We start from the raw sequence: 72,089 nt of genomic DNA, 5'->3' as shown, positions 1-72,089 counted from the left end.
ATTACTCTTGTGCTTTATTGATGATAATTTGTATTGTTTCATTGTTTGCATAGCTGGGTTTATATTGGCGATGGTCATGAATGTTTTGTTATGATGGCAGGAAAGTTAGAGTGTGATCGTAGTGATTTGGGGGAAATTTCGAAGAGAAGAATTGGGACGCAACAACAGAATTTGGGGGGAGAATCGAATGAAATTAAGTATTGAAAAGGGGGATTGATATCCTATATGAAGAATTGGGAATCAAAGTGAAGACAAAAGAGGGGTGAAGAGTAAGGAGATACAAATGAGGGTATATGCGAGTGGTGTGTATAGTGGGTTTATTATGACTTAACCTAATTTAAGTTATTGGTGGGCTTATATGTTGGGCTTGAGTTAGAACAATATTAGGAGAGAAGTTTGGATGGTGAGTCAGCATTAGACAGTTATTTTGTTAGATTTGTTGTATTGACAGCTGGTACTTGTATATATATAATTTGTACCAATCCTTTAAGGATTATCTTATGAATGAAAGCACGTTTTTTGTACCTAAGTCTCTCTATTTTTGAAATCCCTAAAATTCTTCTACATTCTTATTCTAAATCATAACATGTTTATTCTCCATCTCTTGTTCCTTTTATCATTGTATTATTTGGGCAAAAAATTGTATGCATTGTCAGGTACACCGATCCTTAGTTTATTATGGCTAAGCTTTTCTTACGCGATTTCAATGATGACTTACTTACTTTGTTTGTGAATCCAGTATTATACTTGTATACATTGTATTGTTGCAATTTTATAGTCTTGATTTCTCACGTGTCTTTGTATTTGAAAAATTGGCATGGTAATTCCTGTATAAGTTTTTGGTTTTGATGTATGAAGTGAAGAGATATTTGCCTTAATCTGATTTTTCAATAGAATCATTTGGGGTAGGTGGGGGTGGGTAGGAGAACTCTGTTTTCTTTTAATCATCTGAAACATAGTTCTTGGGGGAAGTTGGAAGCAGAACTTACTTTCAAAGTCACTAAGTTGAGTTGTATTTTTTCCGGGGAAAAAAATGCACGAAGACATCGTTTTATGTGATATTTGTAGCCTTGTAGGTTTTGGTTTATATTAGTATTGATATTGTTTGATTATAATTTCTATTATATTTTTGTTTTAAAAAATTTATTTATGTTTTGTCTATTATACAGTATAAATATAGGAACATAAAATTATTATCTCACCCATGACATTAAAACTTATTGGACGGGCCCTGGCTGGACACCAAAGTAAAACATGATCAATATCTTCACACGCAACCCCGCAAATAGAACAACTCGGATCATTAGCAAAGTACCGGCGAACGTGTTCCTCATTTTTCATAATCTTGCGACAGCAAACGAGCCACAGAAACGTCTTAACCCGAGGGAGACCTTGGAACTTATTAACAATATTCCAGATCTTATCCACAACAGAAATATCAATGCCCTGTCGGATTGTATACGCTGATTTCACAGTGAAAGAAAGATCATTGTTACAACACCACCCCCACTCTGTCACGATTAAGTGTGCTGCTCGGACCTTTCAAGGCCGCAATACGTAACGTGATTTCGAGGGGAAGAATGTGCTCAAAAAGATCCCACCGCCAATCGCCCCTCGAATTGCACATGTCAGCAACTGATTCAAACCCCAAAGTCTGGGCATGAGTGGGATTAATATAGTTTATAATCGGTCTGATTTCACGAATCCGCGAATCACGCCAGAAATCAATTTCTTTCCCCGAACCAATGGTCCAAACAGTATTATCTTTATTCATTCCAAATATTGCTGAGACCTTTCCAGAGACGCGAACAGTTATTATTTTTTAACTCCAATGGAACATCATCCTCACACTTGTACTTTGCTCGGATGAATCGCACCCAAAGCTCATTCATACGAAAAAGTAAATTGAAAGCAAGTTTCATAAGAAATGCTTCATTGGCCAATGTTAAAAGATGAAATCCAAGGCCCCCACATGGCACAGGTCGGCACACATCTTCCCATTTAACCAAGTGAACCCCCTTATTATCCGAAGCAATCCCCCAGATAAACCTCCGAATTAATTGCTCAAGCTCCAAGCACACTTACTTAGGGAGAACATACGTCTGCATCGTATAAGTGGGGATGACAAAAAGCACCGATTTGGCTAACATTATTTGACCAGCAAGAGACAAACGTCTAGCTTTCCATCCACTAAGCTTCCTCTGAATCATTTGGATTAGATAATTATAAGAGTCTGCAGTAACCTTGCGGTGTAAGAAAGGTACACCGAGGTACTTACCCAAGTCCTCCACCTCAGTAAATCCAAAACCAGCATTGATAGTTTGCCGGGTATTACTACTTGCATTCCTAGAATAGAATATAGTAGTTTTAGCACTACTTTGTGGCCGGAAACCTCGCAAAATTCACCTAACACCGCCCAAATGACCTCCATTTGAGCAGAGGACACTTCCATAAATAATATCATATCATCCGCGAAAAATAAATATGAGACAACTGGGCCCTTAGAAGAAGCTTGAAACGGAATCCAATCACCTCAAGCAATAGTAACAGCAATTTTCTGAGCAAGTCATTCCATGCAAAGCACAAACAGATATGGCGATAAAGGATCCCTTGACGAATTCCTCGTGAAGGATGAAAAGAATCCATAAGTTCTCCATTCCAAATAACCTGCGATGATACAGTAGACACACACTGCATAATTAGAGTACGCAGAGTATCCGACACTCCAATATCATACAAAATATAATCAAAAAGCGTCATTCGAGTCTATCATAGGGTCCGATTAATGGAGCTTGGAATGTGACCCGATCCAAAAACCTGCTGAATAAAGTCACACACAGAATTCTCCACTATATCCCAATTATTCTGGTAGAAACCCCGCGTTTAGGCCGTCCACCCCGGGTTTCTTGGAAGCACCCATATCGAAGACGGCCTGACTAATTTCCTCGTTATTAATTGGCGCGCTAAGAGAAGCTATGGCACTGGCAGACATATGAGGAAAACACCCCTTACTCGAGTAATCTAATTGGTTTCTTCCCGCGGTAGACAAGAGTTCTTTGTAAAAATTAGAGGCCATTATGGAAAGTTCTTCCTCATCCGAACACCAAGTTCTGTCAGGTCGACGAAGGGCTGAGATACGATTCTTCCGTCTCCTAGTCATAACTGATGCATAAAAGAATCGAGTATTATGATCAACTTGTAACACCCAATCCATCTGTTGACGCCAAAGGATCTCTTCATGCTCTAACACAACTTCCAATTCCTCTCTCAACTGAGTAGCCAAAGAAACAAGCTTGTCCAAGTGAGAATTACCGAGACATCTCTCAATACCCCGCAATCTTGCCCGAAGAGCTTGCTTCCGCTTTCCAATATGACCGAAAGTAACTCTGTTCCAAGTTGTAATCTCATTTTGAAACCTGACAACCATATCTTCTAAAGAGACATTTTATTCCAAACCGAAGCTAGAAACTGATGAAATTGGGGATGGTTCTACCACGCATTTGTTGAAAGTCAAACTTGATTATGGCGGCACCAACCAAAGAATTTTACTACGGCAAGCAAAGAAACACTTGGAAATTAAACATGGTCAATATGTTGAAAGAATTATGAAGAAGCTTAATGAAGTGGAGCAATATATGACACAAGTGTATGGCGGCAAAGATACCTGGAATTGTTTAAAGTTAACGTGACAGCCATGAAAATAATATCACATGAAAGATGGTGAGGCGGCATGAGCAGATAAGATGAAATGATGGCAGTAGTTTGGAAAATATGTGGCAACACCAAATGTTGAGTTAGCAGCAAGCAATTCTTATCAAATAAGAATGGAAAGACTTTGAAAAGTCAAAATTGCATGGAATTACAGCACGACAAGGAATCGTCTGGCAGTAGTTCAAGGCAGTTTATTACATCTATATATATGGGTGTTCTAGCTTAATGTGTAATGTAATACGAGTGAAAAAATATTTAGAGATTTAAGAGAGCTTAGAAAAGTTATAAGGTGTTTGTAAACTAGCCGTAGCTAGAGTTTTCATATTGGGGTAATGTCGTTGTAACGTAATTTTTGCTTCGTATCAATAATTGTTTGAGTTATATAAATTACCAAGAGCACACCTACGCTTCCAGTAAGTGGTATCAAGAGCTTGGTTCAAGTTTAACGTGGTGGAGAAGATGGCCAACATGATTCAACCTCAAATCCCAAAATTGACAATGACGAATTATGACAATTGGAACATTCAAATGAATGCGTTACTAGACTCCCAAGATTGTTGGGATAACGTCGAGGATGGTTACACCGAGCCTGAAAATACAACAGCAGAAGAAGCCCTGACCAATGAAAAAAAGAAGGTATTGAAGGAATATTTATATCACAAAAGAAGTATGTAGAAGAAATTTTAAGAAAATTTAGAATAGAAGATTGCAAGCTGGTAGCCACTCCAGTAGAACCAGGCATGAAAATAAGTATAAATTCAACAAGAAAGCAAGTGAATCCGACGTTGTTTAAAGGCATCGTTAGAAGTCTAAGGTATCTGACTATCAAACGACCAGACATAACATACGTTGTGGAATTGGTAAGCAGATTCATGGAGAATCCGAAATTAGATCATTGGATTGCAACAAAAAGAATCCTGAGATATGTCAAAGGTAAAACAGATCATGGTTTGTTCTACACGCATTTAGAAAATTTAAAGCTGGTTGGTTATTCTGATAGTGATTATGGGGGAGACTTAGACGATTGAAAAAGCACATATGAATATCTATTTCATATCGGCTCAGCAACATTTTCATGGTCATCAAAGAAGCAACAAACGATAGCTCTTTCAACATTTGAAGCAGAATACATAGTTGTTGCAGCGTGCACTTGCCAAGCAATGTGGTTAAGAATATTTTGAATGAACTAAATTTGGCACAAGAACAACCTACTACAATTTATGTTTTACAACAAGTCTACAATTTCCCTTGCCAAGAATCAGCCTCCCATAGCCGAAGTAAGCATATCGATACAAATTATCACTTTATACGAGAGCAGGTGAAGAACAAAAATGTGGAGCTAATTTATTGCAAAACTGAAGATCAACTAGCATACATTTTCACAAAGCCATTGAGAGCAGATATATTCAACCGACTCAAAGAAAAGCTCAGAATGAAAAATCAAGTTTGAGGGGGAGTGTTGAAAGTCAAACTTGATTATGGCGTCACCAACCAAAGAATTTTACTACGGCAAGCGAAGAAACACTTGGAAATTAAACATGGTCAATATGTTGAAAGAATTATGAAGAAGGCAAAGATACCTAGAATTGTTTGAAGTTAACGTGATAGCCATGAAAATACTATCATGTGAAAGATGGTGAGGCGGCATGAGCAGATAAGATGAAATGATGGCAGTAGTTTGGAAAATATGTGGCAACACCAAATGTTGAGTTAGAAGCAAGCAATTCTTATTAAATAAGAATTAATAGACTTTGAAAAGTCAAAATTGTATGGAATTACAACATGACAAGGAATTGTCTCGCAATAGTTCAAGGCGGTTTACTACACTATATATATGGGTGTTCTAGCTTAATGTGTAATCTAATACGAGTGAAAAAATTAGAGATTTAAGAGAGTTTAGCAAAGCTTGTAAACCAGCCACAACTAGTGTTGTCATATTGGGATAATGTAGTTGTAACGTATTTTGTTTCGTATCAATAATAGTTTGAATTATATAAATTACCAAGAACTCACCTACGCTTCCAACAACATTGATGAAGCGGAAAGCACGGTCACCCGAAACATCGTGAATTTCATGCAAGGAGTCTAACAAAGGTCTATGGTCTGATCTGAGTCTCTCCAAATGATTAACATAGGCTTCCTTAAAATTCGAGAGCCACTTTGAATTCACCAAACATCTTTCCAGCCGTTTACATAGGTTACCGTGAGACCATGTGAAAGAGGGCCCCTAATAGGGTTTTAAAAAACGGTCAGCGATCGCGATTTCGATCGCGATATAGCGGTTTCGCCGCCGTCCGAGTTACCCGTGACGGTCGCAATAGCACCCGCGACGGTCGCAATCACAGTAAATCCAAAATAACCGAAAATGCGACTGCGACCGCGATTTGAAACCCTATCCCCTAAACCCCAAGTCAGTCAAGCCTTGATTAAATAGGAAATTGTTAAATAAACGGCTTCCCTGAGCACGATGCACACGGCCACCACAGAATTCATCTGCAGAAAGGATATCGTTAAAATCACCACCCAAAATCCAAGGGATAGAATTACCTGGGTCAAGATTCTCCAACTGCTGCCAAATATGTTTACGCTTCGAACTCGAAGGGCTAGCATACACAGCAGTGAATTGAATTTTCAGACCACCTTTACAGCTCTGAATTCTTCTATTAATAAATTAATTATAAATATGCAGAATCTCCACATTAAGCAAAATGTTCCACAAAATCCACACTCTGCCACTAAACCCCTAGGACTCAATTCGAAATGAATTTGAAAAACCCAAGCGTGAAATAACAGTGTCTGCTTTCCTTCCACTCATACGTGTTTCAAATAAAGCCATCATACAAGGTCTGAATTCACGAACAAACGACGTAAAATGACGACGAAAAGTAGTTCTTACAGCGCCTTGACAATTCCATAATAAGAAACTATCCATGAAAAAAATTGGAAACAAGAAAGAACCTCACTGCCCGACATTACCATCCGTTCCATTAGGTTCACCACGGTAGCACATTACCTTGCGAGGATAGGACCATCGAGGATGAAATATTGACCTCAACGTTCAGACTCTTATGAGCTGAAGTACCCTCGAAACCAGGGTCATCGAGCTGTTGAGATATGTGTTGAACCAATTCCATTGGAGACATTCTGGACGCAATACGCGAATCGGATTTTTTCCCGATCTTCACCCTTTTTTAATAGGCTCAAGAATTTTCCTATCAAGGGCTAGACGGTTACGAGCTGCCTTCAATCTCGAGCTTCCAGTCATATGTTCACCCCCTCAATGATAAGATAGCAATTTAGCTATCTAAGAAACAAGAAATGAAATCTTTGTAATTCTTTATTAATGAAAAGCTGATCTCTCATGAGTTAGAGAGTAGCTTATTTATACAAGCAAGAAGAAACTGCAACTGCTGTGCAACAAGCCATTAACAACTTAACTGCTCATAACAAGAAGTTAACAAACTGTTCTAGAACTATTCTAGAATTTACAGCACATGCTCGTATACATAACACTAACATTCACCCTGCTTCATTAACTTCTTCAGCACTTGCTTTAGCATTATGGCTGCTTCATTAACATTTACCCTGCTTCAATGACCTCTTAGTTGTGTTACCAAGAGTTTTTGTCTGTGCTTGAGAAAAGAAGGGGAAGAGAGTGGCTTTGTCAAAACATATGCCACCTGCTCATAAGCATGGATCTCATTAACCTATAAACGACCATCAACAACCATTTCTCGAACAAAAAATAAGTCAAGCTCAACATGCTTGAACTTAGAATGCTGAACAGGGTTGGCACAGACCGCAACAGTGCTAGAATTATCACACCACAGAGTATATTTACCATGTGGAACCACGTACAACTCCTGAAGCAATGACTCAATCCAAACAATTTCAGCAGCTGCAGAAGCAACACTCCTATACTCGGCCTCAGCTGTGGAACGAGAAACTACTTGCTGCTTACGTGAGCTCTATGAAATGAGATTTCCACCAAAGAAAATGCAGTAGCCAGTCGTGGAACGCCTATCATCAGGATCGGACCCCCAGTCTGCATCAGCAAAACCAATTAGTGACATGCGAGGAGATGATGTGAACCGAAGACCATAATCAGCTGTCCCTTGAAGATAACGTAAAATCCTCTTAACAGCCTGAAAATGGCTATTTCGAGGTTGACTGCATGAACTGAAAAACTTTGTTCACTGCAAAGGCAATATCTGGCCGAGTGACTACTATGTACTGAAGAGCTCCTACAATGCTTCTGTATTGGGCTGCATCTTCAATGGGGTCACCAGCATCAATCGATAACTTGTAGTTGGAGACCATGGGAGTAGGGAGGCTCTTGACATCACCAAAACCATGCTTATGCAAAAGCTCACGAATGTATTTTTGTTGAGTCAAAACAAGACCATTGTCATCAGAACACACCTCAATGCCAAGGAAAAAATTAAGAGAGCCAAGATCTTTTAAAGAAAATAGAGAATGCTACTTTTCAATAACACATTGCACCTCACCAGCCTCACTTCCTGTCACAATAATATCATCAACATATACTAGCATGTAGACAACACTGCTAGCAGTTTTCCGAACAAACAAAGATGAATCGGATTTAGACAAGATGAACTTTTCAGAGACCAAGTACTCTCGAAGGCTCTCAAACCAGGCCCGAGGAGCTTGCTTCAAGCCATAGATTGCTTTATGCAGCTTGTAAACTAAACCATCACCAGCTTGCACAAACCCAGGAGGCTGAGACATGTAAACCTCTTCCATCAATACCCCATTTAAAAAGGCATTATTAATATCTACTTGACGCAGCAACCAACCTCTTGTCAATGCAAGAGTAAGAATCACTCGTACCGTTACAGGTTTCACAACTGGACTAAAAACCTCATGAAAATCAATGCCTGGTTGTTGAAGAAACCCCTTCGCAACAAGATGAGCCTTGTATCGAGACACTGAGCCATCAGCATTACGCTTCACCTTAAAAATCCACTTGCAGTGAACATGTACACGATCTCTAGGAAGAGGAACCAGAGACCACGTGTTGTTTGCAATCAAAGCATCAAACTCTTCCTGTGCAGCTTTCTTCCAATGAGGAATCTTCATAGCTTCTTTAATGGACCGAGGCTCTTCATCAAAATACTCAACATGCAGAACACGAGGTTTTCGAATTCCATCTTTGGCCCTGGTAACCATAGGATGCGCATTTTGAACCAAAACAGCCCCATGTGCATTGTTACCCATTGAAATAGCCCCATGCGCATTGTCATGGTCAGCCATTGCTCCAATAGACGTGGTCTCAAGCACATCATCACAGTCGGGCATAGCTTCAATAGGTGTGGTACTCGAATTACTAGGAGCATCACCATTATCTGCTCCAATAACCCGAGAATTACGTGTAGGCAAAGTAACTTGTCCATCATTCTCGTGAACAAGAGAATCACGTGGGCAGGTTGTATGAAAAGGAGCACGCGTTGAAACCAATGAACCATGCGTTGAATAAGCAGGCGTGATATTTGTTATAGGCTCCACAAAAGAACTCATAGGACCATGCGCACACGTTGGATTTGCACTTAATGGAGCAGCACATATAGGCACTATAGAGCGAATGGGACCACCACGTGAACTATTTCCTTTTAATAAAGCTTGTTCGGTCCCATGATCACAAGCTGGCGTTGAACGAATGGAATTCACCACTTGGTCCTCCATGATGGGAACCACGACATGTGCATTAGAGTTGGACGAAGTGGCCATCATGTCACGCACATTATAATTGGGTGTAGTGGTCCCAATTCTTTCATGCGCTTGGCTATTCACATGCATTGGTGAAGTGTGCGTCAATGGAGAGGCACGATTTGGCATATTTTCAAAAGTAATGGCCCCATGCGCATCTGTTGGCATATCTTCAAACGAGACGACCCTACGTGCATTACCAAATTCATGCACATCTTGGTCCTCGATCATGGTAAGAGATGTGGCCCCAACGTCTTGATTATTCGTATTATGCCTTTGATTATGCGTTGATAAAGGAGCACGTTGGTTGTTCTCACTTGGTGAAAGAGACATTGCACTCAATGGACCATGCATTGTCTGTACAGGGGAGACAAGAGGAATAACACCCGTGGAGACACCATTATCTGGAGCAATATTTGAAATATTACATACTGCATAAGGAAAGGCACTTTCATCAAATACAACGTGCCTCGAAATTATTACTCTGCCAGATTCATCAAGACATTTATACCCCTTATGAGAAGTGCTATATCCTAGAAACACACACTTCTTTGACCTGAAATCCAGCTTATGACGATTAAACAAACGCAAATAAGGATAACAAGCACAACCAAACACCCTGAGAAAGGAATAATCTGGAAGGACACGATGCAGAGCTTCAAAGGGAGACTTGCCATGCAAAACAGGTGTGGGCAATCTATTGATAAGATAAACAGCAGAAGCAAAAGCATAGCTCCAAAATTTCTAAGGTAAGGAAGCCTGAGCTAACATTGTCAATCCTGTTTCCACAATGTGCCTATGCTTCCTCTCAGCCTTACCATTCTGCTCCGAGGTGCCAAGGCACGAGAGACGATGCTGCACTCCATTGGCAGAGAACCACTTTCGAAGTGATTGATATTCCCCACCACCATCAGTCTGGAGAGCTTTAATTTTGTATCCAAACTGCACTTCAACCAATTTCGCAAAGTCAAGAAAGCACTGAGCCACCTCAGATTTACATTTTAACAGGTACATCCAGGTATAACGGCTACAAACATCAACAAAAGAAACATAATAAAGAAATCCGTCAGTGAAGCATACAGGAGCTGGTCCCCAGACATCAGAGACAACAAGTTGAAAAGGCTCATTATATTCTGTCAATGATTTACAGAAGGGCAACTTATGCGATTTCCCTTGCATACAAGCAGAACACACATTTACTGCTTCAGTTTTATTGAAAACAATACTACACAACTTCAAAATACGTTGAACAACATCAAGGGATGGATGACCAAGACGCTGATGCCACAACTTCAAAGACACAGGTGATTTCGAGACATTATTCACCAAACAAGAAGACCTCTGATCTTCACAAGGCAGTAACTGGTACAACCCGTCATCCGTGAGCCTCCCGCGAAGTAGAGTTGCTTGAGTCCGAGCATCCTTCACAAGACATTCAGAGGGATGAAACTCCATGAACACACTATTATCACGAGTGAACTGAGAAACAGATAGCAACTTTTTCTTTATGTTAGGCACATGTAACATATTCTGTAAAATCAAAGGTTTCTTACTAGAACTCAAAAAACCTTGACCTACATGCATGATTGAAATTCCCTCACCATTACCCATGAGCAAGGAACTACCTCCAGTATAGGTGGTACCTGATTGAAAACCAGACAAATCATTCGTTACATGGTGAGTAGCTCCGGTGTCAGGGTACCACAAAGAATCCGCAGACACTGAGGAGCTAGAGCCCGAGGGAGTTGGGACAGTAGCAATATAGGCTGCTGAACCAGGCGTCAAAGAGGAATGCGATGTACCATGAGAGAAGCGAGAAGCATCTGAAGGAAAACCAGGAGAAGTACCAGGAAAGGGATAGTGCACAGGACCATACGGCGAAGGAAAATAAAATGGTGTGGGAACAAAGGATGAAGATGGAGGCATGGAGGTTACGGCGTGAGCATAAGGTTGTCCACCAGATTGCTGGTGTTTAGCAGAATTCCTAGCACAAGTGGGCTTTGAGCCATTCTCTTGCATCGAATCAGACCCAGAAACACCAGTGTAGTCTCTATCAAAACGATGATAACACTTCTGGACCACATGTCCAAACCGGCCACACAACTGGCATTGAGGACGATTATTGTTACGCCCTCGACCTCGACCACGATATCCATTCGGCTGTCCACAAGACGAATGATCCTGTGATGACCCAGTATTAACATCGTGAGTTGCACAAGAGTCAGTTTCAGCAGCACCTTCCCGAGATTGAAGAACAAGATTTGCATAAAAGTTTTCACTCAAGAACATCTTCTGTCGAGCCTCACAATCTAACAACATCTCAGTAAGAACATCAAGAGAAAAATTTTCTCGTGATGCAATTGCAATAATAGACTCAAATTCCATTGTAAGTCCAGCTAACACAACATTAACATGTTCTTGCTCAGTAACCACACTACCTAAAGCATTCAACAAATCACACATGGATTTGACTTTGGCAAGATACTCCCTAATCGTCAAACCAGTCTTTCGCTGGGAATGAAGATTATGTCGAAGAGAAGAAATCTTGGCACTGGAACGAGCACCAAACATACGAGATATAGTATTCCAGATTGACATCACAGTTGTAAGTCCAGTCAAGTGAGGCAGAACCTCTGTACTCACAGTAGTTAAAAGCCAGGAAGCAAGCAATTTATCTTGCTGGCAATGAGCTGCAAACACTGGATTCTCTTCAAGTTGTCAAGACGCATTAGTGATGAACTCATCTGGTGCAACAAATCCAGCCGAGATGAACCTCAGCAACCCATAGCCATCAATTATCAAAGCCACTTGATGCTTCCCAAGAAGGTATGTGGATTCAGTGAGTTTAACAGTGTCATGCTTTGGTATGTGTTGAATGCCAAACATACCTCGAGAAGTTCCAGGACTCAGGGAGGAAGCATTCGGAGACACATCCTCGGGATCAACCGTCAAATCAACCATGATGCCAGGAATACACAATGTGAGAACTTAATCTCGTGCAGCTACTGGAATGAAGAAGAAAAAGCGGAAGAAAACACCCAGGTATTGGCGAAAGATACCATGATAAGATAGCAGTTTAGCTATCTAAGAAACAAGAAATGAAATCTTTGTAATTCTTTATTAATGAAAAGCTGATCTCTCATGAGTTAGAGAGTAGCTTATTTATACAAGCAAGAAGAAACTGCAACTGCTATGCAACAAGCCATTAACAACTTAACTGCTCATAACAAGAAGTTAACAAACTGTTCTAGAACTATTCTAGAATTTACAGCACACGCTCGTATACATAACACTAACACTCAATAATCGCACAAGCACTATAATTGCCGGATTTCACATTAGTGTTGTGGGTTTTCATATGGGTTTCCTCTCCTTCCATTAAACGCACCATCCTGGCCATTTTTGTTAGGCTGTTTATTCTTCTTCTGTGGGTTGGATGCCATCTACGCCTCATTCCGATAGACAACATTTTCTTTACCTTTCCCTTTACCTTGCGTACTTGCGCTTACCATTTCCTTGCCATTCCGTTCAACATGTACCAAATTAACAATGGTAACTTCTTTTTGCTTCTCCACTTTTCCACTTTGTTGTTCATCAACATTATCATCCATATCCCTTAAGGACTGATACCTGGAGCCCAAAGCAGCGCTAGAGTTGTTATTGCCCGATTTTCCAGAAACGACAACACTCTTTCGCCTGTTCTCCATCACCATCCACGGACCGTATAGGTTCTTCTCTGAAGTTTCAGTCATAGACTCATTCTGCACGTTAGTAGCCGCAGCCTTAGTATTCGGCCCTTACTAAACATACACGAGTCCTTTGTGTGACCATGAAACCCCGCAAGAAAAACAAATCTGATTCAGCCCTTCATATTCGAATTTTTGTAGAAATCCATCAATGCGGTAGCAAGGACTTATTTAAATCAACAATAACTAAAGCCGAGCAAATTTCCCACGACCACCGGCATCAGTATTATAGTCAATCCTGACAATCCGACCGATGAATGCAGCAATATAACGGAAAATAGCCTTCGTGGCTCGTGCAGTAACGATACGGTAACCCAGGTAATCAGATCCAAACAATCACTTGAAAGGGGTATTTTTCAGCGGTGAAAAAGGTTCTGCTCCACGGTTGCACTGTTAAATAACTTACGTAGATAGTCCACGGACCTTCTGTCAAAACTTTCGTATAATCGCTTCCATTAGAAAAACGAACAAGGGAATAGTTATTATCCAAATCAATAAGTTGAATTCCTCCCATCGGTTTCCAAAGATCCTGGATGCGTGTGAGTAGGGTTTTATAGCAAATTGAACGCCCTAACAATAGAATAATGAGAGTGTTACGCATGTTCTTATCGATTAGGCCAATCCAATTTTTTTTATTCGGTTTAAACAGATTAGTGTTCATTGTGCCCTAAGAACATTATGAAAATAGGAAAAATGTGAAGGTAAATTTTATATATATATATATATACATTGTTTCAAATTAACTAGCCAAGAGAATAGAAAACACTAAATATAGTCATTTCTTTAACAAATTAACTAGTCAAACACTTAATATCAGACATAGTTATTTCTTCTCAGTAAGTAACAGTCAAACACTTAATATTAGACATACATAAACACTTAATCTTTAACAAAACACCTAAAGTGCTATTGCAAGTACAATTTCCAAAAAGATACATATGACATACACCATTGAGCAAATACACATTGTCTTATAAAATTCCTTTTATTTCTTCATTGTTTTAGATTTTTCCTTCAAGCTCTTAATGTTTCCCTTTAATTCATTGTCATTGTCTTCACTTTGCACACTTCCAATCTCTTCACTTTGCTTTGAACACTTTCACTTTCACTCTCTTCCAACAACACACTATTCATTTGAGCAGTAGAAGTAAGGGAACAACTTATAATCTGTCTTCTAAGTCTTGCATTCTTTTTCGTTAAATTTCGCTCACTATAACGTAATTGCTGTAGTAAGTAATTTGCTCGCTCTGGCATGCTACCGTCATACCATTCAAAATACCTACAACCTTGCTACAATAAGGGGAAAAACAAATTTGTTATCAATCGATATATGCAACAACATTTGATCGTATATGCATTCTTTATCTCAAGCTAACTAAAAGTCATTACAAACATATTCTCACCGGAAAAATTGAGCAACCGTAATACTTTCTTCCGGGGTTTAAATCTCTCCATGAAATTTCCCTAACTGCCAATTTATTGCAATAACACTTTTTTGGTTCACCGTCGTACATGAAATCTCATCACGAAGAATTAACGATGGTTGGAGATTCGAACATGTCCATTACACAATTTCTACTACAACCTAAAACATACAAACAACATTAATTATTAAATTAATTCAATTTAATTCACAAAACAATGTTCATTTCGAACTAAACCAAATAAAAACTTGAATGAAATATAACTTAATCCAAAACCCATTCGAAACCCGCACAAACCCAAAATATTTAACAAAACTAAATCAAAAACCCATTTGAAATTGAGGAAATAATATATGATTCGATTCAAACAAATCAACTCACCTTCAAAATATACGCTTCTATAATCGGTTTGAGGCTGCTGCTTGAAGGAAAATGAAGAATATTAGAGGAGAAATGATTTGAAATATTGGGGGTTTCTAAACCTTAAGGTTTAGGAGGGAAATCAGTTTGAAGCCTCTGATATATTTGAAACACGTGTATCATTTTGTTTTATTAACCTGAACATTTATTATGGGTTTACTAATATTTTGTTACACAAAATAATCGAGTAACATGTCTAGCCTTGTGGCAAGAGCCATCTCATTTCATGCCCTTACCCCAGGTTCAATTCTCATTCCCCGCACTTAGTAGCCTTTTATCCATTCTTGCCAACACACACCAATAGGAGAGTGACACATGTCGCTCTCTTATTAGTACACATTTCTAATTTAAATTTAAATTTTAAAAAAGGTTGACGTGTCAATTCCATGTCATCATTTATTAGTGACGTGGACATGTTACGTCATCATCGCTATCCACATGTGCTTGCTTAGTCAGTCGAAGCCATTGACCGTCAGTTGACTGACGGTTTCCATCCAACGAGGAGACTTTTGAATCAGAATTAAACGTTGTGGGGTCAAATGTTCCAAAAAAACAATAGGGGAAAATTTTCATATACCGTCAAACGTTAGGGGTATTTATTTGCATTATGCCTTAAAGAATCAATGTGATTCTTTCTATATTATGATATTAGTGGGGAATATCATTATTAAGATTTCTCCCATAAAAGTGCATGTGAACATTATTCATAATATTATTGTTATGATATTATTACCATATAACTTTTAGACTATTAATATGGCATATTAAATATGGCATGAATAAAAAGAATATCTTTGATATTGATTGATTGTGTTTTGAAAACACTATAATTTTATTATCATAATAATAATGTAACACCCCCAACCCGTACCCAACTCGGATACGAGTCCGAGGTGTCATATTGACTATTCAAAATATTTACTTTGCCAAAATCTAATAAAATTCAGTTTAACATTCCAACAAAACCAAAATAATATTTATTGTATAAAACATGTGGTTTTACAAATTTGATCAGAGCATAACCAATACTAATCTTTTATCTTACATGCTAACTACATTTCATATGACAAAATACATATAATTTAAATGCATTTCTCATCTGAACTGTGGAAAGGAGAATCTGACCTGTCTTGTTCCTCTTAGCTTATCTTATCTCTTCTGCAACCTACGTGTGAAACAATCACACGCTAAGTCGTTGACTTAGTGAGCCATATAAATCATATAATAAAAAATAATACATTTCATATCCATATGAACATATCATCTACTCATTCAATCATGTCACATACGATTCCATGTAAATATTAATAGCATGATAACATGTAATAATGCAAACACTTTTATACCTTTTTGTAAGCCTATGTACATTACTGAGAACTCAAGGTATTCGAGTACATTGACATTGTGCACTATTGTTGTCACCACAGCTCGTATGGGGTCCCACTAGGGGCTATGAAATTTTGTCCCGAATGACCTATGTAATGTATTTGTCCCGAAGGACACTCCTTAAGAACCATATACATATTCCAATGGATCAAATCTGTCGCAAAATACCCTGTAAATGTTTCAAAGAATACATATATGTCCCGAAGGACCACGTCGAACCCTCGACTCTTGGCATGCCAACTATACCACTAGCTCTCATATCATATAACATGGGCATTATCATTTATACATTTCATATCACTTGTTCTTTCTTTTCTGTCACATACCACATGTATGTGTAACCATATATTTGATATCATATCACATGTATCATGTATTGCATATTCATATGTCACATAACTCACATGTAGAAATGCACTTACTCTATAGACATGTGCATGTATTCATTTTATTGCTCTTATAATCACATATAATAACATATACATATTTCTATGTACTAATGCACAAATCATAATCACATAACATTTTAGAAGTTACTTCTTACCATAGTAACTCCGTCACTAGCTCATTGCAAGCCAATGTTTGTTCTATAAGCACAAATTAAATTGCACTCACTTTAGCCTTGCTTTGATTTGATCCTAATTCTTTGATTGTTCCGGAACTTGTTTAGGCTCAATACCTACATAAACATAATTTCTGAGACAATTATCAAAAGCCTAAACCTTATAACTTAGTATTAATAACTTAGGCTAATTTAATAAATAAAAATTCCATTTTTTTAGGGGTGTATCGATGCACCATGGGTGCATCGGTACACAAAATAGCTTCGAAATATCCATGTATCGATGCACCCCTTAATGCATCGATGCACATTCAAAATTTATCTTAGTGCATCGATACATACTCATAGTGCATCGATGCACCTGCCCAGAATAGGTCATTTCATCCGAAAATCCTCAACACTTCATCCAAATTTTCATGTATAAAATCCTTATTATGCTACTAAATTCATCTATAACAACTTTAACAAATTCCTATCATTCTAACACCTTATAATCTTCTGTATTCATCCAAATTCTTAAGGCTAAGAATCATACCAAATTTTCCATGTTATACAAACTTAATTCTAAAACTTCTAACTTCTTATTCTCATAGATGACAAGAAAAATTCATCCTCTAAATTCATTTAAACCTTCTTATTCAAAATTTAACTTAAAAACCCATTTTCTTTAATCTATCATAACTCCTTTATCTTTTGATTTTAAGATAACTTAAGCTCTCCTTAAGCTTAGTTATCATATAATGATCAAAACCCATGCTTAAAATCAAAAACCAACCAAGAAATCAGAAAACTCACCTTTGCCTTGAGTGTCTCACGTTGAAGAAGAAGAAGAATGAAAAATGAAGAGTGAAGAGATTTCTGGAGAAATCTCTCAACCTTATCCCCATATATATATCATTATTTTATTTATTTCTAAGTCAAATGACCATTTTGCCCTTTAATTCATTTAATAATTACTAACAACTTTTAGGAAATATCTCCACATAAATCATTGAACTATTCAACTATTCTACTTTTATCCCCAAATTCTAAAATTTTACAATTTATTCACTAACCCGATATTGATGATGTTACAAATCTCCCCTCCTTTTAAGAAAACTCGTCCTCGAATTTCATTGCACACATTGATAAGAATATATCTCCTAATGTCTTATGTTGTCTCCTTTACTTACTCTTTCTTTCCTTTGTTCATTCTTCTACTGTCGCTTATCATATAAACAGTAACCTTCATTCTCACCACTCCATATCATAAATCAATTATTTCATCATCATTTGACCAAAACACGACTTTAAATATTCTTCAATTGTGATTAAACATATACTTTATGGAATTAAACAATATTTTCACATCACTTTGCACACTTTTCGTATTTCTATATCGAACTTATCATTTACACTTCCATATAACCTTTATCATACTTAACCCTTTAATTTCCTTTTTTTCATTTAATTTCATTATCCCTTTACTCTGTCATAAATCAAAATCTCCTTGTAACATATATCATATATTTTCTTCAGACTCTCATACTCTTTTCATATCGATTATACTTATCACTGATTATCGATCTTCATCGTATCTTCGTAACTTTGATAATCCACTTTACTTATACAAAACCTCTTCATTTACTATCTCTTGTATTTTTATTCCTCAAAGCTCCCTTTAAAACCTATAAATACTCTTCTCATTGCCTTAATCATATATATAAGATCCAAATACATAACCATATTCAAATCCATATCATACTTGATTATCTCACTTTATCTTTTCTTCCAATTTTGTAACTCCATCACCTTTACTCTTACGGCTAGTCAATAACAAATGTTTAATCTAGGGCACAAGCCTTAATTAACCAATCATATACATCCGACCTTTCATCATTTCTTAATCCTTGTCTGTACTTTAATACACATGATATTTTCATATTACTTTATAATTCTCTTTCAATCCTTACTTTCCCTTAAACATAAGTATCGTTATTTCCTTCACTATATCAGATTCATATGATCAACACATTTTTCATCATGTAATCTTGTTAGCCAACGCTAACTCTTTCTTCTAGAGTACAAACCCTTATCATATTCACACTCTTGCTTATACCCAGTACTACCCATTTATTTCAAATCCATAACTCTGATTTCATTCATCTTATAAACGTATCACTGATGCACTTATTCTTGATCTCTTCTACAATTCTAACCACATCATTTGATCTTTTTAACATTCTTATGGTGACATTTGTCCACCATACTCTACCTTGCCCACGTAGTAACGAAACTTCTCAATTTAACTTCTTCACTTTGAAGAAATGAAAACCTTCTAGCATTATCTTCATATCATTTATTCAAAGGTCTGTAGTAACATAACCTTCCTCAAATTCACCCTTGAGCTCGGGTGCTCATAACTCTTTTAACTATTTTGATACATTCATTTTATGAATTAAAGAAGTAGAAAATTGAAAACACATCAGAATATTCTTCAACATGATGAAGACATTCCCTAATCTTATACAGGCACTCCATGAGGTGTTCGCTCTTCCCCCTGCCTGGTCAGGGCAGGTGAATTGCTATTACCTTCAGGTCTATCGCCTTGTACTCCACTTAGGAAGCTCTTATGATCATACATATAATATAACATAACATTTTAACTCTATTTTCAAGACATCATACTCCTTACACTATCAGATCAGAAAGTTTTTCACTTTGTGTTGGCATGTATATTTTTTAAAACACTTTTGACTTCGTTTTTAACCTAGAATCGGCTAAATCGTAGCTCTGATACCATTAAATGTAACACCCTCAACCCGTATCTGACCTAGATACGAGTTCGAGGTGTCACATTAACTGTTCAAAATGTTTACTTTGCCAAAATCTAATAAAATTCAGTTTAACATACCAACAAAACCCAAATAATCTTTATTGTATAAAACATGTGGTTTTACAAATTTGATCAGTGCATAACCAATACTAATCTTTTATCTTACATGCCAACTACATTTCATATGACAAAATACATATAATTTAAATGCATTTCTGATCTGAACTGTGGAAAGGAGAATCTGACCTGTCTTGTTCCTCTTAGCTTATATTCTCTATTCTACAACCTACGTGTGAAACAATCACACGCTAAGTCGTTGACTTAGTGAGGCATATAAATCATATAATAAAAAATAATACATTTTATATCCATATGAACATATCATCTACTCATTCAATCATGTCACATACGATTTCATGTAAATATTAATAACATGATAACATGTAAAAATGCAAACACTTTTATACCTTTTTATAAGCCCATGTACATTACTGAGAACTCAAGGTATTCGAGTACATTGAGGTTGTGCACTATTGCTATCACCACAGATCGTTTGGGGTCCCACTAGGGGCTATGACCCGAATGACCTATGTAATGTATTTGTCCCGAATGACCACTCCTTAAGAACCATATACATATTCCAATGGATCAAATCTGTCTCAAAATACCCTGTAAATATTCCAAATGATACAGATATGTCCCGAAGAACCACGTAGAACCCTCGACTCTTGGCATGCCAACTATACCACTAGCTCTCATATCATATAACATACATTTCATATCACTTGTTCTTTCTTTTCTGTCACATACCACATATATGTGTAACCATATATTTGATATCATATCACATGTATAATGTATTGCGTATTAATATGTCACATAACTCACATGTAGAAATGCACTTACTCTATAGACTTGTGCATATATTCATTTTATTGCTCTTATAATCACATATAATAACATATACCTATTTCTATATACTAATGCACAAATCATAATCACATAACATTTTAGAAGTTACTTCTTACCATAGTAACTCCGTCACTGGCTCATCGCAAGCCAATGTTTGTTCTATAAGCACAAATTAAATCGCACTCACCTTACCATTGCTTTGATTCGATCCTAATTCTTTGATTGTTCCGGAACTTGTTTAGGCTCAATACCTACATAAACATAATTTTTGAGACAATTATCAAAAGCCTAAACCTTATAACTTGGTATTAATAACTTAGGCTAATTTAATAAACAAAAATTCCAATTTTCTTTTAGGGGTATACCGATGCACCAGGAGTGCATCGGTACACAAAATAGCTTCGAAATATCCATGCATCGATGCACCTTCAAAATTTGTCTTATTGCATCTATACATACTCATAGTGCATTGATGCGCCTGCCCAGAATAGGCTATTTCATCCGAAAATCCTCAACACTTCATCCAAATTTTCATGTATAAAATCCTTATTATGCTACTAAATTCATCTATAACAACTTTAACAAACTCCTATCATTCCAACACCTTATAATCTTCCATATTCATCCAAAATTCTTAAGGCTAAGAATCATACCAAATTTTCCATGTTATCCAAACTTAATTCTAACACTTCTAACTTCTTATTCTCATATATACAAGTCAAATTCATCCTCCAAATTCATTTAAACCTTCTTATTCAAAATTTCACTTAAAAACTCATTTTCTTTAATCTATCATAACTCCTTTATCTTTTGATTTTAAGATAAATTAAGCTTTCCTTAAGCTTAGTTATCATCTAATGATCAAAACCCATGCTTAAAATCAACAACCAACCAAGAAATCAGAAAATTCACCTATGCTTTGAGTGTCTCACGTTGAAGAAGAAGAAGAATGAAAAATGAAGAGTGAAGAGATTTCTGGAGAAATCTCTCAACCTTATCCCCATTTATATATATATATATATATATATATATATATATCATTATTTTATTCATTTCTAAGTCAAATGACCATTTTACCCTTTAATTCCTTTAATAATTACTAACAACTTTCAGGAAATATCTCCACATAAATCATTGAACTATTTAACTATTCTACTTTTATCCCCAAATTCTAAAATTTTACAATTTAGTCACTAACCCGGTATTGAGAATGTTACAAATAATTTCTTTTGAGAAATTTTGTAGATACAAACGTATTCAGAGTTTAATCCAAGACTTTTAATTATTCGGTTGCCAAAAGTAAAATTAAAGAATTAGTTCTTTTCGATTATTGGATTGTGAAAATTAAAATCAAAGGATTAATTCCTTGTGGTTATTGGGTTGGTTAAATTAAAGGATCAATTTTTTTTATTTCTGTTTGTTAAACAGAATCGAGTCGTTGTGATATATATGTTTCGGGTTTTGTGTTACTAATATTGTTGGTTAATAAAATATAAAGGAAATAAATCATTGAATTTATTTAATTGTTAGAATCTTGCATTGATTCTAGCTTCGTAAGGAAAATAAATAGTTAGATTTATTTCCTTGAGAATCCTAAATTATTCTAACTTTGTAAGGAAAATAAATTATTAAATTTATTTCCTTAAGAATCTTGAATGATCCTAGTTTTGTAAGGAAAATAAATAGTTGAATTTATTTCCTTGAGAATCTTGAACTCATTTTATAAAAGGAAATAAATCGTTGGATTTAGTTTTCTGTCTTAGAGAAGGAAATAAATCGAAACAAATCGTAGGATTTATTTTCCTAGTTTGTAAAAGAAAATAAATGGATTGATTTATTTTCCTATTTTGTAAAAAGAAATAAATCATTGAATTTATTTTTCTACAATTTATTTTCTTGTTTTCTAAATAAAAATAAATTATTGAATTTATTTTCTTATTGTGTAAAAGGAAATAAATCAATTGGATTTATTTTCATATTTTTTATAATGAAATAAATCGTTAGATTTATTTTCGTATTTTGTAGAAGGAAATAAATCGTTAGATTTATTTTTTGGATTTTATAAAAGAAAATAAATCATTTGATTTATTTTCTTATTTTGTAAAAGGAAATAAATCGCTGGATTTATTTTTCTGTTGTGTAAAAGTAAATAAATCATTGAATTTATTTTCCTATTTTGTAAAAAGAAATAAATCATTTAATTTATTTTCCTGAGAATCTTATAGGATTTTGGTTTGTAAAATGAAATAAATCGTAGAATTTATTTTCCTATTTTGTAAATTTAAATAAATTGTTGGATTGAATTTTTTTATTGTGTAAAGGAAATAAATGAATTGGATTTGTTTTTGTTGAAAGAAATAAATCGTTAGATTTATTTTTGGATTTTGTAAAAGGAAATAAACCATATAATTTATTTTCTTGCGTTGTAAAATTAAATAAATCGTATAATTTATTTTCTTACTTTGTAAAAGAAAATTAATTAAGAAAATAAATCGTTTGATTTATTTTCTTATTTTGTAAAAGTAAATAAATCATTGGATTTCTTTTTATGTTTTGTAAAAAGATATAAATCGTTGAATTTATTTTCCTATTTTGTAAGAAGAAATAAACCACTAAATTTATTTCTCTAAGAATCTTATATGATTCTGGTTTGTAAAAGGAAATAAATCATAAAATTTATTTTTCATGTTTTGTAAATAGAAAAAAAATCGTTATATTAATTTTCGAATTTTGTAAAAGGAAATAAATCGTAGAATTTATTTTCTTGCTTTGTAAAAGGAAATAAATCGTTTGCCAATTTTTCCATATATGTTCGTATCTATTTTTTGTTATAGATTTTTTTTATTAGATTTTGAAGTTTTTCCTTCTATGGTCATTGTGTCACAAAGTGACTATTTTGTGATGGTTATAGAAAATTGTCTTAATTATATGTTTAGTTTACGTTTAAGATTGTAAACATTCGTTGTAATTACGAATATTTTTTTAAATAAAACTAATGGTAAGAAAAATGTTATAATAATTAAAATTTTGAAAGGTAATTAAATATAATAAAAAATAAAATGAAATATCAATAGAAAATAAATACAAAATATTGTTTTTGGTTTTTTATTTGAATTTGTTTGTGAATTATTTAAAAGTTTAAGTTTTACATCTCTTTAAGATGGTTAGATAACGGGAAATAATGGTTGAGATTTTTTTTATTGTGAATATCTTCTAATTTTCTACTATTAATTTTGATCGTTTATTTTCATTTATCCAGTAATCTTAAAAATCTAAAACTAAAAATTTTTATACAATATGAAAGTATTATTTATCATATTACATTCTTATTTTAATAATATATTAAAATATTAATATATTTTGAAATATTTATGAACTAATAATCAATCCATGTCGTTGATGTAGACTCTAGGGATAATTGTTGTTGAGTCAACCAAGAGGATGAAATAACCAAGAGAGTGGTGAATTGTCAATTAAAAATTTTGGCGGAAGTTTGAAAGAAAAATAGGAAATTGAACACAAAAATTTTATAGTAGTTCAACTTTCTAAACCAAAGTCTACATCCACTACCTTAGCTATCCAAACTAATGATTTTCACAAATTAACTAATTTGTATCAACCTTTGAGGACAAGGTGCAACCTTACAACTCCCTTAAGAATTATACCCCAATTTCTTAAGAACACTCTCTCAAAGAGAAAATTACAAATTTGCAAACTTTGAAAAATCTCACAATGAAAGTGTTTGCACAATTCAAGAGCAAATAAGAACACTAAACAAGTAAAACAAATGAGTACAATAGTGTTCTTTGAAATGAAAAAGAATATTGAAGAATGTTGAATTAATTTTGTCTTAATGTGATTGCTTTGGCTTTCTTTTTGATTTATTGTCTTCACATATGACTTGAAATATTGTTTTCATATAATCACATTCAATTCTAGTTATTTGAGTTGTTGTGGGAGTTAAAAGAGTTGTTGGGATGAAATTTCCCGCAATAAATGTTGCCTAGACGTCTTGAGTATCGATACTCGAGCTTAGAGTATTGATATTGCCTGTATTAATTACAAAAATTTTGACCGTTGGAAGAGAATAGTATTGGCACTCTAGTAAGAGTATTAGTACGAAAATGGTATACTGGAATCGGTTTTTATCAAAACAACAAAGGGAGTATCGGTACTCCCATCCAGAGTATAGATACTGCAGGGTTTAAAAATTAATTTTTGACTCGATTAAGGTTCGAAACCCTTTATAAAATTGTTTGAAAATTATTTCCCATATATGAATTTAATTTTTCAAAAGAGTAAGGAGTAAAAATTGAGTTTTAATCCTTGAAAAGAATTTCAATGTTCGAACGATTTAATGAAATATAAATTTAAAAATCTATTTGAAAATAAACTTAAAATTTCTTTAAAAATATTCATTTTTAGTATATCAAAATACAAAGCATGGTTCAACAATTATTTAAACCCAATTTTTTTTTTAAAAAAAAAGTAATATTATCTTTAATCACTTAAACAACTTCATGGCTTACCATTTTCATGAAAGTTTCAATGCCAACCCATTTACATCATATTAATATTAAGCATTCCATTATTCAAGAGTCTAACAGCGTCTATCTGTCTCTATATATATTAGTTTAAATATAAAATTAATTGTTAAAAGCAAATTACGAAATAACTTTATTTTTGAATTTTTAGTTAACGTAATTATTCTATATAAATATGAAATACATAAAATCTTCTAAATTTATAAATTCATTAAATATAAAAATATACTTTATACTGTTTTTTCGGATATAAATTTTTATAAACAAGTACGACTGTGATTGTGATTGAGATTGAGAAATGAGATTACGTTATTGCCAAGAAATAATTTAGGGATTGAAAGCTTTAATGGGTTGTTTTTCGCGACATGAATTTATATGGAAAGCGTGAACTAATTAATACTATAAAATCAATAATTTTTTAAAAGAATATTTATTTATTTGGAAAGGAATCTAACTCTCTTTATGAGATTAGAGAAAGGGAATTACAAAAGTTGCCAATATATGGACAGTGCCTGATCCTCAGGCAACAATAACTGATCAAATAAATCACCTAAAAGCATGCCAATATCCGCCTGATTTGCCAATCGTAAATCGTGTTAATTAGCTTTAATTCAATTTGAGAAATTTAAGGTAATTTGTCATGATAGGAAACATGATAAATGTCATTGTTCTGTCTACAAATTAGCTTAAATTCTGTCAACACTAAACCATCCTGTAAGATCATAACAAATCTCGGTCCAACACCAATTATTTTCTCTTTTGTCCGCCATTGATATGCCGAAGAACAATAAGCATCATGCTGCCCTGCTAGCCAGCCCTGGCATGGGGCATCTCATTCCCATCGTGGGGCTTGGGAAACGAATGGCCACTCACCATGATTTTCATGTTACAATCTTTTTCATTGCAAGTGACCATGGCTTGACAACATCGCTTCTCAAATCGCCTACTGTGGAGAATCTTGACATTGTCCCACTCCCATTGGTGGATATCTCGGCCCTCGTTGGCCCTAACACACAGTTAGTGGAAAAACTGATTATCATCGTGAGGGAGTCGTTGCCAAGCCTCCGGTCTTTGATTGCAGCCATGAAGTATCGTCCCTCGGCTTTGATTGTGGACTTGTTCGGAGCCGATGCCTTTGATATAGCCGAAGAGTTTGGAATGCTTAAGTACGTGTTCAACACTGCTAATGCATGGTGCCTTGCCGCCATACTCCATTCATCAAGACTTGGCAATAAATTCATCTTGGAACATCATATCAAGGGCCAGAAGCCATTGGAAATACCTGGGTGCAAATCGCTTTCTTTTGAAGATACCCCCGAATCTTTGCGCAACATTGATCGTAGCGGTCAACTAGAATTCCATGGATTTAAAATGACGAATTCTCATGGGATCTTGATCAATACCTGGGAAGATCTTGAGTCCTCTACCATTGAAGCACTTAGAGATAACAACCACTTGAGGGGCCTTGTTAAGGTACCAATTTATCCTATCGGTCCACTGGTCGGGCAAGATGGAAATCAAGCGTTAGATAAACAAGTGAAACAATGGCTTGACAAGCAACCGATTGAATCAGTCATTTATGTCTCATTTGGTAGCGGGAGTACTCTATCAGCAACACAAATGACCGAGTTGGCTTGGGGTTTAGAGCAAAGCCAGCAAAAGTTCATTTGGGTCGTCCGTCCTCCATCAAACAATGCAGTTGGGACCTATTTCACCATAGGGAAAGATGATGTGGATGGCACCCCGGATTACTTGCCACAAGGGTTTTTCACTCGAACCAAAGAGATTGGCTTAGTGATACCGATGTGGGCACCTCAAGTACAGATCCTGAGCCATCCATCCGTAGGTGGTTTTTTATCTCATTGTGGATGGAATTCAACTTTAGAGAGCATTATGAATGGGGTGCCGATGATTGCATGGCCGCTTTATGCAGAGCAAAAGATGAATGCTGCGATGCTAACTGAGGATTTTGAGATTGCTGTTCGACCAAAGGTTTCTACCACTGAGGAAATTGTTGGGAGGGAGGTGATTGGAAATATGGTGATTACGATCATGGCAGATAAGGAAGGGAAAGCAATGAGGGACAGAGTCAAGGAATTGAAGAATAGAGCAGAGAAGGCTTTGTGCAAGGGCGGTTCCTCTTTCAATTTTCTTTCTCAAGTAGCCAAAGATTGCATGCACCACCTCCTAGCCTAAATATTATGTAAATAATTATGTAATCTTAAATTACTAGTTTTATTTCAATGATTATAGGAAATTTTTCTAATTATGTGTTTAATTTACGATTGTGATTGTAATCTGTATTGTAATTTGAGATTTTTCCAATTTTGAATAAAATTAGTTTCTTCAATAAAAAAATATAATATTAAAATAACCGTGTTGTTCAACTTATTGGCGTTATAGCATACAACCTATATGTTACAAGTAGTACATCTTTTTTGTCCAAAATTGTTGCCCTCTTCTTCTGTTATTTATCTCATTAGATAACAAAAACGTGACGTGGTTCTGTACTAAGAAGAAATCTGTTCTTACTAAAAAGTAAGCACGAGTAACGACTATTTGAAGCTAAAGTCTTAGACTCCTAGTCAATCCATAAAGTGAAAAAAGCCTAATTGATCTTTGGTTGTTAGATAAAGCTTTCATCTTTCGAAAAGTTTGATTTCAACTAATTTTTCTATTTTTCACGTGATTAAAAATAAATATTTAAATTTTAACTTAACTCAAAAACTAACTCGATAATTTGAGGTAACTCGAATAGAATAACTTGACTCGACTATTTCAAATTTAAAAAAAAAATGTATGAAATAATAATTTCTCATTAATTCTACAATGATAGGCTTGCCTTATAATTTCAAATTAAGGTTCCGTTTAATCGATTTTCAAGTGAAAAGACGAGCAAGGACTAATGGGAGAATAACTGTTGACGAATTAATTAAAACTTGAGCGAATGGAGGAACCGTATCGGGCAAGGAAAAATAAAGGGAACAAGTCTGGTTAAAAGACGAGCAACGTGGCTGCACCCAAACTTCATAGCTGATGGGCTCTTGAATCACACTACCAAAGGACTAATGGGCGTCTCAGGCTGAAAATTTTGAGCCGGCGATCAATACCATAATTAGGTAAACAAGATTATTGCCCAACACAAGATTGAATGCCACAACAGTGCCCGAGCATTTAGCCGTGGGTACCCGAGTCTACATCATCACTACCGCAGGACATTACTGGGAGAAGTGAAATAAGAGATACAAGGAAGACTATATAAATAGATAAAACAAAGCACTAGTTAATCCATAAAGATCACATAAAAATGTGCACGCTAAAATCATTTACAAAATAAGTCTCAATTTTATTCTTAATATATGAACGAAAGCATAGAAAGATGCTAAAAGGGTTCCTTGGGTTTTATTGAATAGACATATCATGCACTTACAGTTTCAGTAGCTTTCTTTAGCCATTCCATCTGATTTTTATCCATGTAAGGTGCAAGAATTTCCCGACATTTCGAATGGTAAGTATTCAACCAATAAATTTCCTCGGGTGCCAAAAGGCTAAAGTCAATCAGCTTTATTTGATATGGTGCCTGCACATAATAAAAGCCATTAAAATCGAACATTCAGTTGTCTCTGTAAAGAGAGTTTGCAAGTTAAACCATTGAAGCAAGATCAAAAACAACCTCACATTCAATATGCCATGAGATGGAAATAAGATGCATACAGAGGATACTTCTAAAAAATAGCAATAAAGTATCAACGGAGAGAACATTAATAGTTAAATCTTCCGGTAGTTTATCAATCAAGTTAATAATGTCTCCAGTAATTGTAGAGAATCGTAATCCAAAACAAGTATGCAAGAACCGAAAAACCTAAAGCATGTATGCACATTTGAAGACAAACAGGCATGCAGCATGGTTGATAGGAGGAAGAAAAAGAAGAATAATTACACATAATGACAGAACTTACCCATGTGATATGATCAAATGATAAGTATCCCTTGTCACCAAAATTGAATTCAGTGTCAACCTCTTTGATTACGAGCACATTCTCTAATCTTATGCCAAAGTTCCCATCTTCATAATATCCAGGTTCTGGGAAAAAAAATTCCGATTACAGTATAGATTATTAGTTCAGTTATATAGTAACCACATGCTACTTTTCAGACAACAGGTATAGAGTAGGCAGTATTTTAACATTGAGAAGATCGGATTCTCTTTTTTTTTTTAAGAAAAAAACACCAGCAAAAAGAGAGAGCCTCTGCGAAACACTCGAGCCAGGAATGACAGCCAGTCAGCATTAAATGCTTAGAAAATGTATGCATGAAAAGCTTGAACTAAACCAAAGCATTTAAAAAGAATACAAAGTAAAAGGAAGTCTATTAGGTGAGGTAAACATCCTTAGTCAAGATTTTGAATGGTGTCAAGACAGGACAAACAATACTAACCATCTGTTACTGTCATGGAAACTTGAAGTGGCACATTTCGAGCGTGTGGTCTGAAACTAATTTGATGAGGACCTGCTCCGAGTAGTTCAACCGGGAACAAACAAAATTAAATTATAAGTTTCATCGATTTAACGGCAATCCTCACTTCACCAAGCAATTGTAGCTCATTGCTAACCTTCATGAACATTCAGGTATGACCCAATTCCATGACCAGTACCATGTCGATAATCAAGACCATACCTCCACAAAGGAATTCGAGCCAGAATATCAAGAGCATAACCTATAAAAAAAATCAATCAATCAACCTATTATATACATATGAGAATGTGTTTATGAATATAGTTCTATATACACATTAGTTAGATATTGGAGTTGAGACAATCTACTTGACTTGAAAAGGGAATGCTTAAATAAATATGGAACAAACAATTCAACAGATAAATAGAGAACTTTTAATACCATTTGTTCCATTAGGAAACCGAGCATTGCCCAGAGCAATATGGCCCTTGAGAACCTGCAGGGAATCAACCAATTTATTCAAGGCTTAAAGTTCAGGAAAATCGGAAATAATAATAAACAACTAAAAATTGCGTCATAAATTTTGACTTCCGATATGTTAAATAGTCTTCAACTGCTTTAATGCAAACATGAATCGGGTTATGTCTAAAAATCACAGTTGCGAATTCATTGGATGGATCATCGCAAACAACAAATGTTGCTCTATTCTTAGAAAAATATTATTTAAAGCTTAATAGGTATTGTCAAATATAGATAAGATAATAAGACATCCAATTCACTCAATGTTTCCTATCTAGCATCAGAATCATTCATGTGACACGCAGTGATGGAGCCACAGCTTGGTGAGGGGGGCACTGAAATCCGAATTTTCTTCGATTAGTTATTTATTTTACTAGTGCCCACCCTAAAATTTTTCGTGTCCACCCTAAAATCTGAGTTTTCTTTGATTAGTTACTTATTTTACTAACGGTGCCTGAAATTTTATTTGTACTCACCCCATTTAAAAATTTTAGGTGTTTAATATAAGTGTTCCCACTCTCAAAAATATTTCTGGATCTGCCACTGGTGACAGACATTTCCCAGGCAATATAAACAAAGATGCTGAGAGGTGGATATACAGCTTGTGTTATCAAATCCACCAGGGGCCTCCCAAGCATATCAAAAATTAAATTTACATATGGTCTGACCAAAGGAAGGTGAACATAGGTAACTAATAATGAATTATCCAGAAGACAATGCAACAGAAGCCACTTACTGAGGTATAACATGCCTTCTCATGTGCTGAAGGCTTTCCAAAATGAACCGTTCGAGTTATATCAGTTGTTCCATCTAGATACTTTATCGGTCATAAAATTAAGAATCAGAACTAAGAATCTAGAATAAGATTATTGCCATCTTATTGAAAGTAAGCTAAATTATTACAACTTGAGCAAACCTGTCCTCCTGAATCAAATAGATAAATGCTATTGGGGTCAAGCTCAGCACATGTTTCTGCCTGAGGTGAGTAATGGATGATGGCTGCATTTGGACCAACTGAAGAAATAGTAGGGAAACTTAGGCCTCTGAAGTGCTGCAATTGGTAACATAGAAAAATAAATTGTATGAAAAATTACAAATGCAAGCACAATATTATAGCAACAACAGGAACCAAGGTGCTTATTACACACTAAATATGCTTGTGAGTTGAGACTCTTAGGAAATTCTTAGTTTCAAATGTTACGATGCCCAAGTTTACATAACAAAGTAACTACCTATTGGTGGGCACAAACAACAGAATTTATCACTACTTAGTACTTATACAAGAATTTCTCACTTGAAAGTTTTTACTATTATAGTTAATATCCAAAATGATATTTTTCCTTATCTTCACAATAAACTTTCTCAAAAGTATTGTTACCTCTTTTGATGCACGAAACCCCTCCAACTTATCACTAACAGTCACCTCTGTCAGTTTCGTAGTCTCCCTGCATGGTTCATTCCAGTAGCATGAAACAACTAAGCATCAGTCAGCCCAGCACCAGCTCAGAACATTTTTCTTAAGAGAAGGAACAGCCTGCTTGGTTTCAGGCTTGAAAAACAGAAACTGAACGGGGGTAAAAGGGAGACAATATATCAACTTGCAATTCTATTACTTACGGTGTCTTTTTTCTATCTACCTCCCCTTCCAAGAAGTAACCAGAAGCCCCATAAATCTCTTGCATCTGTGCAATTGAGAGAGCAATAGCATCATTTCAAGCCTATAATATAGTTGCATATGATGAGAAATATTTTTATTTTGAAACAAGAACCAAATCTAAACAAAGAGTTAGAAGCTTAGTGAATTAGAGAGAATATTTACTAATTTTCAGGAGAAAATAATATACAAAAGGTCACAGTCCAATACCTGCTTATCCAACCAGACAAGAAACTGTACAACAGCTGCCCCATCTCGAATATGTGCATTCTTTAGTCCTTCCAACTCAACTGGATTCTAAAAATGCAAAATCATTGATAAAGATAAATTAATTTAAGATGAAACATGAACAAAGAGAATCCCTATTTAAATATTAAAGATCTCTGCAGTGTCTTTTAAATAGGTAACAGCTCTCTTTTTTTTTCCCTTCTTTTCAGGGGCAGCATATTCTTGTTCTTCAGGATCACTGTATGTGGATTTACAAGTAAATATAAAAAATTTAAGGTGTTCTATATAAATTTTCAGAATATCAGAAGAGGACTTCATATAGATATATGCTACGCAATTCTAATGGAAGATTCAACCAGTAAACAAATGCATTGACAACCTTTAAGGCTTTCGCTGGGGCCAAGGGTGACTGCTGCAGGAGCACCATATTAGCATCTAGTTTTGAAAACAAGGCATGGCAGCATGAAGCAGGATCGACCCATATAAGATCATTATCACAAACACCATTTTGACTAGAAATCACTCCCGTGGCCTTATCAAGCTGATTAGATGCTAACATCACAACATCAGAACTCACCGCACCATATTCCCGAACTTCAATTCCATTTTCTTGCAAGGAAGAGTTCACCTGCGTTAACATATAGGTGATCAATATACCCAACGTCCCAAACCATCTAGCCCAAAAAGTTATAACTTCATATGATCTAATACGGGAGAAAATGAAAACTTCAACAACTAAGTACATATTCAAAATCCTACCTTAGAAGAAACCTTCCTTTTCTCGACATAGAGGAAAGCGGAATTCAATGTTACAATAGCAAACGCATGAACAACTGGAGAGTAAGATACATCGCTTCCACGGATGTTATACAACCAAGCAACCTGTAAACTAGCCATTTAAACTACAAAGAGGAAAATGCTCAACAGATTCCAATACAATCAAAAACTTAACAAAACCACACCTCATCTAAAGCTGTGATGATAATTCCACGGGCCTTTTCGTTGGCCAGCTTTACCCTCAAATCTTTCAATTTTTCAGTGACAGAACGACCAGAAAATTCCAAGGGATGATCAACAACCGGATTAATTTCAGCTGGTGGCCTGTTTTTCCAAACCTCATCAACCAAATTGGTCGTGGTTTGAAATAATTTCTGTTTCCTTTTTGCAAAAGCTTGTTCCCATCTTTGAGCTGTGTCCACCGATATGCACCAAGGATCAATACCGATAGTTGCCTCCCTTTGCAAATTCTAAATCGTTCATAAAAAAAATAAACATATACTGATAAAAGTATCAAAATTTTGAAGCAAAAAATTGAATTCTTAGAGAAGCAAAATGGTAAATTTTACATCAGACAACCAAGCATCGACTGAAGCATCTTCCCCAATACGCATTAGTTTCCACTGATCACTGAGCTGCTGCATCGCTTGCAAGAAATATCGGCCGTCCGTCCATAGCCGTGCATCATTTTTAGTAATAAGTGCCAATCCTGAAATATTTTCCAAAACCAATAAAAGTTAAATAATAATTATTAGTAGTACAATATGAGAAAATTGAAATAGAGACCTGCACTTCCGGTGAATCCAGAAACAAACTCGCGCCTTTTATCACGAGCAGAAACATATTCGCTCTGCAAAAATCCATTCAAAATTAAACAAATGAACATTTTTCCTTTTTAGAAAGGATAACATAATTTGACAGGGGGTATTTTTTGTAAAATTAAACCTGGTGATAATCTTCAGAAGGAACGAGTAACGCATCGAGAGGAGGAGAGTGAGAGGCCATTAACGACCTTAAAGAAGCGAGTATATCCGCCATGAGAGGAAGCTCAATGCTTTGGAAATATTTTTCGAATATTTATTTTTCTTTCTCAGATAATTAGAAAATGGATGAAGGAATTGCGATTTGTTATAGGAGTTGAAGTTCCGTAGGACACTGTGTAAAGTCTCAAATTTATGTTAAAATTACAGTATTGACTTTACCTTTGTGTGACCTGTCCTTGAAATAAGGTATTTTCCAGTTGAGCTGGTCCTGCTGAAAGTACCATTTTTAAGGGACCTAAATTTGACTGTTTTTCTATTCAAAAGCTTTTGAAAGGGGAAATATGAGAGAATTGTACACCCTTCAAGCTTGGTAGATTTGGTAAACGGGACATTCGGATGGGATTTGAATTATTTTGGTTTGAATTATTTTGGTTTAGAATTAATTCAGATTAGGTTCGGATTGAGTCGGATCATTTCGAGTTTCAGTTTTATTCGGATATATAGTAAGTCGGGTTATGTCATTTCGGGTTTCAGTTTTATTCGGGTTATAGTAAGTCGGGTTGGGTATGGTTAAGTCATTTCAAGTTTCGGTTTTATTTGGGTCTATAATAAGTCGGGTCGGGTCATTTCAACTTTTAATTTTATTTGGATCTATAGTAAGTAGTGTCGATTCGGATATCAAGTCGGATCAAATTGGATCAGTTAATTTTTGGGTGAGATCAATATTCGATAAATTATTTTCGGTTTGGGTCAACTTTGAATCTTAAGGTTAATTCAAGTTAAGTTGGGTACAAGTCAAATAAAATATATATAGAATTATTGATATTTTTTTTAGAAAATATGTGTCTTTATTTTTTAAATATTATCATTTGTGTTCAATTTCATTCAAATTCAATTATCATTTACAAATTATAATGAATTATAATGTAATTCAAACTCGACCTATAAGATATGTTAAAGTTTGTGATTTTTTTATTGACCCAGACTAAAAAGTTTATGGTACAATCTATTTGATTAAAAAATAAAATTTTTAATTATAAATTTTATTATTTATTAAAATTTTAAATTAGATACTTAACGTTTAATTATAAATATAATATTTTTATTAAACTTAAAAGTAATAATAATATATTATTTATGTTTGAATAGATACTATTCTAAATATATTTATAAACGATATTATATTATTATATTATTGATAATATTTTAATTTTAAATTATAAATATAAATATATATCTTTATATTGTAAAAACAAGTTATTTGTGTAGTACAAAAATAAGTTAATTTTATATTTAAATAACTATAATTTTTCATATACAAAAAAATTACAATAATTTGTAAACTAATTTGTTAGTTTTGGAAAGTTATTTAAGTAATTCCAAAGTAAAATATTTAATTAACAATGAATTGCATCATATGTCCTTAAATTATGACTTTATTTCAAATAAGTCCTTAAACTTTTAATTATTTTAATTTCATCCTTAAACTATAACTCTTATTCTAAATTAGTCCTTAAACTTTTGAACATTTGAATTTTATCCCTAAACTATGAATCTCATTATAATTGGTCCCTAAACTTTTAGATCTTTCAATTTCATCCCCAAATTCATCCAAATATGTAATCCATTTCAACATAGTTTAACCTAAGTTATATTTTTTCTCCCAAACATATAATAATATAACTTTCCAAATGATTCTATTAACATGAGATGTGATTAGTATATACGAATAATTTAGGATAAAATCGAAATATTCAAAAAGTTTGGGGACCGATTTAGGATGAATATCATAGCTTGGGGATGAAAAATTAAGTGTTCAAAACTTTGAGGACTAATTTAGAATAATATTCATAGTTTAAGGATGAAATTGAAATGTTTAAAAGTTTAGGTATTGATTTAAATGGGATCATACATTGAGGACACATGATGCAATTAACTCCATAATAATTCATAATTTTATTTAAATAAATTGAAAACCAATTTAATAAGTTGTTTTAGTATTTTTATACATTTTAATTCAATTATCGGGTTAAAATCGGGTTAATATTCGATTCAGATCATATTTAGATAAATTAAATTCGGGTTACTTTCGGTTCATGTTATTTTTGGTTTGAGTTGCTTTCGGTTCGGGTTACTTCTGGTTCTGCTAAAATTTGGGTCGGTTTCGGTTTGAGTTACTTTCGATTTGGTTGATATTCGGGTTGATTTCAGTTCGATTTATTTTTTTGGGTTTCGGGTAAAATTTAGATAATCATTTTCGGGCCTATTTCGGGTCACAGTTCAAGTAAATTAGTTCAGGTAATCGGGTTCAGGTCAAATTTATCTCGTCTATGCTTGGCTTTTGAATGGTTGTTGCGGACAATAAGTATGGAAGCATGATATGAAAGAAGAGTGGCAGGTAAATCATAAATTCAGGTTGTCATGTTGTTATTTTCAATTTGATTTCTGTTACTTTTAATAATTAATTTATACCGTAATAGCAAAGGTGTTCATGTTTTATTAAAATTTATGAAGAAACAACAGTTCATAGATAAACAAAGGATTTTGAATCCATACGAAACAAGAGAATAGCAATGAGCTGAAATTTTATTAAATCGGAAGTACACAGACAATTATACAAACCAAGAACCCCAATTCTCACATGTAGGCATCTACAAGTTTTTTTTTTTGAATGTAGACATCTACAAGTTTTGACAAGCAATATATGATAGAAGAATACCAAATCATGTATATCAACTTTTAACTGAATATAAATTATCTCGATGGTAACCGGAAATATTCTGAGAACGTCATGCTTGAGAAAGCCTCTTGACCATACCAGCCATGTACTTGCCTTGATGCTCGGCCAGATCGAGCTCGGCTTCGGTTGGCTCCCTTGAGCCATCACCAGCATAGACTCCGGCACCGTACGGTGAACCTCCATGTATCGAATCCATCTCGAACATACCAGCTCCGAAAGTGTAGCCGATGGGAACAAATACCATTCCATGGTGTGCCAACTGGGTTATCGCCGTCCAACTGAACCAGAAGGATCAACAAAGCATAACAAATGTCCGAATGTTGATAAATAAATTCATACATGTATAAATACAGAGTACATGTTGTAGTTACATGGAAGCTTCATTTATTTGCCTCACATTTGTCACATGTTACTTAATACTCGATGGTAAATTTGTCATATACTTGATGATTCATAGATCTCATGGCCAACGAATTCAGGAAAATCAATATGGAAAGGAAAAATAACTCAAATTTTGTTATTCTATTATACAACAAAGAAATTATAAATATAACTTACGCGGTGGTTTCTTGACCGCCTCCTTGAGTTCCGGTACTAACAAAGAATCCAGCCGGCTTCGCCGCCAGTGTCTGCTCCCTCCAAAGCTGCCCCGTGGAGTCGAAAAACGCCTTCATCTGAGCAGCCATACATCCAAACCTTGTCGGAAACCCAAATAGAAGACCATCCGCCGTCGCTAACTCTGCCACCGATAACTCAGGAATCTCGGGTTCTTTTGGCGGCGCCTTCAACTTCTCCAGTACATCATCTGAAAGCGTCTCGGGGACCCGATAAAGAACCGCTTCGACACCTTCGACACCGTTGACTCCTTTCTTCATCCGCTTCGCCAGCTTCTCCACGTGACCATACATGGAGTAAAACACAATGAAGATTTTTAAAGTGGATGTGACTGATCGGGAGTTCTCTGAATTCACCGTAACGGCGGGAGCTTCTTGGATTTCTTCATCGGCAGCAACGGGCGCTGTGCCAGCGGCATCTTCGGCGGGGGTCGGGTGTTTTTTCTTGCTCGGGAAACAGCCACCGCCTTTGCCCATGGAGGATAAAGTGGAAGATTAAATGAAAAGAAGATTTTTTTGGTTGGTTTTTAAAGATTGGATCAAAACAAAGAAGATGAAATATTCCTACGTTTTTCTCTAATTCAATGTTCAAACAAAGGAAAATGAAAAAGTTTGTTTTGTATTTTGATGTGGGTAGGTGTAGAGAAAAAAGAAAAAAGATTAGCATTAGGTCATTGGCTGCGACTACATCATTATTCATATAAAAGGGTAAATTGTACGTTTAATACCTAAACTATTACTTCTATTCTGTTTTGGCACCTAAATTTTATTTTATTAAAACTACACCTAACATTTAGTTTAGGTTTCAATTTGGTACCATTGTTAAAAAATTAATAGAACTATTGACGTGATTTTTTTAAAACAATTCAATGACGATTAAGAATTTTCTTATTGTGATACATCAACATTACCATTAAGTTTTTAACATTGGGTACCAAAACGAAACTTTAACTAAATATTAGATATGGTTTGAAAAACCTAAAGTTTGGATGACAAAACGGAACAAAATTAATAATTTATATAATATATGTGTAGTTTACCTGATATAAAATGATGTCGTCTTATTGTTTTTGCCTTCTTAACAAACACAAAACTATTAGTTTAAAGGGGAAACTACAAAAATGGTCACTTTCATTTGAATTTTATAAACTTATGATCATTGGATTCAAAAAACATAATATATGGTCACTTTCATTTGAATTTTATAAACTTATGATCACTGGATTCAAAAAACATAATATATTGTCACTTTTATTTCGTTTTAATTAAGATGTGGTCACTGAGATGTTAACTTCTGTTAGCTTGATGACGTAACAAGTTAGTAAAAGGGTTTAATTTTTATTTTAAACCCTGAAATTTAAATAAAATACTAACTTGGGATCTTTTTATAAATCCAAAGTAGTTTAGAGACAAAATTCTAATTTACCTTTTTTAATATATTGTTCTTCTTCCCCTAGCTTCCCCACTTGCACTGTCGAACACCCCCTCTTAACGTTCATCTTCTTCAACGCACAAACAATCACCCTACTATGAACTGAAACAAACCACACATTGTCTCCATTGATAGTAAACTTTTGAAGACACTTTGCAACATCTTCTTTAACCAAATCACTACCATTTTCAAGAACCCTAATCAAATTCCCAATAATCTCATCTCTAACTAAAAACCCTTTATACGAATCAAACCCAGAGATTAAAGACACAATCTTTGAAGTTTGTTCTTAAATCTTCGTCTTTAATGAATCAATAAACTCCATTAAAACATAGAAAAATTCACCATTTCCAACCACGATTTTAACATACCTTTCATCATCCTCCATTGTTTGACATAAACTACCCAAAGCTTTCATTTTCATATATGTATCACTATTCTTTATTATTGTCAACAAATCCCTTACATAGAACCTTATATCTTCTTTACAAGTACTAAGGCTTGGTTTTTAAACAACAATTGTGAAACCATTGCTCAAAATCCCAGCAACAAAAATCCTAGAAATATTTTCACATAAGAATTGAATTTAGTTGTAACACCCCGAGTTTCGGGTATATTCGATTTAGACCTTAGAATAATTTCCCCTTAGTTAATGAATCTTTAGACCAAAATGGATTTGATTTGGGATTTAGATGAGCCCAATAAGTGTAAAATGGGTGTTTTTAATATGGACCTAAATGTGGAGGGACTAGGGAGTAATTATCCCAATTTTTGAAACACAGGTTGAACTCCCATTAATTGGGATGATCTCACGTCTTTTCTGTAACACCCCCAACCCGTATCCGACCTGGATACGAGTCCGAAGTGTCACATTGACTTTTCAAACATTTATTCGTATCAAATAGTGAGTAATTTAAAAACTTTGATAACATTTAACTTATTCAAAACGTTTACAAAATATATCAGAGTTCATACAATTTATATCTTTAGACTACATGCCAACTACACTCTATAAACAGTACCTATATTTTCTGATCTGACATTTGGTAAGGAAAACTGACATGTCTTGCTCCGTATTCCTCTTTACTCTTCGCGAAACCTACGTGTGAAACAATCACACGCTAAGTCGAAGACTTAGTGAGGCATAAAAACTTATAATGCACTTTATAACATATATCAATATATGCATGTTCTGTTCTATCATACTATACCAAATTACATGACTTCCTCATATCATGAAAAATTATATCAGATTAATTAACAATAAATACATACATACACATAAATCATCATTAGCAGTTTATCATGTAATCACATACTTTTATGCTTAACCTTTTCAATTAAACACTATACACACAACATCATATCATTTGTAATACATTTATCATATCACTAGCATATATTTGTTTATATCTCTTGATTAGCCCATGTACACCTGTGAGAACTGTAGATATGTGAGTCTATTGAGGTTGTGCACCACTATGATGTCATCACAGCTCATATAAATGTCCCGAAGGACCTATCCAGAGGTCATAAAGATCCTCGGTAACTATCCAGAGGTCATAAAGATCCTCGGTAACTGTCCATAGGTCCCGAAGAACCTAGGTAAACTGTCCATATGTTCCTTAGAACATAGGTATACTGTCCATATGTCTCGAAGACATAGGTAAAACTGTCCATATGTTCCGTAGAACATAGGTAAACCCTCGACTCTTGGCATGTCAACTATACCCCTAGCTCTCATGACACATAACATGGGCGTTATCATTTATTTCATTTCAAATATTCACATAAACTTGTAATTCACTTTCCCATATCACGTATCACATAGCTTCTTTTCATATTATCACATAGTCACGTAGTTCACTTACACGTAGATCATTTCCATATAATTCACATGTCACGTATATCATGTTTTCATATAATTCTATCATTTCTCACCCAATCACATTTATTCATGTAAACATACTTATCATATCTTATTCACATAAGATCATATACTTTATAATATATAGAAACACCTAGAACACTTTCACGTAGCTTATAGTCGTAGGTCTTATCTCATAACATGTACTTGTTTTCAAATATATATATTTCATATCATTTCTTATACCATCACATAATTCATTTAACATATATAACATATCATGTAACATTATAATAGAAATACCTATAAGTCATATCACTTAGAGCACATATACTTATAGTCACATTGCTTATATCTTACTCTTATGCCTTCTCTTAGATATATATATATCCTCACGATTTATCCTAATATAAATCATATAGCACTCTTATAATTCATATTCATATTCATCTATGGCAGACTTATAAACGCATCTCACTTCTATTACTTCTTTATATATATAATCTAATATGTTTACTTAAATCAATTTCATATAACTCCTATAATCTTCTCATATAACTTCATAACCTTTCTTATGTAATTACTTATACTTTATCATCTAACACATAAAAGAACAGATCAATCCATATAATCAAGCATACATACATGCATATTCCACTCATGCCTTTAATCATGAATTCATGTGTAACACTTTAGGAAATAGACTCATCGCAAGTCTTATTCCCATCGCACATCGTATACTATTGAATATGCACTCATCTGGCCTCACTAGTCAATTCCAATCTCTTATATTTCCCCTTGATCGATCTTACTTGCCAAACGTTCCGGAATTGCTTTATGCGTAGAATCTACATAATTGTACATTTTGAGGCAATCATTAGATACCTACACCTTGTAATTGGATACTAGCAACTTAAACGAACTTATTAAACCAATATACACATTTTTCCTTTAGAGGGAATCGGTTCCCTACTATGGGGGTATCGATTCCCTAATGACATTCTGGAAATGTTGTTCGTTTGAAGGGGTATCGGTTCCCCTTGAATGGGTACCGATTCCCCTTGCCCAGAAATCATATTTTAGCCCGAAAATTACTTCATTTTCTCTCAAACACTTCATATATCATCCCCTTTTCATTCTTAACTCTAGTACACATACTTAAACCAATCTATATTCATTTATTTCATCTTAAACCTCAAAATCCTATCTTTCATATGAGATTCAAGAATCATACCAAATTTTCAATGTGTTCTAATTCCAATTCTAACACTTCATACTTCTTAATTAGATTGATGACAAGTCAAATTCATTCTTAGAATTTCAAAAACCTCACCATATCAAAATTTCATCTTAAAACTCATATTGCAAATTCCTTCATAATTCCTTTATCTTATTGTTTAAATCCCATATAAGCTTTCCTTAAGCTTATTTAATACCCAAAGAATCAAAACTAAGCTTAAAACTCAAGAATTAACCAACTGAAATTAAATTTACCTTTTCCTTGCTCTCCCACGTATGAAGAAGAAGAAAGGAGAAGAGCACTCTGGATGGTTCTCACATATCCCAGTTATATTACCTTAAAAAGGAATATAAAAATCTTTCTGGTCAAATGACCATTTAACCCTTAATTTCCTTTAATAATTACTAATTAACCTTCACATATATATCCAATAATCATTGAACTATTTCATTCTTATACTTTAGTCACCAAATTCTGAAACTTTACAATTTGGTCACTAACCCGGTATTGCGGATGTTACAAATCTCCCCTCCTTTTAAGAGAATTCGTCCACGAATTTTTCACTGAACATCTTAGTAATAACATATCTTCTAATGTTCTTATGTTGCTTCCCTGACTTATTCTTTCTTATCATCATCAGAAACTTATTTTTTTAATCCTTTAGTTTTCCGACTATCTTTTCGTTTATACAATCCCTCTGTTGCTTATCATATCAACAATAACCATACCAAACTTGTATTTCGTCATCGTTTGACCAAAACACAACTTTAAAATCTTCCTCAATGTGATTAAACATATACTTTAAGGAGTCAAACAATATTTTCACATTACTTTGCACACTGTCTTATTTCTATATCAAAATTGTCCTCTGTACTTCCATATTTATCGTATCTGATTCTTTTAAATCAATCCCTTTCATTTCTTTATTCCTTCCTCCTATACATAAATCATATTTCCTTTCATATTCACATACTCTTGTCTTATCACTTATACTAATCTTTATGTACCAATCTTCATTGCATCCTCATTACTCTGATAACCCATTTCTTATACATAACTTCATTCTTTATCATTTCTTATACTTGTATTTTCCTTCCTGAAGGTTCCATGCAAATACTTATCTCAGTTTCTACATCATAGCTATCTGCTCAGAATATACAACTAATTCAAATTCACATCATAATCAATTATCTCCATTTTATCTTTCCTCCAATCTTATAACTCTAGCACCTTTACTCTGACAGCTATATAATAACTTTCGTTCAATCTAGGGCACAGCCCTATTATACCAATCATATACATCCTTCAATCTAAATTATCTCAACTTCTACTTCCTGTTCTATAATCTATCATCGATATGATCCAAATATGCAACTGTCCGATCCATTGCAGATATGGTTATCATATCCTGACAATATCTTATAATCTTATAATTCCAGTACATTTTTATCATACTCTAGTTAGCAATGCTAACTCTCCTCTCTACTGCAAACACTTATCATAAACATACTGTTTATGCGCTATACTATCACTTGTTTCAAACTCATAAGCACTGACTTTACATCTTACACTGTCACTGATGCACTTATCCTTGAGTTCTTTATACGTAATCATCACGTCATAGATCTTTTAACATTCTTATGGTGACACATGTTCACCATATTCTATCTTATCCACATAATAACTCTATATCGTTTTTCTGATTCCAAACGATGAAAACTTTCTATCATTATTCAGATATGATTTCAGCTTTCTGAAATCAACTTTTGATCTTACTAGGCATTTCCTGAGGTGTCCGCTCTTCATCCTGCCTGGCCAGGGCAGGTGAATAGCTATCACAATCAAGAATATCACCTTTCACTTACTTCGAAATTATCACGATCGGATTTACTGTATTAAACTATTTATTCTATTAGCAAGACAACATATTCCTTACACTATCAGATCAGAAATTTTTCAATCTATGTTGGCATGTACACCCTTTATGACACTTTGGACTTCGGTTTATGCCGAGAATCGGCTAAACCATAGCTCTGATACCATTAAATGTAACACCCCCAACCCGTATCCGACCGGATACGAGTGAAGTGTCACATTGACTTTTCAAACATTTATTCATATCAAATAGTGATTTAAAAACTTTGATAACATTTAACTTATTCAAAACGTTTACAAAATATATCAGAGTTCATACAATTTATATCTTTAGACTACATGCCAACTACACTCTATAAACAGTACCTATATTTTCTGATCTGACATTTGGTAAGGAAAACTGACCTGTCTTGCTCCGCATTCCTCTTTACTCTTCGCGAAACCTACGTGTAAAACAATCACACACTAAGTCGAAGACTTAGTGAGGCATAAAAACTTATAATGCACTTTATAACATATATCAATATATGCATGTTCTGTTCTATCATACTATACCAAATTACATGACTTCCTCATATCATGAAAAATTATATCAGATTAATTAACAATAAATACATACATACACATAAATCATCATTAGCAGTTTATCATGTAATCACATACTTTTATGCTTAACCTTTTCAATTAAACACTATACACACACAACATCATATCATTTGTAATACATTTATCATATCACTAGCATATATTTGTTTATATCTCTTGATTAGCCCATGTACACCTGTGAGAACTGTAGATATGTGAGTCTATTGAGGTTGTGCACCACTATGATGTCATCACAGCTCATATAAATGTCCCGAATGACCTATCCAGAGGTCATAAAGATCCTCGGTAACTATCCAGAGGTCATAAAGATCCTCGGTAACTGTCCATAGGTCCCGAAGAACCTAGGTAAACTGTCCATATGTTCCTTAGAACATAGGTATACTGTCCATATGTCTCGAAAGACATAGGTAAAACTGTCCATATGTTCCGTAGAACATAGGTAAACCCTCGACTCTTGGCATGCCAACTATACCCCTAGCTCTCATGACACATAACATGGGCGTTATCATTTATTTCATTTCAAATATTCACATAAACTTGTTATTCACTTTCCCATATCACGTATCACATAGCTTCTTTTCATATTATCACATATTCATATAATATATAGAAACACCTAGAACACTTTCACGTAGCTTATAGTCGTAGGTCTTATCTCATAACATGTACTTGTTTTCAAATATATATATTTCATATCATTTCTTATACCATCACATAATTCATTTAACATACATAACATATCATGTAACATTATAATAGAAATACCTATAAGTCATATCACTTAGAGCACATATACTTATAGTCACATTGTTTATATCTTACTCTTATGCCTTCTCTTAGATATATATATATCCTCACGATTTATCCTAATATAAATCATATAGCACTCTATAATTCATATTCATATTCATCTATGGCAGACTTATAAACGCATCTCACTTCTATTACTTCTTTATATATAATCTAATCTGTTTACTTAAATCAATTTCATATAACTCCTAATCTTCTCATATAACTTCATAACCTTTCTTATGTAATTACTTATACTTTATCATCTAACACATAAAAGAACAGATCAATCCATATAATCAAGCATACATACATGCATATTCCACTCATGCCTTTAATCATGAATTCATGTGTAACACTTTAGGAAATAGACTCATCGCAAGTCTTATTCCCATCGCACATCGTATACTATTGAATATGCACTCACCTGGCCTAACTAGTCAATTCCAATCTCTTATATTTCCCCTTGATCGATCTTACTTGCCAAATGTTCTGGAATTGCTTTATGCGTAGAATCTACATAATTGTACATTTTGAGGCAATCATTAGATACCTACACCTTGTAATTGGATACTATCAACTTAAACGAACTTATTAAACCAATATACACATTTTTCCTTTAGGGGGAATCGGTTCCCTACTATGGGGGTATCGATTCCCTAATGACATTCTGGAAATGTTGTTCGTTTGAAGGGGTATCGGTTCCCCTTGAATGGGTACCGATTCCCCTTGCCCAGAAATCATATTTTAGCCCGAAAATTACTTCATTTTCTCTCAAACACTTCATATATCATCCCCTTTTCATTCTTAACTCTAGTACACATACTTAAACCAATCTATATTCATTTATTTCATCTTAAACCTCAAAATCCTATCTTCCATATGAGATTCAAGAATCATACCAAATTTTCAATGTGTTTTAATTCCAATTCTAACACTTCATACTTCTTAATTAGATTGATGACAAGTCAAATTCATTCTTAGAATTTCAAAAACCTTACCATATCAAAATTTCATCTTAAAACTCATATTGCAAATTCCTTCATAATTCCTTTATCTTGTTGTTTAAATCCCATATAAGCTTTCCTTAAGCTTATTTAATACCCAAAGAATCAAAACCAAGCTTAAAACTCAAGAATTAACCAACTGAAATTAAATTTACCTTTTCCTTGCTCTCCCACGTATGAAGAAGAAGAAGGGAGAAGAGCACTCTGGATGGTTCTCACATATCCCACGTTTATATTACCCTTAAAAAGGAATATAAAAATCTTTCTGGTCAAATGACCATTTAACCCTTAATTTCCTTTAATAATTACTAATTAACCTTCATCATATATATCCAATAATCATTGAACTATTTCATTCTTATACTTTAGTCACCAAATTCTGAAACTTTACAATTTGGTGACTAACCCGTTATTGCGGATGTTACATTTTCTCTCCATCTCTTTTTCTTCACCAAGTTTGTCTCTTCTTCTTTATCTTTTTCCTCTCCAAGTCAAGCCAAAGCTAGAAACTTTAAGAAACTCAAGCCTCTTTTGAGAATTACAAGGTAAGAACTACATTCTACACCTCCTAAGCTTCAAATTAAGCTCCTATTTACAAGATTTGAGTAAGTTAACCAAAAATGAGTTTTAGTGAGGTTTATGGAATCTTGAGGTTTAACCCATTTTTGGGGGAATTTTGAGTTGTAGGAATTGTTTCTAGTGTTCCCTTAAGTTTTAAAATGAGTTAACAACTCATTTTCATAGTTTTGATTAATACAAGAGAAGGGTGAGAGCTCAAAGTCGAGAGGCAATGAAAAGCTAGTCATTGGATTATTTTGGGGACATTTTTCAATAATCTAGCATCAAGGTAACACGATTCAAACTTGATCATACCACATGTAGGTCATTGTATGTGCATATATGGTTTGTTTGGTTAATGAAAGCATGCTAGAGTAATCTATGGTAATATGTATTTGTTGCTTGTAAGCAGTAAATATGGTACCTTTTGACCTCTAAGACCTCATATAAGACTTAAATAAGCTTTTCTAGTCTTAGGGGAGTGAATGTATGGGTTTTGGGTGTGATTTCATGCTAAAAAAAAGTTCTTTAATCCATCAATATCGGTACTGGAAGAACAATACTGATATTGTTCTTCGTGAAAGGCAAAAACAAGGAAAATTATAAAGGCAATATCGATACTCTATCAAAGGGTATTGATACTCGGAGGCAAGTATAAATACTCATAGGGTAGTATCGATACCAATGATGAGTTTGGGATTTCAGTAGCCAATTTTGGTACCGATACTCAAGGGAGTATCGATACCAAGGGTAGAGTATCGATAATCCCCATATGAGTATCGATAATCCCCATATAAGTATCGATACCAAGACATTTTTCAAAGCATCAAAGTTATTTTTGGTATCGATACTCATAGTATCGATATCCTTCATGATTTTTGGGCAATTTTGGTTCAATCGGTTTGGGTGTTCGGGCTTGTATGTTTTGGGTTCGATAAGCTTCAAGTATTCGATACAAGGGAAAACAATCAAGTTAACTAAATTCTCACCTAGAAATCAAGCAAGTTAGGATTACATAAGATTTGTCTTTATATGACGCTCGGGAAACGGTTATGACACCCGAGTTACTCTAGCATTATGACAACATCCTTTGTTTGTGAAATATCCGAATATTGTCTGTTTGGTACACATCCAATGCACATAAAATTTTGGATCGTACAGATACGGAATTCGATGCACGTAAAATTTTGATTCGTACTCTATGCTTAAATAGGTTTGGGATGTGAGCTTTTGATTCGTACTCTATGCTTAAAATTTTGATGCACGTAAAATACCCGACCTCTCGAGTATCCTAGTAGACTAAGGGCTCTAAGTTTCGATGCACGTAAACTTCGATTCTTACCAAAAAGCTATCACATTCTAGATAAGTCGATACGTTGTCCGAGATGCCTCTGACCACATTATCGGCCCTATCTTATGTTTGTCTGTTTACCATGTATGTTTATGACTATACGCACCGACATGTTCATATAATGGATGCATGTAGTATTGTATAGTTATTTTCGTGTCATTGAGCTCTTGAGCTTAGTGTATGGAATGTGTTTTCGTGTGTAGGACAGTAGGGAATCATTAAGGACCTATCGCATCAGTACATTCCAGACCAGACGATTTGTAGAGCATGTCTTAAGTATATTTAGAGGGCATGTATTCTATATAGACCTTGTATTATTCGAATCATAACTCTATTTCTATTTTAATTTAAACCCTACGGTGGTATATGTACGTATTTGGGAGACTCCCATATTTTGTAAACTTTGATTTATATTCCCTTGATATTATGATGAATGATTTTGATGTTTCTAACATTTTTGAAAAGAAATTTTTGGGTTGAACATTTCGGTGGTTCCATGTGGCATTGTAATCCATGGATCTTCGGGTCGGACTGGATTAAGGTGTTACATTAGCAACGATAACATTAAGGTCACTTTGCATTAAAAGCTTTCTGTTATAAGAATGATCCACACATCTTCTTACAAGATCATGACATTCATTTACAGTGAACAAAATGGAAGAAAAATCACATCTTGAATGAGAGGTTTCAATGACGATCAACCCATAACTAAACTTTTCTAGCATATTTCGAATAACTTGTCATTTAACATTGAAAACTTTAATAAAATGAGAAAGAGAAATTAAAGAATATATATCCTCCATAGCTTGTTTTGCTTTCTCTTCTTCACCTATTTTGTTGTTCTACTCAGTAGTATTAAACAAATCCCATTTTACTTTTGATGAAAGGAATCAAATGAAGGACATTGATTGTATATCTATATAGTTATCTCTTTGTTTTGCAGTTGAAAGTCTAAATCTTTTAGGGGTATCTTCACGGTGGCGTGTCTTCTTGTGCAACGAAGAAGATGAGCGGCAAGAAGAGGTGTTTGGCAGCACAAGTGGGGAAGCCAGGGGAAAAAGAAAAGTATATTATAAGCGTAAACTACAATTTTGTTTCTAAACTACTTTAAAAGTATGAAAAAAATCCCTAATTAGTATTTTATTTGAATTTCAGGGGTTAAGGTAAAAAATAAACCCTTTTATTAACGTGACACGTCATCAAACTAACGAAAGCTAATATCTCAGTGACCACATATTAATTAATACGAAACGAAAGTGATCATATATTATGTTTTTTGAATCTAGTGACCATAAATTTATAAAACTCAAACGAAAGTGACCATTTATGTAGTTTACCCTAGTTTAAATCATCTTCTTCATATGAGTTTTGACCCAAAACCGAAACTTGCTTTAAATGTGTTTTTTTTTAAAAATAAAAAAATCAATAAATTAAACACAAGTAAGGTGGGAAGGAATAGAACCCAGGTTGCTTTGCTTTAAATGGTTGAATCGTCGTATGCGCGTTACGCGGATTCCATACCGACACCTTTTGATTCCAATCTTATTTTATTTATTTAATATCTATATTATTCAAATTTGTACAACACTTCTTTAATCAACATATGTTAATATTCAATAAAATGTCTGGAAAAACATATGTTAATATTATCTACAATATAAATATATTTTTCACATTTTTATATTTTTTATTAATTTTAGATTACTATTACTTAATGTTTTGGTATTTTATATTAAGTGATAGATCCATAAATAGTTTTTAGAGTGACACATACATATATGTCTTTAAAACCGTTGCCTAGTCCAGTTCAATCTAGACCATTGAACCGCTACCAGTGAACCGGCCAGAACCGTTGAACCGTTCAAACCGGACCGGCTGAAAACCGAAAAAAACTACCAATTTTTTTTAAATTAAACCAAACGACGTTGTTTGTTAAACGAGCCAAGTCGAACTCGAGTATTACTGAGCTTGACTCGAACTTGAAAAATTTAAAAGTAAGCTCAACTCGATTAAAACTCACGAGCTAAAAATTATGAAGTTTAACTCGAACTCGAAATATAATATTGAAAATTGAACTCGAAAATGCTTGAACTCAAAAAAATTTAGAAGCTCGATTGAAGCCTAAAATTCAAGCTTGATTGAAGTGAAAGAATAGTTCACTCAATGTTTACCAAAAGGCTCCATGATTTTGAATGCCAAATTACCTCTATTATTTATAGAAGTTAGTTGGGATGATCTTCTATGTTTCTTAGCCATGTGAGATTGTTTTAAAAAAAAAATTAAACCAAAAATATCATTTTGTTATGATTTTTTTAGCCCCAAATTTATTTTTTAATTATAGTTATATAATTATATTTATTATTTAATATGTTTTACCTTAAATATTATGTTGTAGTTAATTTGAATCATTTTGTTTCACTTGATTTTATGATTTTTAAATTATATATGTTATGACTTGCTTTGAATATGAATTCTGATATAAAAAATTATTTTTTATTAAATATTTTTGATATTTTTATTTAATTTTTTAAATGATTATGACGTCGTTCGGTTCTTTCGACCGATCGGATCGGTTCGACCGATTGAACCAGTAAACCGATAGCATGATCGGTTCGCTAACCGGTTCGGTTCTGAAAACCATGCTCTTATGTGAAAATAAATTACATATTATTGAATTAGTGTAAATGGACCTACCTTATCAAGTGGATGCATTATTAATTATGTAAAGTAACATGCTTGATTGGAATTTAGTGTCATCGAGAATAATTCGATTTTAGTTCGTTACTTATTTATGGCCATGCCCATCGCTATCTCTCATCTTACCTGTCATTTGAACTTTACCTTGCAGCTGAAGCATGTCGCCCTTTTGACTTGCTTAAGATTTGAGATCATAGATTTAAATTATGATCCAGAATATGAATAAATAAATTGCACTTAAAAATTATTTAACTATGAAATTAATAATAGATACATTATTATTTTACCAGTTATAAATAAATTATTTTATTATTAAATTCAAAATAGATGTCTATTATATCATGATTTAAATTATTTTATTTCTTAAAATTTATATATTCTATTAATTTTATCATAATTTGAAATAATTTACTGAATTTAACCATTCATATTTAAAACTTTCATCAATATAATCTTTTTGTGATGTTGTCAAAGCAAGCAAGCTCATTGTATCAAAATATTAGTTGAATAAATTATTTATACCCTAAAACAACAAATTATCATTAAATTGTTATTATATAAAAAAACTAACATAGAAGTAATATAACGTTTCTAAGAGACTAACAAAGGCTTAATACAAAAATAAGTGTTTAAAGAATGTCTTGAAAAATGTTTTAGTACCTAAAGAATTCTTTGCTAAAAATAGGTGCTTAAAGTATTCTCTATTACATTTTTAAATATCTTCCGTTAAAAAAATTGTTAAGTGACATATGTCATGTTTATATTTTTAAAAAAATAAAAAAAATTTTAAAAATATTTATTTAAAAAAATCCGGACTTGACACGTGTCACTTAACGATTTTTTAACAGTAGGCACCTAAAAGTGTAACAAATAAAACTTTAGACACATATTTTTAACGAAAAAATCTTTAGAGACCAAAACTTAATTTTAAGTATAGTTTACACACTTATTTTTATATTAAGCCAATAACAAAATATTAAAATGATAAAAAAGGTATTTTTAGTTAAATTTATTAAATTGTTTCGAACTAAGATCAAATTATATATTATAGAAAACTCTAGGATTAAAATTATTATTATATTAAGTCACTTCATTATTTATGTCTAATATTTAATGATCAATGATTCTTTTATAATAATATTTTAATCGAATAATCTAGTGTCGTTTCTTATCTAAAAAATCGAGTGTCACCTAATTTTTTTCTTCATGTTTCATTGGTAGATAGTGACAACAACTTTCGTGTTGGTTGCATCATTAATAATTATTGTTTTTCATTTATTTTAATATCATATTTTTAATTTTCATTTGTTTTTTAGTTTTTAATAACTATATTTTTATGGTACATTTTTCTTATGCTTTTATGACATATTATTGGTCTTTTGGCATATTATTGGTCGTTTGGCCATTATTTTCATTTATCTTTTTTTATCAAATTTTGATTTGATATCAAATTGACTAATCAATATGACACTTATCAAGTTGAACTTCCCGCTATGAATCCTCATATTTAATTTGGATACGTGATTTTATGCTCATGATATTTTTATCGCGTCGCTTGATTTTAATTTACAATATGTCAGTGGTCTTTCAATAGTTTTATTATAACCCCTTAATCCGGTCTGACCCAAATATCGAAGAATCAGAACGATACACGGGACCACCGAAGTGACTAACCCAAAATTTTTTTTAAAACGACATTCCACATGATTAAATCAAAATCCATAAAATAAGCATAATTTTAAACATTCAAATATAGCGTTTACAAAATATGAGCTCTATCGTAAAATTCAAAATACATAAGTTTAAGAAGTAAAGTTTGTGACTCAAATACAAATAAGGTTTATGTGATGTACATGCCAACTAATAAGTATTTAAGACGCACTCTGATCAGAACAATTCAAACTAGAAGACGCAACTGGCGATAACTTCTCGATTCGTCCTCTTAAGAACCTACAGACGAAAACAAATTTCGAATGTTGACTTTACAAACTTAGTGCCACACAAATAACTCCAATGTACTATATGAATTAATCACATGGACATGTAAGCAAGAATAAGCATGAACATGCAATCAATCCAACACACAACAAAGGTAAGCATTATGGTGTAGTTGGAGGATAACACAACATCTCGGGACTCATATCCCCTTATATCCTACCTAAGGTACCCTAGATAAGACCCGAGTCACACAACATTGGAATCTTCATCTAGAAAGGTCCTTATTGTCTAGTACCTAGGACGCCTCCGGGGTCACATAGCATCGGAGCCTACGTCCTGCTAGTATACTCCTCATAGTACATGGAAAACTTACGAGGTCACGTAGCATCATAGTATATGTCCAACTAGCATTTAAAGTGCGTAAGCACTGACTTAAACATCAAGATTTCAAATCACACAAGATTATCGTCATATGTTTAAAGAAATTTGGGTCTGCTTATCATTTCTCGAACGTCACACAAGGACTGATGTCATTTTGTTCTCAATATGTTAAAGATTATTAGTGGATTTCACTAGTAGGTCTTATTAGAGGAGTCATTATGACTCTTAATTTCCTTCTCGAACACTCGAAATTAAATTAGGCTTCTTACCCAACCTAGGACGAGGATACCAATATTGGCCTTTCAGTATCAATACTGACCTTAGGGTATCGATACTACCCTGATTATCGATACCAAAAATGGATTCGATTTTTTGAAAAACTACTCGGTATCTATACTCTTAATTAGAGTATCGATACTCCAGTATTAGAGTATCGATACTACCCCGAATACTGATACCAAAATAGATTTTGATATTTTGGAAAATTACTCAATAAAGTACTCTTATTCATAGTATCAAAACTCTACCCCTCAGTATCGATATTCTCATGAGTATCGATACAAAAAATAACTACTGGAATTTGAAAAGTGAACTCGGTATCGATACCCCTCCTCTGAGTATCAATACCTATTTAGCCGTATCGATACCCGATGAACGAGTATCGATACTCATGGCCTAAAATCCTCTTATTTTAGGCTATCTTGTGAACAATATCGATACTATTCTTTCAGTGCCGATACTCAAACCCAAAAATACCTTGTTCGGGCATAAAAATACAACCCCCAACCTAGCAATTTATCCCTCTAAGGTTATTAAATGTTATGCGAATCTTATGAAAGTTGTAAGGGATCATAATATGTCATTTAACTTGCTTCATTTACCATAAAAACGTCTATAGCCATAATGAAACAAAATTTGCATAACATGTTCATTGAACCCATAAAAGCAAGCAAGCACAAGAAATGACCTACATTCAGTATAAGAGACTCATAGATGTGTTACCTTAATCCTAAGCTATAAACTTAACACCTTGAGATGACCCAAGAATAAACTTATTCTTACCCTTGCCTTTGGAGCTTTCCCCCATTTCTTTCACTAATCATAGATAATGGAATGAGTTACTAACTCATCTAAAGGCTTAAAAAGTTTAGAAAAATGATTTCTAATCTCTAGAAATGGATTGGGAACACTAAGGTACCCTAAAGCCCAAAACCCATCTTAAACCGTCACTAAGATTTCCATGGCCAAACTTGAAAAAGAATACTTGGATGAAAGTTTAGAGGACGAGGATTTCAATTATTTGAAAGTTTAGAGGATGAAGTTTCAATTCTTACCTTGGGCTTTTGTTGAGTTAATCGATTGACAAATATGGCCAAGAGAGGGTGAAATGGCAATTAAAATTTTGGTGGAAGCTTTTGCAGAAAATTGAAAGAAATTTGCACAGGAGTGATTCGACTTTCTCAACTAAAGTCTACGTCGACTACCTTAGCTATCCACACTAAGGATTTTCCACAAATTCACTAATTTGTCTTTCTTTTGAGGACAAAGAGTAACCTTACAAACCCTCAAGAATTATACCCCAAATTCTTGAGAACACTCTCTCTCAAAGAGAACAATACAAATTTGCAAACTTACAAGGAAATCCTCACAAGGTAGATTGTTTGCACAATTCTAGAACAAAGAAAAGAACACTCAAGAATTAATACAATTGAGCACAATAAGTGTTCTTGAAAGCAAAATGAATATTGATGCTTTCTCTTTGATTCTCTCTTGATTCTAGTTGCTTGATGTTTCTTGTTCTTGATCAATGGCTTCTAAGCTTGCTTAAATACACCTTGAATCACTACTGAACGTTGGGGATCATTAATGAAGTTATTGTAGCCATTTAAGTGTGAAAACAATTAATATTTCTGCTTGGAGCGTGGGGGAAATCGGTACCCCTCATGGGGAATCGGTTCCCTAAGTGTAAAATTCAAATATTTTGACCGTTGAACAGTGGGGGGGAATCGGTACCCCTGGGGGGAATCAGTTCCCTCCGAGCATACTGGAATTCTCGGAGCCAAACCATTCAGGGGGGAATCGGTACCCCCTTGGAGGGGAATCGGTTCCCTCTAAGCAATCTGGAATTTTTTGCTTTGAAATGGTTCGAAATATTTTGTAAAATCGTTTTGAAATTATTTTAAGATTAAAACTTAATTTTACACTTGAGTAAGGATTTAAAATGAACTTTTAAATAATTTGAGTAATATTTTGATATTCGATTTAATATATCGAATATGCTTAGAAAAAATCTTTTTCAAAATTAAAATTCTTTTAATTTAATTTGTTATATCGAAACATCAAAATGTTTTCAACAATCTCCCCCTTTTTGATATAACAAAACATTTTAAGATTTTCTAATTTCAAAATGAATTTTGATTTTGAAAAATACTACTCCCCCTTACTTTAACACTACTCCTCTTCAAAAATACTTTTAACATTTCTCCCTCTTTTTATTAAATCAAAAAGACTCGTAAAAGATTTTAAAACAAGGTTTTGAAATCATTTAGCCAATTGATTATATATATAGTTTAAGCTGCTAAGATCACAATCAAGAGAAACGTTAGCCATTAGTTTCATAATCAATATTCATAAACAATGTGACATGGAAAAATTGGTCATATATCTAACATGATGTAAATGATGCAATAATGAAGAAATTTAACCACACCAAATATATAAGTTCAAACATCCATAATCCATCAAATAAGTTCAAATATCCAAAAACAAAAAGAAAACAATCCAAAAACATTCAAAATGTTTAAACAATAAGCTTTAAGTTCAAAGTACTAAAGCAAAACACAGAATCAAGCATCCGTAGGAGAACCGGGAGGAGGAAAATGAGCTCGCATAGCGGCCATTTCATGAGTGAGTTCATTAATACGAGCGTTGGTTGCTTCATTGTTTGCACGCATCTCCCGAAGAATTTCCAATTGTTGAGCTCCCATTATGGATAAATGGGACTCTATAGAAGAAAAGCGTGAATCTATGGTAGCATATCGGAAATCGAATGTCTCCATAAAAGATTGAAAATATGGAGGCATTTGATTAGTTTGTTGTGCTTGCTCCTCGGGCTGCTTAGGATCATCTTCGGCTTCATCGATATCTCGCATTAATTGTTCAGGCTCGTGATCGTCGTCATCTGCTGGAGGAGGTTGAGAAGAGCTAGCTCCCGGAGTATTTTCAGAAGATCGAACCCATTCACCGGTGTCCTTATTCTTTATCCATCCCGCTCTCGTTAAGGAAAGAATATTAATTTGTTTCTTGAGAGGAAAGACGGCATCTAGACCTACTCTAAGCCTGGGTTTAAAAAATAGATTACTTAGAATGCAACCATAAACTAGAGAGGAACAAAGTTTCTTATTTGGCACTAAGTTTACAGTTTCAACGATTTCAGCAAAAATAATCTCAGGAAGATTTATTTTAATACAGTTTTGGAAACAATGTAACCACCAAAGATATAAAGCACGAAGAGTAGAGTAATGACCTCTGGATGGTCGAAACCACCAAGAAATCATTAGATGAAGAAAACGATCATGAAGATCTAAGACACTCATACTATCCCTTCTTTTATACCGAGAACCTAAAAGCTATTTTTCATTTGATATACCATCATTATCTAATCCTAATTCATTAGCTATGTAAGCCGAGTCAAGATGGATGAATTGTCCTAGGAGATAGGAACGAACTGCTATAGTTTTGGTTTGAGCTCGATTTTTAACACACACGGTATTAGAATAGAATATGCGAACAAGTTGATGGTAAACTATAGGTTCAAGGTCACAAAGTTTATCAAATTTCCACTCTTGTAAAAGAGGAAGATATCTAAAATTGATATCTATCATAGCTTGACGAGAAGGGATATGTTCTTCTCTAATTTTGTAAGAGTCAAAATATTGATAATACCAAAAACGATGATTTCTAGGACCAGGATGATTGAAGCACGAGTTTTGGATAGTCATATTAGGATCAATGGGATTAGGATTAGGAATTGGAATTTCAAGAATAGGAGGAGGATTTGGAGGTGGATTTGGTTGACGGTTTGAGCGACTAGATGATGACCTAGCACGTTTAGGATTGGACATTGTTTAGGAAATCGAAATAGAATGGATAACCTGCAATTTAGAAAACACATGTATGCAATTCAATTAATCCCAAAACTCAATTGAGTTCTCAATATTTCAAGGTTCTCTAAACCCATCCTAATGGGCAAAGTTTTTGAAAAACTTATTAAAAAATAAGATTTTGAAAATCAATATATGTATAGTTTTTATAACAACAACGTAATTCAATCAAAACACAATAATTTTTTTTTTCAAAAATTTCAAAAATTTCGGAAAATCTTGCGTTTTTTTATGAAATTAGTTGTAAAAATTTAGTTTCTAAACACTAATAAGCAATGCCCGATCACTATTTCTATTTAGAACTAATTAAAACTAGTCATATGTTCAAAATCAATAAAATAGAGAGTTTAGAAAAATTTACCTTGAAAGATGAGATCGAGTGGATTTTGATGTTGTTTGCACGATTTTAATGATGTTAGCAGGTTTATGAGATGATATTTGAAGAGAATTTCGATTAAAAACGTTGGTTTGAGGCAAAAATGGAGATATGGAGAGTAGAGAGGGGAAACGGCTGCAAGGAATAGAAGAAAAGAGGGGTTGAGCCAAAAATAAGGGTTCTGCTCGATAAAACCATAACCCCATGGGGTATCGATTCCCCCTAGGGGGAATCGGTTCCCCTTCAAAGGGGGAACCGGTTCCCCTTCAAGGGGGTATCGATTCCCTCTGCCCTATAATTCAAAAATCTGCATTTTAAACACTAAAAATGCTAAATTAATCTTCTCTAGTGGTATTGGCAACTCATATATCAAAAATTAATTATGTTCAGTCAATAAAATTAATCCTTAAACTACATTTGAACATAAAGTTAATTTTTCATCAAAAATCATAAAGTCCCCCTAACTAATAGCAAAGAATGCAATCAAAAATTATTATAAGCATTTTTTATTTATTCTTAAAAGTGCTAAATTTATTTTAAACACTAAGTGAAGATAGGTCAGTTAAACCTAATTCTCTCCTAAGTGTCCAAAAACGTTCCTTGTCTAAAGGTTTTGTAAAGATATCAGCTAATTGATGGAAAGTATCAACAAATTCTAGAACTACATCTTCCTTAGTGACATGGTCTTTAATGAGGTGATGTCTTATTTCAATGTGCTTAGTTCTAGAGTGTTGGATGGGATTTTTAGTGAGACAAATAGCACTAGTATTGTCACACTTGATAGGAATGATACATACTTCAATTCCATAATAAAAAAGTTGTTGTTTCATCCATAAATCTTGTGCACAACAACTACCGGCTGAAATGTATTCGGCTTCAGTGGTAGATAATACACAACACAATTTTGTTTCTTTGAAAACCAAGAAATTAGCATATTTCCAAGGAATTGGCAAGTACCGGAGGTGCTTTTCCTATCTAATTTGCATCCTCCATAATCCGCATCAGAAAAGGCATGCAAGCTAAAGCTAGAGTCTCTAGGATACCAAAGTCCTAAACTAGGAGTGTCCTTAAGGTATCTAAAGATTCTCTTAACAGCTAGTAAATGTGATTCCTTAGGGCATGATTGAAATCTAGCACATAAGCAAACACTAAACATAATGTCTGGTCTACTTGCAGTTAGATAAAGTAGAGATCCAATCATTGACCTATATAATTTAACATCTACATATTTACCTCCTTCTTCTAAGTCAAGCTTTGTTGAAGAGCTCATTGGAGTTTCATGAGGTTTGCCATTTTCCAGTCCAAACTTCTTGAGCATATCTTTGACGTACTTAGCTTGATTGATGAAGATGACATCTTTTCTTTGCCTGATTTGGAGTCCCAAGAAAAATGAGAGCTCCCCCATCATGCTCATCTCAAACTCACTTTGAATTAGCTTAGAAAATTCTTAGCAAAGAACATCATTAGTAGAACCAAATATTATATCATCAACATAAATTTGAACTACTAATAAATCTTTACCTTTATGTTTTAAAAACAATGTAGTGTCAATCTTCCCTTTTGAAAAACCTTTTTCAATTAAAAAGTTTGACAATATTTCATACCAAGCTCTAGGAGCTTGTTTTAAACCATAAAGCGCTTTTGTCAATTTAAGAACATGATCCGAAAATTTTGAATCTTCAAAACCTGGAGGTTGTTCCACATACACTTCTTCTTTTATAAAACCATTTAAAAATGCACTTTTAACATCCATTTGGTATAATTTAAATTCATGAAAACATGCAAATACTAATAACATTCTAATTGCTTCCATCATAGCTACGGGAGCGTATGTTTCATCATAGTCGATTCCCTCTTCTTGAGTATACCCTTGAGCAACAAGGCTAGCCTTGTTTCTCACTATATTACCACTCTCATCAAGCTTATTCCTAAATACCCCATCTAGTACCTACAGTAGATTTATTACTAGGCCTTTCAACTAATGTACATACTTTAGTTCTCTCAAATTGATTTAATTCTTCTTGCATAGCCATAATCCAATGTTCATCTTTTAATGCTTCTTTAATATTCTTAGGCTCTATGCATGAAATAAATGCAACATAATTACAAATATTTCTAAGAGAAGATTAAGTTGTTACCCCTTTGGATGGATCACCTATAATCTCACCATCATTGACATATTTGTACTCTCTTGGATAAGATACTTCCCTTTCTTCAATGGTTGGATTCTCAAGAGGATCATGAGTTACCTCATCTTTTGTTTCTTCCTTCGATGATGGTTCTTCAACGTCATGTCTAACTTCATTTGTATTTATAATACATACATCATCATTCACACAAGAATCCTTCCTCAGAAGGGGATTATCATCGAAAACAACATGTATAGACTCTTCTACAACTAAAGTTCTTTTATTAAATACTCGATAAGCTTTAGAATTTAAGGAATAACCCAGAAAATTCCTTCATCACTTTTAGCATCAAATTTGCCAAGATTTTCTTTACCGTTGTTCAAAACAAACATTTACATCCAAAAGGATGAAAATAGCTAATGTTAGGCTTTTTATTTTTGAAAATTTCATATGGAGTTTTCTTTAAAATTGGCCTAATCATTACTCGATTTACAACATAACAAGCGGTATTTGTGGCTTCCGCCCAAAAGTATTTTGGCAAATTATTTTCACAAAGCATGGTTCTAGCCATTTCTTCTAAAGTTCTATTTTTCCTCTCAACCACTCCATTTTTTTGAGGGGTTCTATGGCTAATACCATTAGAATTACAAAACTCAATAAATCCAAGATTTTCAAATTCAGTGCCATGATCACTCCTAACACTAGTTATAGAGTAACCTTTTTCATTTTGGATTATTTTTGAAAATGTGATGAAATGTTCTAATGCTTCATCTTTAGTACTTAAAAATAGAACCCAAGTATATCTAGAATAGTCATCTACCAAGACAAATGCATATTGTTTTGCACCCAAGCTAGTAGTCCTAGTTGGCCCAAAAAGATCTATATGGATCAATTGTAATACTCTACTAGTTGATACATCATTAATGGATTTAAAAGAAACTCGCTTTTGTTTTCCTTTAGCACAAGCATCACATATTTTATCATTATCAAATTTTAGTTTGGGCAGCCCTCGAACCAATTCTCCTTGAACTAACCGTTGCAAAACACTCATGCTAGCATGTCCTAGTCTCCTATGCCATAACCAACTATCATGCTCATCCTTAGCAACTAGGCACAAATTAGTCATATTAATAGAATCTAAATGCTCCATGTATATGTTTCCTATTCTATGACCAACAAGTATAACCCGATTAGATACAATGTCAATGACTTTACAACCATTAATATCAAATATGACATTGAACAATGACTTTACAACCATAATATCAAATATGACATGAATCCCTTATCACAAATTGACTAATACTCAATATATTATGCTTTAATCCATCACATATAAACATCTTAATTTGTATGGAAGACGTATTACCAATAGTACCAATACCTTCAATGTGACCTTTTGAATCATCACCAAAAGTCACTTCTCCTCCATTTTTGGCGTTAAGCTCAATGAACCGGCTTTTGTCTCCGGTCATGTGTCTTGAGCATCCACTATCAAGGTACCATGAATTTGGATTTGTTTCCCGTGCCTTGTAGCAATACTCCTTTTCCTACAAACATAGATTAATTTCTAATTTTTAGTACCCAAATTCTTTTGGGTATATATCCATTAGTTTCCAAAATCCTAGTCCCCTTAGGTATCCATTGTGTAGGATATCTTATCTTTAGTAGTATGAGCTCTTTAGGAACCCATATACTTCTAATGATTTTTCCATTAGAGGTTCTTTGGGGACCTCTATGATTTTAGTTTTTAAAACTTTTTTTAACAAAGTTGGATTTTGAATTTTCTCCATTTTCAAAACGTTTTGTTCCAACTTTATCAAAAGAAGCTTTAAGATCATCAATTTTCTTTTGATGATCATCATTGACATTTGAAAGTAAATTTTACAAATTCAAATTTTTCTTTTCAAACTCTTCTAGTTTGATTTACAAATATTTGATTTTACTTTCAAGATCGTTGTTGGTTTTTGATATGAGTTTATTTTCATTTTTCAATTTTGAAACATCATTTTTATATTTTAAAAACAATTTCTCATAATCTGAAGCCAACCCATTATATTCCTCTAATAGCTCATCATAGGATATATCCTCAAAATCAGATGAGTTAGAGGTTACCTTAGAATATTCCCCGAATGCCATCAAACACAAGTTTGCTACTTCCTGTTCCTCTTCATCGGAACCTTCTTCATCGCTTCATGCAGCCACATGAGCCTTGTGCTTATTCTTTGATTGACCCTTTCTCTTCAAATTGTGGGCAATCATATTTGACATGCCCCGACTTTTTTCATTCATAGCAAATGATCGGGTCATTCTCTTTTGGTTCATTTTTGAGGCCTTCATTTCGTTTGAATTTTCTCCCTCGGTAAGGTCTAATCATTTTTCTGAACCGTTTGGCAAACAATGCCATTTCCTCATCATCGTCATCTTCATCCGAATCACTCTCATCTTTTGTGGATTTGAGAGCAACTCCAATGTTTTTCTTCTTCTCCTTCTCTTTTGGTGTCTCTTCAATCTTATCAAGGTCCACCTCATCTTCAAGCATCATTTCATGAGTGAGGAGTGAACCGATTAGCTCTTCAAGAGTTAAGGACGTTAGGTCCTTAGACTTGATGATTGTCGTCTTCTTTGATGGCTTTGGAGTTGAGCTGGAATATTTTTGTCTCTCCTTCACTCCACAATCTTGGATGAGTGAGAGGCTTGATGTATCCTTCTTCTACGATATTCCATGCTCCCATGTCACTTGCTTGAATGAAGTACATCATTCTATTTTTCTAATAGGCATAGTTAGCCCCATTGAAGAAAGGAGGCTTGTTGACGGGCATCGAATCAAGACCGGAGTCGAAGTTTGAAGTAGAGGCCATTGATGTCTTTGATTATCAATGTAACTCTTCCCGAATCAACTCAAGAGGTGATTAAACCTTCAAATGAGTTAGGCTCTGATACCAATTGTTGAGTTAATCGATTGACGAATATTGCCAAGAGAAGGGTGAATTGGTAATTAAAATTTTTGTGGAAGCTTTTGCAGAAAATTGAAAGAAATTTTCACAACGATTTAGAGTGGTTCGACTTTCTCAACCAAAGTCTACGTCCACTACCTCAGCTATCCACACTAAGAATTTTCCACAAATTCACTAATTTGTCTTTCTTTTTAGGACAAAGAGTAACCTTACAAACCCTCAAGAATTATACCCCCAAATTCTTGAGAACACTCTCTCCCAAAGAGAACAATACAAATTTGCAAACTTACAAGGAAATCCTCACAAGGTAGATTGTTTGCACAATTCTAGAACAAAGAAAAGAACACTCAAAGAATGAATACAATTGAGCACAATAAGTGTTCTTGAAAGCAAAATGAATATTGAATGAAAGATAGACTTTAAATGCTCAAACTTGAGGTTTGATGCTTTCTCTTTGATTCTCTCTTGATTCTAGTTGCTTGATGTTTCTTGTTCTTGATCAATGGCTTCTAAGCTTGCTTAAATACACCTTTAATCACTTCTAAACATTAGGGATCATTAATGAAGTTATTGTAGCCGTTTAGGTGTGAAAACAATTAATATTTCTGCTTGGAGCGTGGGGGGAATCGGTACCCCTCATGGGGAATCGGTTCCCTAAGTGTAAAATTCAAATATTTCGATCATTGAACAGTGGGGGGAATCGGTACCCCTGGGGGGAATCGTTTCCCTCCGAGTATACTGGAATTCTCGGAGCCAAACCATTCAGGGGGAATCGGTACCCCCTTGGGGGGGAATCGGTTCTCTCTGAGCAATCTGGAATTTTTTGCTTTGAAATGGTTCGAAATATTTTGTAAAATCGTTTTGAAATTATTTTAAGATTAAAACTTAATTTTACACTTGAGTAAGGATTTAAAATGAACTTTGAAATACTTGGAGTAATATTTTGATATTCGATTTAATATATCGAATATGCTTAGAAAAAATCTTTTTCAAAATTAAAATTCTTTTAATTTAATTTGTTATATCGAAACATCAAAATGTTTTCAACAATCTCCCCCTTTTTGATATAACAAAACATTTTAAGATTTTCTAATTTCAAAATGAATTTTGATTTTGAAAAATACTACTCCCCCTTACTTTAACACTACTCCTCTTCAAAAATACTTTTAACATTTCTCCCCCTTTTTGTTAAATCAAAAAGACTCGTAAAAGATTTTAAAACAAGGTTTTGAAATCATTTAGCCAATTGATTATATATATATTTTAAGCTGCTAAGATCACAATCAAGAGAAACGTTAGCCATTAGTTTCATAATCAATATTCAAAAACAATGTGACATGGCAAAATTGGTCATATATCTAACATGATGTAAATGATGCAATAATGAAGAAATTTAACCACACCAAATATATACGTTCAAATATCCATAATCCATCAAATAAGTTCAAATATCCAACAACAAAAAGAAAACAATCCAAAAACATTCAAAATGTTTAAACAATAAGCTTTAAGTTTAAAGTACTAAAGCAAAACACAAAATCAAGCATCCGTAGGAGAATCGGGAGGAGGAAAACGAGCTCGCATAGCGGTCATTTCATGAGTGAGTTCATTAATACGAGCGTTGGTTGCTTCATTGTTTGCACGCATCTCCCGGAGAATTTCCAATTGTTGAGCTCCCATTGTGGATAAATGGGACTCTATAGAAGAAAAGCGCGAATCTATGGTAGCATATCGAAAATCGAATGTCTCCATAAAAGATTTAAAATATGGAGGCATTTGATTAGTTTGTTGTGCTTGCTCCTCGGCGTTGGTTGCTTCATTGTTTGCACGCATCTCCCGGAGAATTTCCAATTGTTGAGCTCCCATTGTGGATAAATGGGACTCTATAGAAGAAAAGCGCGAATCTATGGTAGCATATCGAAAATCGAATGTCTCCATAAAAGATTTAAAATATGGAGGCATTTGATTAGTTTGTTGTGCTTGCTCCTCGGGCTGCTCAGGATCATATTCGGCTTCATCGATATCTCGCATTAATTGTTCAAGCTCGGGATCATCGTCATCTGCTGGAGAGCTTGAGAAGAGCAGCTCCGGAGTATTTTCAGAAGATCGAACCCATTCACCGGTGTCCTTATTCTTTATCCATCCCGCTCTCGTAAGGAAAGAAGATTAATTGTTTTTTGAGAGGAAAGACGGCATCTAGACCTACTCTAAGCCGGCTTTAGAAATAGATTATTTAGAATGCAACCATAAACTAGAGAGGAACAAAGTTTCTTATTTGGCACTAAGTTTACGGTTTCAACGATTTCAGCAAAAATAATCTTAGGAAGATTTATTTTAATACAGTTTTGGAAACAATGTAACCACCAAAGATCTAAAGCATGAAGAGTAGAGTAACGACCTCCAGATAGTCGAAACACCAAGAAATCATTAGATGAAGAAAACGATCATCAAGATCTAAGATACTCGCACTATCCCTTTTTTTATACCGAGAACCTAAAAGCTATTTTTCATTTGATATACCATCATTATCTAATCCTAATTCATTAGCTATGTAAGCCGAGTCAAGATGGATGAATTGTCCTAGGAGATAGGAACGAACTGCTATGGTTTTTGTTTGAGCTCGGTTTTTAACACCACGCATTAGAATAGAATAGCGAACAAGTTGATGGTAAAACTATAGGTTCAAGGTCACAAAGTTTATCAAATTTCCACTCTTGTAAAAGAGGAAGATATCTAAAATTGATATCTATCATAGCTTGACGAGAAGGGATACGTCTTCTCTAATTTTGTAAGAGTCAAATATTGATAATACCAAAAATGATGATTTCTAGGACCAGGATGATTGAAGCACGAGTTTTTGGATAGTCATATTAGGATCAATGGGATTAGGATTAGGAATTGGAATTTCAGGAATAGGAGGAGGATTTGGAGGTGGATTTGGTTGACGGTTTGAGCGACTAGATGATGACCTAGCACGTTTAGGATTAGACATTGTTTAGGAAATCAGAATAGAATGGATAACCTGCAATTTAGAAAACACATGTATGCAATTCAATTAATCCCAAAACTCAATTGAGTTCTTAATATTCCAAGGTTCTCTAAATCAATCCTAATGGCTAAAGTTTTCGAAAAACTTATTAAAAAATAAGATTTTGAAAATAAATATATGTATAGTTTTTATAACAACAACGTAATTCAATCAAAACACAATAATTTTTTTCCAAAAATTTCAAAACTTTTGGAAAATTCTTGCGTTTTTTTATGAAATTAGTTGTAAAAATTTAGTTTCTAAACACTAATAAGCAATGCCCGATCACTATTTTTATTTAGAACTAATTAAAACTAGTCATATGTTAAAAATCAATGAAATAGAGGGTTTAGAAAAATTTACCATGAAAGATGAGATTGAGTGGATTTTGATGTTGTTTACACGATTTTAATGATGCTAGCAGGTTTAGGAGATGATATTTGAAGAGAATTCCGATTAAAAAAGTTGATTTGAGGCAAAAATGGAGATAGGGAGAGAAGAGAGGGGAAACGGCTGCAAGGAATAGAAGAAAAGAGGGGTTGAGCCAAAAACAAGGGTTCTGCCCGATAAAACCAGAATCCAAGGGGGTATCGATTCCCCTAGGGGGAATCAGTTCCCCTTCAAGGGGGAAGGTTCCCCTTCAAGGGGGTATCGATTCCCTGCCCTAATTCAAAAATCTATATTTTAAACACTAAAAATACTAAATTAATCTTCTCTAGTGGTTGACAACTCATATATCAAAATTAATTATGTTCATCATCAAATTAATCCTTAAACTACATTTGAAGATAAAGTTAATTTTCATCAAAATCATAAAGTCCCCTAACTAATAGCCAAGAATGCAATAAAAAATTATTATAAGAATTTTTCATTTATTCTTAAAAGTGCTAAATTTATTTTAAATACTAAGTGAAGATAGGTCAGTTAAACCTAATTCTCTCCTAAGTGTCCAAAAACGTTCCTTGTCTAAAGGTTTTGTAAAGATATCCGCTAATGATGCAAGTATCAACAAACTAGAACTACATCTTCCTAGTGACATGGTCTCTAATGAGGTGATGTCTTATTTCAATGTGCTTAGTTCTAGAGTGTTGGATGAGATTTTTAGTGAGACAAATAGAACTAGTATTGTCACACTTGATAGGAATGGTACATACTTCAATTCCATAATCAAAAAGTTGTTGTTTCATCCATAAAACTTGTGCACAACAACTACTGGCTGAAATGTATTCTGCTTCAGTGGTAAATAATGCAACACAATTTTGTTTCTTTGAAAACCAAGAAATTAGCATATTTCCAAGGAATTGGGAAGTACCAGAGGTGCTTTCCTATCTAATTTGCATCCATAATCCGCATCAAAAGGCATGCAAGCTAAGCTAGAGTCTCTAGGATACCAAGTCCTAAACTAAGAGTGTCCTTAAGGTATCTAAAGATTCTCTTAACAGCTAGTAAATGATTCCTTAGGGCATGATTGAAATCTAGCACATAAGCAAACACTAAACCATAATGTCTGGTCTACTTGCAGTTAGATAAAGTAGAGATCCAATCATTGACCTATATAATTTAACATCTACATATTTACCTCCTTCTTCTAAGTTAAGCTTTGTTGAAGAGCTCATTGGAGTTTCATGAGGTTTGCCATTTTCCAGTCCAAACTTCTTGAGCATATCTTTGACGTACTTAGCTTGATTGATGAAGATGCCATCTTTTCTTTGCATGATTTGGAGTCCCAAGAAAAATGAGAGCTCCCCCATCATGCTCATCTCAAACTCACTTTGCATTAGCTTAGAAAATTCTTGGCAAAGAACATCATTAGTAGAACCAAATATTATATCATCAACATAAATTTGAACTACTAATAAATCTTTACCTTTATGCTTTAAAAACAATGTAGTGTCAATCTTCCCATTTGAAAAACCTTTTTCAATTAAAAAGTTTGATAATCTTTCATACCAAGCTCTAGGAGCTTGTTTTAAACCATAAAGCGCTTTTGTCAATTTAAGAACATGATCCGGAAATTTTGAATATTTAAAACCTGGAGGTTGTTCCATATACACTTCTTCTTTTATAAAACCATTTAAAAATGCACTTTTAACATCCATTTGATATAGTTTAAATTCATGAAAACATGCAAATACTAATATCATTCTAATTGCTTCCATCATAGCTACGGGAGCGTATATTTCATCATAGTCGATGCCCTCTTCTTGAGTATACCCTTGAGCAACAAGTCTAGCCTTGTTTCTCACTATATTACCACTCTCATCAAGCTTATTCCTAAATACCCATCTAGTACCTACAGTAGATTTATTACTAGGCCTTTCAACTAATGTACATACTTTAGTTCTCTCAAATTGATTTAATTCTTCTTGCATAGCCATAATCTAATGTTCATCTTTTAATGCTTCTTTAATATTCTTAGGCTCTATGCATGAAATAAATGCAACATAATTACAAATATTTCTAAGAGAAGATTGAGTTGTTACCCCTTTGGATGGATCACCTATAATCTCACCATCATTGACATATTTGTACTCTCTTGGATAAGATACTTCCCTTTCTTCAATGGTTGGATTCTCAAGAGGATCATGAGTTACCTCATCTTTTGTTTCTTCCTTCGATGATGGTTTTTCAACGTCATGTCTACTTTATTTGTATTTTATACCTACATCATCATTCACAAGAATCCTTCCTCGGAAGGGGATTATCATCGAAACAACATGTATAGACTCTTCTACAACTAAGTTCTTTATAATACTCGATAAGCTTTAGAATTTAAAGAATAACCAAAATTCCTTTATCACTTTTAGCATCAAATTTGCCAAGATTTTCTTTGCCGTTGTTCAAAACAAAACATTTACATCCAAAAGGATGAAAATAGCTAATGTTAGGCTTTTTATTTTTGAAAATTTCATATGGAGTTTTCTTTAAAATTGGCCTAATCATTACTCGATTTACAACATAACAACGGTATTTGTGCTTCCGCCCAAAAGTATTTTGCAAATTTTTCACAAGCATGGTTCTAGCCATTTCTTCTAAAGTTCATTTTTCCTCTCAACAACTCCATTTTGTTGAGGGTTCTAGTGTTGAAAATTATGGCTAATACCATTAGAATTACAAACTCAATAAATCCAAGATTTTCAAATTCAGTGCCATGATCACTAACACTAGTTAGAGTAACCTTTTTCATTTTGGATTATTTTTGAAAATGTGATTAAATGTTCTAATGCTTCATCTTTAGTACTTAAAAATAGAACCCAAGTATATCTAGAATAGTCATCTACCAATACAAATGCATATTGTTTTCCACCCAATCTAGTAGTCCTAGTTGGCCCAAAAAGATCTATATGGATCAATTGTAATACTCTACTAGTTGATACATCATTAATGGATTTAAAAGAAACTCACTTTTGTTTTCCTTTAGCACAAGCATCACAGATTTTATCATTATCAAATTTTAGTTTGGGCAGCCCTCGAACCAATTCTACTTGAACTAACCGTTGCAAAACACTCATGCTAGCATGTCCTAGTCTCCTATGCCATAACAAACTATCATGCTCATCCTTAGCAACTAGGCATAAATTAGTCATATTAATAGAATCTAAATGCACCATGTATATGTTTCCTATTCTATGACCAACAAGTATAACCCGATTAGATGCAATGTCAATGACTTTACAACCATTAATATCAAATATGACATTGAATCCCTAATCACAAAATTGACTAATACTCAATAGATTATGCTTTAATCCATTCACATATAAAACATTCTTAATTTGTATGGAAGACGTATTACCAATAGTACCAATACCTTCAATGTGACCTTTTGAATCATCACCAAAGTCACTTCTCCTCCATTTTTGGCGTTAAGCTCAATGAACCGGCTTTTGTCTCCGGTCATGTGTCTTGAGCATCCACTATCAAGGTACCATGAATTTGGATTTGTTTCCCATGCCTTGTAGCAATACTTCTTTTCCTACAAACATAGATTAATTTCTAACCTTTGGTACCCAAATTCTTTTGGGTCCATATCCATTAGTTTCCAAAATGCTAGTCCTCTTAGGTATCCATTTGTGTAGGATATCCTTATCTTTAGTAGTAATGAGCTCTTTAGGAACCCATATACTTCTAACGATTTTTCCATTAGAGGTTCTTTGGGGACCTCTATGATTGTAGTTTTTAAAACTTTTTTTAACAAAGTTGGATTTTGAATTTTCTCCATTTTCAAAACGTTTTGTTCCAACTTTATCAAAAGAAGCTTTAAGATCATCAATTTTCTTTTGATGATCATCATTGACATTTGAAAGTAAATTTTACAAATTCAAATTTTTCTTTTCAAACTCTTCTAGTTTGATTTACAAATATTTGATTTTACTTTCAAGATCGTGTTGGTTTTTGATATGATTTATTTTCATTTTTCAATTTTGAAACACATTTTTTATTTTAAAAACAATTTCTCATAATCTGAAGCCAACCCATTATATTCCTCTAATAGATCATCATAGGATATATCCTCAAAATCAGATGAGTTAGAGGTTACCTTAGAATATTCCCCGAATGCCATCAAACACAAGTTTGCTACTTCCTGTTCCTCTTCATCGGAACCTTTTTTCATCGCTTCATGCAGCCACATGAGCCTTGTGCTTATTCTTTGATTGACCCTTTCTCTTCAATTGTGGGCAATCATATTTGACATGCCCCGACTTTTTTCATTCATAGCAAATGATCGGGTCATTCTCTTTTGGTTCATTTTTGAGGCCTTCATTTCGTTTGAATTTTCTCCCTCGGTAAGGTCTAATCATTTTTCTGAACCGTTTGGCAAACAATGCCATTTCCTCATCATCGTCATCTTCATCCGAATCACTCTCATCTTTTGTGGATTTGAGAGCAACTCCAATGTTTTTCTTCTTCTCCTTCTCTTTTGGTGTCTCTTCAATCTTATCAAGGTCCACCTCATCTTCAAGCATCATTTCATGAGTGAGGAGTGAACCGATTAGCTCTTCAAGAGTTAAGGACGTTAGGTCCTTAGACTTGATGATTGTCGTCTTCTTTGATGGCTTTGGAGTTGAGCTGGAATATTTTTGTCTCTCCTTCACTCCACAATCTTGGATGAGTGAGAGGCTTGATGTATCCTTCTTCTACGATATTCCATGCTCCCATGTCACTTGCTTGAATGAAGTACATCATTCTATTTTTCTAATAGGCATAGTTAGCCCCATTGAAGAAAGGAGGCTTGTTGACGGGCATCGAATCAAGACCGGAGTCGAAGTTTGAAGTAGAGGCCATTGATGTCTTTGATTATCAATGTAACTCTTCCCGAATCAACTCAAGAGGTGATTAAACCTTCAAATGAGTTAGGCTCTGATACCAATTGTTGAGTTAATCGATTGACGAATATTGCCAAGAGAAGGGTGAATTGGTAATTAAAATTTTTGTGGAAGCTTTTGCAGAAAATTGAAAGAAAATTTTCACAACGATTTAGAGTGGTTCGACTTTCTCAACCAAAGTTTACGTCCACTACCTTAGCTATCCACAGTAAGGATTTTTCACAAATTCACTAATTTGTCTTTCTTTTGAGGACAAAGAGTAACCTTACAAACCCTCAAGACTTATACCCTAAATTCTTGAGAACACTCTCTCCCAAAGAGAACAATACAAATTTGCAAACTTACAAGGAAATCCTCACAAGGTAGATTGTTTGCACAATTCTAGAACAAAGAAAAGAACACTCAAGAATGAATACAATTGAGCATAATAAGTGTTCTTGAAAGAAAAATGAATATTGAATGAAAGATAGACTTTAAATGCTCAAACTTGAGGTTTGATGCTTTCTCTTTGATTCTCTCTTGATTCTAGTTGCTTGATGGTTCTTGTTCTTGATCAATGGCTTCTAAGCTTGCTTAAATACACCTTGAATCACTTCTGAACGTTGGGGATCATTAATGAAGTTATTGTAGCCGTTTAAGTGTGAAAACAATTAATATTTCTGCTTGGAGCGTGGGGGGAATCGGTACCCCTCATGGGGAATCGGTTCCCTAAGTGTAAAATTCAAATATTTCGACCGTTGAACAGTGAGGGGAATCGGTTCCCTCCGAACCTACTGTAATTCTCGGAGCCAAACCATTCAGGGGGAATCGGTACCCCCTTGGGGGGGAATCGGTTCCCTCTGAGCAATCTGGAATTTTTGACTTTGAAATGGTTCGAAATATTTTGTAAAATCGTTTTGAAATTATTTTAAGATTAAAACTTAATTTTACACTTGAGTAAGGATTTAAAATGAACTTTGAAATACTTTGAGTAATATTTTGATATATTATAATATCGAATATGCTTAGAAAAAATCTTTTTCAAAATTAAAATTCTTTTAATTTAATTTGTTATATCGAAACATCAAAATGTTTTCAACAATCTCTCCCTTTTTGATATAACAAAACATTTTAAGATTTTATGTTTTCAAAATGAACACTTTTAATACGAT

At 33.9% G+C, this 72,089-nt stretch overlaps 3 protein-coding genes across 3 annotated transcripts; 1 reads left to right on the top strand and 2 right to left on the bottom strand.

Annotated features, from left to right (window-relative positions):
* The first annotated feature begins 25,992 nt into the window (after positions 1-25,992).
* On the top strand, positions 25,993-27,443 carry LOC120138120 (anthocyanidin 3-O-glucosyltransferase 5-like). The gene has a single exon (XM_039153709.1). It carries the CDS (start codon positions 26,022-26,024, stop codon positions 27,441-27,443), a length of 1,422 nt encoding a protein of 473 aa, XP_039009640.1. The 5' UTR covers positions 25,993-26,021.
* A 1,081-nt stretch (positions 27,444-28,524) lies between these two features.
* Positions 28,525-34,019, bottom strand: LOC120138248 (aminopeptidase P1-like). Its single transcript, XM_039153780.1, has 16 exons — positions 33,826-34,019; positions 33,667-33,730; positions 33,450-33,589; positions 33,066-33,350; positions 32,863-32,985; positions 32,483-32,731; positions 32,086-32,172; positions 31,839-31,903; positions 31,600-31,666; positions 31,138-31,272; positions 30,958-31,038; positions 30,144-30,198; positions 29,860-29,964; positions 29,685-29,756; positions 29,207-29,331; positions 28,525-28,827 (listed from the first exon to the last, which is right to left on the bottom strand). The coding sequence occupies exons 1-16, from the start codon at positions 33,916-33,918 to the stop codon at positions 28,666-28,668; spliced, it is 1,908 nt and encodes a 635-aa protein (XP_039009711.1). The 5' UTR covers positions 33,919-34,019; the 3' UTR covers positions 28,525-28,665.
* Positions 34,020-36,521: 2,502 nt separating this feature from the next.
* LOC120138109 (probable NAD(P)H dehydrogenase (quinone) FQR1-like 2) lies at positions 36,522-37,836 on the bottom strand. Its single transcript, XM_039153703.1, has 2 exons — positions 37,162-37,836; positions 36,522-36,881 (listed from the first exon to the last, which is right to left on the bottom strand). The coding sequence occupies exons 1-2, from the start codon at positions 37,692-37,694 to the stop codon at positions 36,653-36,655; spliced, it is 762 nt and encodes a 253-aa protein (XP_039009634.1). The 5' UTR covers positions 37,695-37,836; the 3' UTR covers positions 36,522-36,652.
* Between the last annotated feature and the right edge of the window lie 34,253 nt (positions 37,837-72,089).

Source organism: Hibiscus syriacus, unplaced genomic scaffold (genome assembly GCF_006381635.1).
Source record: "Hibiscus syriacus cultivar Baekdansim isolate YM2019G1 unplaced genomic scaffold, ASM638163v2 tig00110678_pilon, whole genome shotgun sequence".
NCBI lineage: Eukaryota > Viridiplantae > Streptophyta > Magnoliopsida > Malvales > Malvaceae > Hibiscus > Hibiscus syriacus.
Note: the sequence above shows the minus strand (reverse complement) of the source record. Positions and strands in the feature narration are given on the sequence as shown.

Bases quoted from the DNA above. Each gene is read 5' to 3' on its own strand.
- LOC120138120 (XM_039153709.1), top strand. From the start codon at position 26,022: ATGCCGAAGAACAATAAGCATCATGCTGCCCTGCTAGCCAGCCCTGGC.
- LOC120138248 (XM_039153780.1), bottom strand. From the start codon at position 33,918: ATGGCGGATATACTCGCTTCTTTAAGGTCGTTAATGGCCTCTCACTCT. The intron at 32,986-33,065 runs GTGTGGTTTTGT...GCTAGTTTACAG, and splicing joins TCATCACAGCTTTAGATGAG to GTTGCTTGGTTGTATAACAT. The intron at 31,667-31,838 runs GTAAGTAATAGA...TGAACCATGCAG, and splicing joins GTAGATAGAAAAAAGACACC to GGAGACTACGAAACTGACAG.
- LOC120138109 (XM_039153703.1), bottom strand. From the start codon at position 37,694: ATGGGCAAAGGCGGTGGCTGTTTCCCGAGCAAGAAAAAACACCCGACC. The intron at 36,882-37,161 runs GTAAGTTATATT...CTTCTGGTTCAG, and splicing joins GGCGGTCAAGAAACCACCGC to TTGGACGGCGATAACCCAGT.